This window comes from Zingiber officinale, chromosome 2B (assembly GCF_018446385.1).
Source record: "Zingiber officinale cultivar Zhangliang chromosome 2B, Zo_v1.1, whole genome shotgun sequence".
Classification (NCBI taxonomy): Eukaryota; Viridiplantae; Streptophyta; class Magnoliopsida; order Zingiberales; family Zingiberaceae; genus Zingiber; species Zingiber officinale.
In genome coordinates, this window is record NC_055989.1 from 150,858,189 (window position 1) to 150,925,476 (window position 67,288).

General features: G+C 37.0%; 3 protein-coding genes and 1 long non-coding RNA gene across 5 annotated transcripts; 2 read left to right on the top strand and 2 right to left on the bottom strand.

Annotated features, from left to right (window-relative positions):
* Positions 1-14,309: 14,309 nt before the first annotated feature.
* LOC122047849 (putative clathrin assembly protein At2g25430) lies at positions 14,310-17,690 on the top strand. Its single transcript, XM_042609356.1, has 2 exons — positions 14,310-14,622; positions 15,561-17,690. The coding sequence occupies exon 2, from the start codon at positions 15,590-15,592 to the stop codon at positions 17,465-17,467; it is 1,878 nt and encodes a 625-aa protein (XP_042465290.1). The 5' UTR covers positions 14,310-14,622; positions 15,561-15,589; the 3' UTR covers positions 17,468-17,690.
* An 18,431-nt stretch (positions 17,691-36,121) lies between these two features.
* LOC122047850 (probable protein phosphatase 2C 23) lies at positions 36,122-38,932 on the bottom strand. Its single transcript, XM_042609357.1, has 4 exons — positions 37,341-38,932; positions 37,118-37,231; positions 36,483-36,747; positions 36,122-36,359 (listed from the first exon to the last, which is right to left on the bottom strand). The coding sequence occupies exons 1-4, from the start codon at positions 38,823-38,825 to the stop codon at positions 36,241-36,243; spliced, it is 1,983 nt and encodes a 660-aa protein (XP_042465291.1). The 5' UTR covers positions 38,826-38,932; the 3' UTR covers positions 36,122-36,240.
* A 3,221-nt stretch (positions 38,933-42,153) lies between these two features.
* Positions 42,154-42,930, bottom strand: LOC122047852. The gene is made up of 2 exons (XR_006130672.1): positions 42,639-42,930; positions 42,154-42,525 (listed from the first exon to the last, which is right to left on the bottom strand). It is a non-coding gene; the product is annotated as an uncharacterized LOC122047852 (long non-coding RNA).
* A 104-nt stretch (positions 42,931-43,034) lies between these two features.
* Positions 43,035-47,952, top strand: LOC122047851 (factor of DNA methylation 1-like). Of its 2 annotated transcripts, XM_042609358.1 has the most exons (7): positions 43,036-43,964; positions 44,348-45,019; positions 45,586-45,758; positions 46,539-46,607; positions 46,696-46,917; positions 47,050-47,262; positions 47,491-47,952. In XM_042609358.1, the coding sequence occupies exons 1-7, from the start codon at positions 43,133-43,135 to the stop codon at positions 47,716-47,718; spliced, it is 2,409 nt and encodes an 802-aa protein (XP_042465292.1). In that variant the 5' UTR covers positions 43,036-43,132; the 3' UTR covers positions 47,719-47,952. The 2 variants fall into 2 exon arrangements, with proteins under 2 accessions (XP_042465294.1, XP_042465292.1); XM_042609360.1 differs by lacking the exon at positions 46,696-46,917 and having other exon boundaries at positions 43,035-43,964.
* Positions 47,953-67,288: the final 19,336 nt, after the last annotated feature.

Sequence of the window (67,288 nt, forward strand, 5' to 3'; positions counted from 1 at the left end):
ATCTCTAATTCTATCCTACCCTCTTGAATTACCCTATTTTTCCCTAAATCTTATCCCTCAAACGTCCTTACATGGGCTTGCACCTTTTGCGTGCTTCCCTCGGAAAATCAAGTAGGAGATAATCTTTATAAGATCCATAGGACATTCAAACAATCAATCTAAAATGAGAATTAGATCCATAACACAACAATTCATTCAAGATTGAATTGATACAAATAAGACAATATCATAGAAGCAAGAAAATGACAAATCCACAAGAGTTTACATCAATTCATCATACAAATACTCCCTCATCCTAAAACAAAGAGATCTACTCCATGAATCGAAGAGAGAAATCCGAAAATACAAAGATTACAAGCATTTCTTGATCCCCAATCCAAGAAGAGGAGAGAAAGAAAACTTATCTAAGATGAAGCTTGGTCTTCGGATCCAATCCACGCTCCTGGAGTTGAATATGTTGAAGATCCACCTTTAGATTGCCCAGAAATCCTCCCAAGATTGGAAGGAAAGACCCAAATCTCATTCTCTCCAAAGAGGGAGAAGATCCCCTTTCAAATCTTGAAGAAGGGTTTAAATAGAGGTGAAGTTTGGGCGCCACACGGCCCCGTGGCACGGTCGTGGCAAACATCCGCCAATGCCCCCTTTAGATGGCCGTGTAGATCTACACGGCCTGAATTGCCTTAGCCTCTGGAAATCTGGCACGGTCGTGTGATGCACACGGCCTACTTCCTTCCCTGCCACTGAGAACCTCACACGGCCGTGTGAGACACACGACCGAGGCTTCTCCTGTCTCTGGAAAACTCACATGGCCGTGTGATGCACACGGCCTAGGCTTCTTCTCATGTCTGGGTTTTTTAGATCCTTGCACGACCGTGTGAGGTTCACACGGCCATGGCCACTTCGTTTCCTGATGCAGCCTTCTGGCCCGTGATCTCCACACGGCCTGGGTAACCCCCCAGAGCAGGGCAGTGCGTGGTTCAGGTAGGACACCTTCTTCCCTTGCTTTGCTCATAGATTTGGCTTTGAACATGAAATCTTCACCAATTTCGACTCCTGTGTACAGAAAATGCATAAAAGCAGATCTCCGAACAAAGAGAGTAAATATGCTAAAAAGGAAAGCTGAAAGTACGAAAATGCATAGATCAAGCATGCTCAAAGTATATGAATGTACGTCAAAACATGCCAATAAGTGTATACAATCTACGCACATCACCGACCTTTTCTTCGAGCAGGCTTCCGTTCTGGCTTCTCGTCCCTCGAACGCCGTGCACGTTCTTCTCATCCACCGGAGTACTCTTCCGCAACTCTCTCGTCCTTCGGACGCACCGAGCCCGTCGGCTCCCTTCACGTGCCATCCTTCTCGCTAGCTACATCTTCCGCTCGACTTCCTACGCTTCTAAGTTCCTACACACTTAGACACAAGGATCAAATAACAAAGCAGGACCTAACTAACTTGGTTGATCACATCAAAATACCCACGGGGTCCAACAAATTCGAGGGAGACTTCGCACATTGGAAACGTCGTATGGAGGTATTTCTGAAAACAGATTTTGAAATTCGTTTAATAATAAAATATGATTTTGTAGCTCCTACGAATCAAAATGGAGAGGAAAAAGAAGAAAGTCTTTGGACGAAGAAAGAACAAAATGATTCTGTAGCAAATAATCGAGCAGAATATCACTTGCTGAGTGTGCTACCGCCTCAAGAAGTCAACCGCATCGGAAGCTACTCATCGGCTAAAGAACTCTGGGAAAAATTCCTGGAACTCCACGAAGGCACATCCGAAGCCAAACTTGTAAGGAGAGATACACTTCGGAACAAATTTATAAACATCCGTCTGGAAAAAGGTGAGAAGGTAGCCGATCTACACGCAAAGGTAAAAGAACTAATCACCGGACTTGAAAACCTCGAAGAAGCGGTAACCAATCGGGACACGATACGCTACGCACTCAATGCCTTTCCCAAGACTCTAGATTGGATCTCAATAATCGATGTCTACTATATTTCAAAGGACCTAGTGGTAAGTACCCTAGAGGAACTTTTTTCTACACTTGAATTACATGAAATCAAATGTGCAGGGACAACAAAAGAATCAAGTCAAATTATAGCGCTAACTGCAACCAAGAAGGATGGACCCAAGTCAGACTCAGAAGAAGATCAAGAAGCTTATATGGTAAGAAATTTCAAAAAATTCTTTAGATCTAACAAATTTAAAGAAATGCAGAATAAGAAAAATCCAAGAAATAGAAGAAGAGTTCGTTGTTACTAGTGTCAAAAGGAATGACACTTAAAAGAGGATTGCCCAGAACTCAAGAAGGATAAAGTCAAGATATCCAAGAAGCACAAGAATCTGAAAGCTACTTGGGACGACAGTTTATCATCTGAGTCTGAAATACAAGAATATGCCGGACTAGCATTGATGGCGTGCTATAAAGGACAAAGTACATCAGAAGTCAGCATCGATGAAGGGGGAGCGACTTTAGATGAATGCAGCGAAGCAGAGGGAGAGTCAGGCTTCAAGTCTAATATGGTAAATGAGGTATGCCTCTTACCTTCTGATCAGTTTTATTATGGTATTAAATCTATGGCAAAATCTATGTACAAATTAAAAAGTAAAAATAATAAATTAAAGAATGAAAACTTAGAAATAAAAAGAATTTTAGCAAAATCATGTCTGATAGTAGATTTTGATAAAGTAAGACTTGAAAATAATAAATTAAAAAAAGAAATAGAAAACTTGAAAAATTCTACTTATTCAAATATTTCTGCTTATAGAAACTATAGAGGATTAAACTGGTACTATAGGTTTCACAAAAGTCATATCAGAAAAATATCAAAAGCTTATGTACCTAGAAAATACCTGAGTAACCTTGTAGGAAGGAATCTCTATTGGATTCCAAAAACATGTTTAAATTAAAAGAATAATTAAGACTTAGGGCTTTCAGGTAGAAAATTGAATATTTGAATTCATTAAAAGGCTTTGTCTAGAAGTCGTTGATGATCCAATAACTAAGAAGGCCTAGTGCCTCGCCACAGCCTGGAAGCTGATTTCTAAATTAAAATATTTAATTGACAAACTGATAAGCATAAAATAATTAATTACTTTCAATATTTGTCAATGTTTTAACACTTATTAATTTTTTTTAAAAAATTTCACTTAGAAAAAATTCAATATTTAATTTATTTCTGTTGAAAATATTTTGTTTAAGTTATTTATTCCGTTGCACAAAATTTTATTTTTAACTTAGAAAATTAAATTGTTCTTACTTAGAAATTTTCTTAATTAGAAATTATTTTTGTCTGAAAATTTCTAACTTACTTATTTTTAACACTTAAAATTTTCTAATTTATGATAAATTTTTTTTAAGTGTTAGAGTTAACCTTAGACATGTTAAGAAACCCAATTTTTTTATGTGATCAAAGGGGGAGAAGGATATATATTAAGTCTAGGGGGAGGTATGGTATAATCAAATTGAAAAATTGTTATTGCACTTATTTACAAAATTAATTGTTTTTACATTGCATTAGTTTACCCTAGCTTAACTTGGGTTGCTCACATCAAAAAGGGAGAGATTGTTGGAACCCCAAGGTATTTTGATGTGATCAAATAAGTTAAGTTAGGTCATGTTTGGTTTAACCCTTGTGTCTAAGTGTGCAGGAGCTTAGGAGCACATGAAGTTGAGCGAAAAACTCGGCGAGCGAGAAGGACGACACGGGGAGAGAGCTGATGAGTTCGGTGCGTCCGAGGGACGAAGTGTTGCAGAAGAATACACCGGTGGACGAGAAGAATGTACGCGACGTTCAAGGGATGAGAAATCGGGGAGGAGGGCTGCTCGAGGAGAAGGCCAGAACTTGGGTTCGGGTGAGCCCTATTCCGGATGGCCGAGATCACCCAAGTTAGGGAAGCCGGAACGGAAGACTCGGACCAAGGTGAGCTGAATCGGAGCAGAGGGCCCAGACCGAGGAGAGCTGAATCAGAGCAGAGGGTCTGGACCGAAAAAAGTCAATTCTATTGACTTTCTTGGTTCGGGCACTCGGAACCATTCGAGGGGCACCCAGAACCCTTCCGGGCGCCCAGACCAGGATTCTATCCAAATCGCGGTCAAACGCGATCTATGCGAAAAGGGATAAATTTTTATCCCCTCCCAGGCGCCTCACACCCTTCTAGGCGCTCCGACCAAAGCTATAAATATAGCCTTGGTCCAAGAAGCTGAACAACAACTTGTAATTCATTTCTCTTTGTTAATCTTTTCTTTATGTGTTGTTAATGCTGTAAGAGGCTACTCCGCCCGAAGGAGATCTTCAGATAGTGCGCTCCATTCTCCTTGGATTAGCAATCTTCTGATTGCAAACCAAGTAACTTCTTTGTGTCTATTTCCTGTTTAATTAGTCTCGTTATTTTTTAATTACAAGTATTCTTAACTTAGTTGAAAGTCGGAGAAAGGGTTGATTTATTTTTCAGGGCAATTCACCCCTCCCCTCTTGCTGACCTCCAAAGGGACCAACACATTGGAGTTCCGGCGTTGTAGAGCTTTGTAGCCTCTAGTGATGCTGAACCACTGGTCGAAGTCGATCTTCAAGTACACCTCCATTCGCTTCTTCCAGTAAGGGAAGTCATCACCGTTGAATAGGGGAGGGCGAACGGTGTTGTACCCTTAAAGTTGTGTCATTTCACAGCTGTAGAAAGAAAAACTAAAATGAGGTATCAAGACTTGGTCTTGAATTATCAGTGTTTGAGATAAAAGATATAGAAAAGTTTGAGAGGTATTGCACCAATCTCAAATTAAAACCGAACGAAAATAATTATCTGAATAGGCCAATTCAAATAGAATAAAAAAATAATTCCCCCAGCCTGATTGGTGGTTGCACCAAATCAAAGCAAAACCCGCTCTAATACCACTTATTGGATCATGTCGCACGAGAGAGGGGGTTGAATCACGTGATTTTAAAAAATTCTCATTTTGTTGTTTTAAAATTAGAGTGTAAGCACAGCGGAAAAGAAAAAAAAACACGAAAAGTAGACACGAGAGGAACACAAGCGGTTTACTTGGTTCGGAGCCTTCGGCTACTCCTACTCCAAGATCCAGGTCTCGTGGACTTATCGATGGTAATTCACTATAAACCTCTTCCGATACCTCCGAGAGAGGGAATCGAAGTGCAAATAAAGTTAGAACAAGTGCAACACTCTGCACTTGCCCTTTTGTAATATTTAATTACATAAAAAAAAATTATACCGACGCTTTGGAGATTGAAGTGGGAGTGCTCGTATCAATGTCGGTCTATCGGCTGCGATCGAAAGTCCTCGGAGTAGTTATCGGGCACAGCAGCTTTGCAGCGAAGTCGTAGCAGAAGCCTGGAGCAGTCAGAAGTTCAATTAGATGCACAGTAGCTCGTATAGAAGTTGTTGAAGAAGCTTTAGGTGAGCAACCTTAAATAGAGTATGGAAGGCTCCTTCCATAGCCATGGAAGGCGCCTTCTATAGCCATGGAAGGCATCTTCTATAGCCATAGAAGGTGCCTTCTATAGCCAAAAAATGTGCCTCCAATAAGGCAAGTTTGATCCCGAATAGTCTGGGACTTATCCGCTACAACGCCAAAATTTTATCCTATAGAAGGCGCCTTCGTACTATTCATAGAAGGCAATTTTCTTCTTTTGCCCTATAAGAAAATGTTAGTCCAAAATACCCTGTAAAATAAGTATTAGGATAATTTAATAATAATACAGAGTAGTAATCAGTTCCTGTCCTTCCAAGACCATAAACTAATCAAGGTCTCAGCTTAGGGATCACAAATGGACCTATACGGGATTGACACCTACTGTCCCTTCAACCAGGGCGCGTTCTCACTTGGTCACTCTCCTCCAGTGACTTACCTTAACTTACCAGTTTGTAGACATCCGATCAGCCCGTCGACTTGTCTGGACCTCGTGCCAACTATCCAATCGGCTCGTTAACCTAGTTGAACTTCATACCATCTATCCGGTCGGCTTGTTGACAAAGTTGGATTTTGTACTAGCTATTCAGTCGGCCCGTCGACCTAGCTGGATTTCGTACCAACTATCCGGTCGGCCCGTTGACCTAACTGGATTTCGTACCAGCTATCCGGTTGGTCCGTTGACCTAGTTGGATTTCTTACACACTCAATCAAGTGGTTAGATCACGATAGAACCTAACTTAACTTACTTGTCATTCATCAAAACTTATGTTAAATCGTTAGTGTGAACCGCACCAACAGACTAAACTATTTAGCTACTAGTCTAGCTTTATTTCTAATAATTTCCTCATTTTCACTTAGTTTATTTCTAAATAATCATTTTATTTCTATAACCTTTTTATGAACAGGTAATGGTACTAAATCCCAAACTTTATTTCTCTCAAATTAGGTCAGTTCTTCCTATATGGCAATAATCTGGTCTATGTCAAGTGGAGATTCTTTTACTATTTTGGGTTCAATCTTAGAAATTAAGAATATTTAACTTAGGTTTCTAAATGATGATCTAGTTTGAACCTTAGTTTTGGGTCACCTATTATTTATTCAATTGGATGGTCTGAGCTGACTCTTATTATTCTAGATTCAGTTTGTATTTGTTCATTTTCTTGTGGTTGATTTGTTCATCTTTATGTTCGTCTATTTGATTTAGGTTTTTACTTGCTCCCCCTAGACCAGTGCAAGCTCTAACAAAGTCAATTGGTTGAGGTTGAGTTTGATTTGAGTTAGTTTTCTTAGAGTTAGATTTATCAAATTTTACATTTGTTATTTCTTCAATTTTTAGAGTATTTTTATTATAAACTCTATACCCTCTACTATTTAGTGAGTATCTTACAAAAATTCTATTTTTAACTTTTGAGGTAAATTTTTCTAAACGTTCTCTTGTATTTAATATGTAGACTGAACATCCAAATACTTTAAAATATTTGATATTAGGTGATTTATTATAGTAAATTTCAAATGGGGGTTTATTATGTTTCTTATTAATTATTGTTCTATTTAGTACATAGCAGGTTTGTACTAACAACTTTTGTCCAGAATATTTTGGTAGTTGGTATTCATTAAGTATTTTCCTAGTGGCTTCTTCGATGGTTCTATTTCTTATTTCAACTATTCTATTTTGTTGAGGTGTAATAGGACATGAGAATTCTTGATGGTACCCATTTTCTAAGCAAAATTTAGTAAACCTATAGTTTTTAAATTCCCTATCGTTATCACTCTTAATTCTTTTGTTTTTCAAGTCTTTTTGTTTTTAGTTTATTTACAAAAATCACTAAATATTTCAAATGTTTCATCTTTATTTTTTTTTAATTTTACCCATGTGAATATTGAGTGTTATCAATTATTACTAGACAGTGTAAATTTTCATTAATATATTTAATCCCATGTGAGTCAAATAAATCTAAGTATAATAATTCAAGTGTTGAATTGGTTTGAATTTGATTAGTTGGGTTGCGGATTAATTTGGTATGTTTTCCTTGTTGACAAGCCTTACAAATTGTTGAGTCTAAGTTGGGTAGTTTTGATAGTCTTCTAACTAAGCCATTTAGTTTGGTAAAGTTTCTAAAGTGAGTGTGGGACAGTCTTTTATGTCATAACCAGATTTTCTCCTTTTATGTCAAGTGACACTTAAGTGAGGAGCTGATTAGGTTAATTCTGTAAATATTATTATTCTTAAATTATTTTAATTTTATTGTAAGGTCTTTCATATGTTTAATTAAACATTCAATAGATATAAACTTAATCTTATACTCTGAATCATACAATTGACTAACACTGAGTAAGTTGAATTTAAAATTTTCAATAAGTAATACTTTATAAATAATGAAATTAGATTCTAGTTCAATGTTACCTATTCCAATTATCTTAAGTTTGTCATTGTTTCCAAAGACAACTGTTCCTTGTCTTCTGAATGTCAATTTTGTGAACATTGTTTGATCCCTGATTATGTGTTGGGAGCAATCACTATCCAATATCCATTTAGATTCCTACAAAGAGTAGAAGTAAGAAGTTTAACTTAAGTGTTAACTTAACTTTGTTTAAGTTGTTTAATTTTGATTTTAATTGTTTGTTTAAGTTTAACTGTGTTTAAGTTTAGCTTAAGTGTTAATTTAAAATTTTTGATTTTAATTTTTTAAGTTAATTTTAAATTTATGTTTAATTTTAATTTAATTTAATTTAATTAATCCTTATTCATGTCACTCAATCTATATTTTTAATCAAGGGAATCTTATAAATTTATGAGATAAGTTAAGTTAAATTTTAGGGTTTAATTTAATTTATGTTAGATTCAAGTTTAGCTTTGGGTCCAACAAGCAAGCATTTTTTGGATAAACGACTAGGCTGTGATGAGTCACTTGGACATCATTAGAGTGACCACGTGCTTCGAATTTTTTCAAATAGTCCTTTCCACGAAACTTAGTATAAAATTTTAGTCTAACCAGTTAGGATTAGTAAGTGGTAGCTTCAATTAGTTCCACTAAACTAAATGCACCAGGTCAAAGTCATATCTTCCTAAACATGCATAGACAGAGCTTTTCTAACCTACTATCATCCTAAACTTCTCTAGTACTGTTTGTTAAGTTAAATTTTATCCCTAATTATTTTAGTTCTAATTACCCTTAATGAGTAAGGTTTATGTTTTTGAGGTGCCAATTAATTTGAAGTTTCCCCCTAAATCATACATTTTCCTTTTAAGTTTTTGTTTAGGTTTATAGTTATAGCAAATTTGATTATAGTTTTGTTTGCGGGTTTTGTAATTTTGGTTAAATTTATGTTTTGATTTTGTAAATTTTCTTGATTGATTTAAATTATTTTGGGGTTTATTTTTAATAATATGAATTTTATCTTTAGGTACATAATATTGATTTTGTTCTCTTCTTTGTCTTGTCTTCGTTCTAGTATTCGTATTTGAAGTGCCCCTTCTTGTTGCAATCGTAGTACATGACGTTTACCTTTGGGTTCTTGGATGTGAACTTAGACATCTTCTTCATATCGTGCTTGGAGAAGTTTCTCTTGCGTCTAGTGAACATTTTTCTTACCATATTCACTAGTTGCTCTTCTTCATTAGACTCCGAGTCGGGCTCCGTCTCTGGCTCAAGTTTGTGCTTTGGCTTCCTTTGAAGTACCTACAAGAAAGTGATCTCTTTCTAGACCTTTGTGCATTAATTTGTTCGTGAAATTCCAATTCGCAAAATAGCTCATGTAGTTTTAACTTTGAAAAGTTTCTCGAGACTTTATAGGCATCTACGATCAATGGCGACAGTGCATTTCGAGGAAATCAATTTAGAGCATACCTAATGATGTCGCGGTTCTTGAGTTTATGTCCAATCATGTGTAGGTCGTTGAGGATATCCTTGATCCTCGCGTATAATTGGCTTGCGATTTCACTGTCCTACATTTTTATATTAAATAAAGAATTTAGAAGCAGGTCTTGTTTAGTTACCTTAGCGTCATTGGTTTCTTCGTGTAATTTGATGAGCTTGTCCCATAGCTCCTTTGCGTTCTCGTGCAGGCCAACTTGATTGAGTTCTTCTTTCATAAGCCTACACTAGATCATGTTCAATGCCCTTAAGTCGATCTAAGTCTTCTTCTGGATTCCATCTTTCTGGGTCGAGGGGTACTTTAGTTGCTTTGTCTATCAGTGCCTTGTATTCTCATCGGATGGTGAACCACTGCTCGATGTCAGTGTTTAGGTAGACCTCCATTCTCTTCTTCCAATACAGAAAGTCATTTCCGTTGAAGAGAAGAGTACGGGCGGTATCGAACCCTTCAATTTGTGCCATTTTAAATATCTCGAAAAAAAATCAGAAAGAATGTCCCAAAACTAGGTCTTGGATTAGTAGAGTTTAAAGAAAAAGAAAATATCGACGACTCAAGTGGTGTTGCACCAACTTTGAGTTAAAACCAAATAAGAAAGAATTATTTGAAGAGGTAAATTTTACCAATTCAAATAATATATATAAAACTAAAATAAAACAATTCCCCTGACTTGATTGGTGGTTGCACCAATTTAGAGCAGAACTTGGCTCTTGTATCACTTGTTGGATTGAGACGCACGCCCAGGGAGGGTGAATCACGTGATTTTAGAAAACTTTTCTTTTTCTTTTGAAATCAAAAGTATGCAACGGAATTAAATATAGAAACAGAAGGCAAAAACACAAGTACGCAAACTCGATCGATTTTAATTAGTTCAGAACCTTTGGCGAATCTTATTCCAAGACTTAGGTCCTACGGACTTATGGACAGATAATCCACTAAAAACCTCTTCCGAAACTGCCAAAAGAGGGGATCGAGTACAAAAAAGAATAGGAAAAGTGTTCCATTGCTTGGAAGGTGCATCGAGCACTGTTCATCTGAGATATTTTATGCTCCTTTTGCCCTGCAAAATATGTTAGTTCAACACAAAATATCTGACCTGTAAAATAAAATTAACACAATAAAAAAATAGTAGTAATAATTATTTCCTGTCATTCCAAGACCAGGAACTAGTCAAGGTTTCAATTTAGGGATCTAAAATGGACATAAACTGGACTAACGCCTAGTATCCCCTCAAACGAGATGCGTCCTTACTGAGTCACTCTCTTCCAGTAACTTACTTCTACTTATCAAATGTTAAGTTACTTCCTTGACATTCAATCTGACCCACCAGGTCTTCCTGTCGGAATCACACATTCGGATTTTACCAATTGGGAATCGAATATCTCGACCTCCTACTGAAATCACACATCTGGACTTCAACCCATCGGGAATCGAACATCCCAACCTCCTACCAGAATCTCATATCTGGACTTCGTCAATCAAGAATCACACATCCCGACTGGACTTCTTGCCTGGTGTCTGTGGTCCTCTTGACCCATCAAGTTAGTCAACCCTGCGCACTCGGTAACAAGGTTAGATAAACCACACATCTAATTTTAATCCACTTATCATTCATCAAAACTCAGGTTTGATCATTGGTGTCAATTACACCAATAACATTGAGTAACAAATATAATAGATCTCTGAACAAGCTCCGTTTCACACTGAAAATTGAATCGTTTTTATATCCGAGTTAAAAGTTATGACTTTTGAAAGTTTGCTCTGTTAGGACTTCCTAGTTTCCTAGCATCCGATAACTTGTGTCCTACTGAGAGTTCATTGTTGCCTGATATTAGGTCAACCTTGACCTACCGAGACTTCATGTATTATGCCATCTCCTCATTAGACTTTTGATCGCAAAGTGTCCGGTCAATCATGACTCACTTGGATTTTTTTTGTTGACAACTATCTATTAGACTTTCGATTACCAAGTGTCCGATTAACCGTAATCCACTTGGACTTTACTCTTGCCAACTATCTATTAGACTTCTGATCATCAAGTGTCTTGTTAACCGGGACCCATTTGGACCTTTTGTATTCTATGCACCAAGTGTCAGGTTAACCGTAACCTACTTGAACTTTTCATATCTTATAAAATATACAATCAACTTTAATCTACTTGACTTTTCGCTCAACTAATTTAACATATTGATCATCTGTCAAGTATTTGGTTAACATTGACCTATTTGACATCACACTCGACCAAATAATATATTGATCAAATATCGAAACCCCAACTCAAGTCAACTCAAATTTAGTCAAACTTAATCATGGGTCAATTGCACCAATATTTTTTTACGTTGTGCAACTACCAAATAGGTTATATATAGCAACTACCGAGTCGCTTCTATATATTATGATTAAATCCTAAATCTTAAAATTTTAAATCTTAAATCATAAACTTTGAACATTAAAATAGTTGAGTTTTCACATTGTAACCACTACAGAGTAGCTTCTATACGTTATGATTAAACACAAATACTATTATATCAAAATATTCTTTATAAATTTAGTTAAAATTATTTAAATTTCATCAAAATAATTTTAAATGAATCAAAATTATTTTAAAATAGTAGCTAGTCGTAACTATTATAATAACTCTGAAAGTGTTCTCTTAAGATGGACAGTTGACTAGCGTATAGTAGTATTGTTACCATGATGTTTGAGAGTCAAATCCCGGTTAGTAGTCGGGGCGTCTGTTCTCTCCTATATGTTATTCAACTGTCTAAGGTTAGTAGTCTCTCATGATTTACTTCTTTCGTATTGATATAGAAACAAACTGATAGAAATATTATGAGCAAGTGAATCATTTTTTACCACCATTATAATAATGCTCAAAGTAAGAAATAATATTGTAACATTTATTCGGTAGCTATTAAGGTAATGTGGGAGAAGGATAAGAAGTATTTTAGCGATGGAATGTAATGAGACTTTTTGGTTTTTTTTTTGGAATTCTTTTTAAGGAACGCCCTTTATATGATTTATATAATTTAAGGCGCCCATTTAATTTTTATTTGTATATAAGAAATTTAAATGCGGTTCACATGTGCACATGATTGTGTAAGAGTACACGTGATGATAAAATATGAATATGTTCGTTCTCAATATCTTCGTCATTTCATCTCAGGGTTAATACAGAGAAAGTAAATTATGGATAACTATTAATCTTTAGAATAATAATTGACATATAAGGATTGTTTAAGAGTAGACACACAACTTGTAGAGCTTGACGATTAAATTGGTGTTGGCTGAAAGTGCTCTGAAGATTACACAAGGATGACATGGGTCGACTAAGGGACTATAAGTTGGAGCATAGACTTATAGTTGTAAGATTGGGCAAAATCATGCTGTACAGTTGTAAGAGTAGAGTGACATATAATTTGGATGATTAAGGTAGTTCCTGACTTAGGTGATCAATCTAAAGGTAGATTGATCATGCCAATGCACTAGACAAGGTGATGTCAATTGACTAACGTATTAATTCGATTAAGTAGTCAGCTTATTAGATTGTTTATGAGTAAACTATCTATATCCAAAACTGAGATGATTGGGCAATCAAATGGTCAAATTGAGTCAATTCTATAGTAAACTGAATCTCAATTAGAAATATATGGTAAAAATATTATGCATAGAAAATTTGCAATGCTAGATGAGTTACAAGATAAAACAACTACTCACTGCAAACAACCAATGGGGAAGGAAATCAGGTTCCATCTAATTTTGGATGGATGAAAAAAAAAATCAAAATTATTAGAAATTTATTCTTTCCTTAATTTGCATTAAGTAAATTTTTTAAAAAATCAACTCCTATATATAGTCATGATCCTTTTACAATCATCCCTTCCCTCGACATTATTTTTTTTTTTTTGAAGATAAACGACGTTAGTGAATTATTCTATTTATTAATATTAAAAATAAATGAAACGAAAAGTCAAATATTTTTAGTAATTAACAAAGGTTGGTTAATCAATAAATAATAGGTCACCAGCCCAAAGAACTAAGTCCAAGAATTAGTTAACCGACTAATTAATCATCACCCATTAATTCCACAATTTCAAGTAAGTCAAATAAATCAATTCAATGAAGTGCTTTGGATTCATCAAAAATAATATACCAAGAGTATTTAATTTGAGACATCTAATGATTTAATTTTGATGAATTAATAAATAATTTTTTAATGGATAATTAATGTAAAAATATTAAATTTATTGATTGTTTGTTATAAGTACTTCTTAATTTACTCTATGATAAATTTTGATGCAACTTAAAAATTAATATGATATTAATTCATCTACTTGAATCAAAACTAATTTTAAAATATAATATAATAAAAGAAAATTAGAATGTGGGACATAAATTTATTTTAACGCAATATTAACTTTGTTCATATCAATCACACCATGTCCATGTTAGCTTTGCAGCTGCTATCTAACTCCTATAAAAATTTAATTATGATCATATTAAAATAATTTATATTAAATTAATAAAAAAATTATATAAAAAGTATTTTAAAATAATAATAATAACAATACTGTAAATGTTCATTTGATTTTTACCTAAAAGTTTATAATTATATTTAATAATAATTTTAAAATTTCGCTTTTCAGTTGTTTTCGGCAACGACAACAGCCACTAACTCGCGCGGTAGCACCAAAAACGTCATTTTCTTTATATCGGCGTCTCCGTTACGTTCATGTCCCACCCATCGTTTTATTCAATTGTCGCGGTGGCCTTGCGACAATGCGACACGTTGTGTCGCTTCGGCAGCCCCGCTACAAGTTGGAAGCTGTACCCAACGATCGTCCCCACACCGCCCCGCACCAATCTTCCTATGCGAGTTCGCTGCGGAGCTGCATCAGAGTATATCGAACGGTTGGAAGTCGTTATCGCATGGACGAGTCTATGCCACTACATCCGATTTCTTTTCAAATTCCTATACGCCTCATCCTTATCGCCTTATTTGTTTGTTTATTAGGGAGCTCTCCAACCGCGTGCTGGTTTGGCTCCTGCCGCCGCCCTCGACGGCCATTTCTACTCGAATCTCTCGGTAGATCCCGGCGCCATATCCGGCGATATAAGGCGACAAGGAAGAGCAGCGGTTCCCTCTCGGCCTCTTTGTCGGTTCTTTTCGCCGTCCACGGCGTCGGAAATTGAGGGATTCGCCCGGAGGACTCGAAGATCGAAGGAAGATCCGGGCGCTGGGTATCTCACCTTTTCAATCTCGAGATTAGCTTTCTGGAGTGTGATCTTTGGCGCAAGAGGACACGGTGATCAGGTGATTATTTATGCTTTCCTTAACTAGTCGTGTTTCTGAGCTTGCTGTATAGATCTACCAGTTCGTTTGCTACTTGTGTGTGTATTTTTCCTAATCGGATAGATGTTCCCATACTTATGAACCGATTCTGGCTGCTGCTAGAGATTTGCGGGCAAAGCTGCTTCTGAGTTACTGTCTCTCTCTCTCTCTCTCTCTCGTCATCTTCTTCTTCTATAAAATCTTCTGCGAATTAATCAATCGGTTGAGGCTATTATAGATCCCAAGGGTTTATGCTTCTGGTCCAATTTCTTTGGAAAAAAATCTGTATCAATGGTCATTTTTAGTCTAATCTTTCTTTTCATCAAACTGGTATTTTATGAACAGTCAAAAAGGTGTGCCAAATGTCCATTATGCGTCTCGAGGGACTCGATTTTCTCGTTGAGCAGGAATTTCTTCGAGGCCCATCTGCATCTCTACTTTGAAATTGTTTTCCTTTGAATAATAACCCCACAAGTCACTCCTTTGACCAAAAAAAGGTGGGCTAATTATGTGAAAAGCGACAAAAAAAGAGAGAGAAGATTAGCGTGACAGAATGATAATCTAGGAATATACAGTGGGGTCTTCCCGTGTCGTATTGAACTGCTGTTACAGGTTTTGTATATTACTGTCACATCCTTAGACAATCAATTTGGGTACATTGTCTACGAAGAATCTTCTTCTCGTCTAAATGTAGAACTTTTGGTTGTTTTTGGGACATTCTTGTTCTTGGTCTATTGAAAGGAGAATGGATTCTAGTTTTCACTTTTATTTGCGTGAACATGACTGATATTATGCATCTTACAAATCGCCTCAGATTTTTCTTGATATTATGAATGATGAATACCATTATTAGTGTTCTTCTTCTTATGCTTAACATTTAGAACTTCTTCTTCTTATGCTTAACATTTAGAATCCTCCAGGCAATATATTGCTTAAAGGAATAGAAGAAATGGCACCAAGCATTAGAAAGGCTCTGGGAACAGTGAAGGACCAGACTAGCATTGGCCTGGCTAAGGTTTCAAGCAACATGGCTCCTGAACTCGATGTGGCTATAGTCAAGGCAACCAGTCATGATGATGAACCTGCTAATGAGAAGTACCTACGTGAGATTTTGAACATGACATCCTACTCCAGGGGTTATGTCAGTGCTTGCATTGCTACCATTTCGAGGAGGCTCGGTAAGACTCGTGATTGGGTTGTGGCCCTCAAGGCCCTGATGCTTGTTCATCGCCTTATGGTTGATGGTGATCTTGCATTCCAACATGAGATTCTCTATGCCACCAGGAGAGGAACTCGCCTGTTGAACATGTCTGATTTCCGTGATGAGGCACATTCCAATTCCTGGGATCACTCGGCCTTTGTTCGCACCTATGCTCTCTATTTGGATCAGCGGTTAGAGTGCATAATGTATGAAAGGAAACAAGGTGGTGGCAGCAGCCGCTCAAATGAATCTGGAACCGACCGCTGGAGATCCCCACAACGACATGGTGACCATGATCCTTATGCATATGGGAGTTATGGAAGGTCCTCATACTCGTCCCCTCGGGGTAATAGAAGAGATGGGTATGAAGAACGTCAGGATGGGGAAGAGAAGAAGCCACCAACACCACTGAGAGACATGAACCCAGAGAGGGTGTTGGGCAAGATGTATCATTTACAGCAGCTACTCGGGCGTTTGCTTGCTTCCCGCCCCACAGGCAATGCAAAACATAGCAGGATGATCCTCGTTGCTCTTTACCCTCTCGTACGAGAGAGCTTTCAGCTCTACGCCGATACATGTGAGATACTCGCCGTTCTCCTAGATCGCTTCTTTGACATGGAATATCCTGACTGTGTCAAATCATTTGAGGCATATGCTAGTGCCGCAAAGCAGATAGATGAGCTGTGTGATTTCTATGCTTGGTGCAAGGATACAGGAGTGGCAAGGTATTCAGAGTACCCAGAAGTGCAACGCATTACTGACAAACTTCTGGAGACGTTGGAGGAGTTTGTGAGGGATAGAGGGAGGAGGCCAAAGAGCCCTCCAAAAGAAACAATCCCTGCACCTGCAGGGGATGAAGAACCAGAGCAGGACATGAACAGCATCAAAGCTCTTCCTGCACCATCTGACTACAAGGAAGAGGAGCCGGAGCCAGCAGTGGAGCCAATCAATCAGCAGCCTCCGGAATTACCACCTGACCTGGTGGATCTAAGAGAGGATGGTTTGACAGCTGACGACCACTCTAATAATCTTGCATTAGCCCTTTTCCAGGGGCCAGCAGCCGCAAATGGTTCATGGGAAGCATTCCCTTCATCAAATAGTGACCCTGGCGTGACCTCCGCCTGGCAGAATCCTGCAGCAGAACCCGGAAAAGAAGACTGGGAGCTTGTCCTTGTGGAGACTGCCAGCAATCTATCAAAGCAAAAGGCTGCAATGGGCGGAGGGCTGGATCCATTACTACTGAATGGCATGTATGATCAAGGTCTAGTGAAGCAGCAAGTTAATGCCCAGGCGAACGGAGGGAGCGCGAGCAGTGTAGCCTTGCCAGTCCCCGGACGAGGCTCCGCACCTGTGCTCGCCCTTCCTGCGCCTGATGGTTCAGTGCAGACAATTGGGCAGGACCCTTTCGCGGCATCCCTCAGTATCCCGCCACCTTCCTATGTTCAAATGGCAGAGATAGAGAAGAAACAGCAGCTGCTAGTCCAGGAGCAGCTCGTATGGCAGCAGTACTCGAAGGATGGTATGCAGGGTCAGGCCAGCTTGGTCAGGATCAACAACGCCTTCATGCCCAACCCCGGGATGCCCTATGGCATGCCGGCAGGCCGGTACTACTCTCCTACCTATTGAATATCTTGTTCCTATTCAATTATGTATTTTGTTTTGCCTCAGTTTTGTTTAGTGTTGATCACCCGCTGTTATATGTGTATTGATTATAGTGTGTTCCATGGATTATGTTGTGTTGAGAGACTCTTATGGTGGTGGCATATATCTTATGTGAACCTCTTAATCGAGTGCTCTCCGAACTATTCTTTCCATATTATTTGATTGCATTGGTTGGAGTTTTTCTTTCTGAGTTGACTTATTAGGATCTAGAAGTTGAAATACTGATTGACGTTAGGATAAGAATGGGTTGACTTTTTCTTACTCATGCTGATTGAAAGTCAACATTGAATTTGATCTGCTGGTCAAATTGGTCTAATAGCCATTGATTTTTATTTTATTTTTTCCTTGATTCTTGTATTATTTGTGATAGAAATTGCCATGATTAGACGATGCAATACATACACGAAGAAAATTAAAATTTATATTAATGCAAAATTTATCCATTACATATGATTTTAACCTCTTTTATAGGTTATCTACTTTTTATATAAAATGGTAATTTTTTAAATAAAACTTTAAATAATTTTAATTATAATTAAATTTTAGACTGTTATTCTACTGAATTAGAAAGAATTTGTCGTGTTTCTTTGTTTGAAAATTCACATAATTTATTTAATTAATTATTGATATAATATATATTTATTTAAGTAAATTACGAGTTAAATTAATTTTTTTGAATCAAATGTTTAAAATTCAAAATGGTTAACTCATTTTAAAAATAATAGCAAAAAATCTGGGGTAAAATGAAATTTACCTTTTAATAAAATTTAAACTCGTTTGCGATATTTTCTCACTCTACTCTCTCTGTCCCCCTCATTCTTCCATCTACGACCGCCTCTCCCCTCTCCATATCGCCGCCGCCAATGGCCGCATCGAGGTTCGCCTATCGCCCCTTTCTCCAACTCCCTTTTCTTAGTGATTTATTGATCGGATCTCGATCGATGAGTATTTGCAGGTTTCGTCCCCTGTTTTTGGATCGATCTGGCGATCCTGATGGCGATCGTGAATCGGTGTAAGCAGGTGAGGTAGTTCAAAACCGCAATGTTGGGTGTCTCTAGCCATTTCCCCCTTTTACTTCTTCTTGGTTTCGATCGAGCAAAGACTCCGTTGATGCTGCCTGCAATCAGCGGGAACTTCGCCATCGTGCATATGATTCTTTCGGTGGACATTTCTGAGGTACGATGTCCAAATTGAGTGTTCTTCTTTGTATATGCTAGATCTTAATAATATCTGATTCCGTGAACCGAAGGATTTGCTTGCATTATTCTTCTTATTATATATCGTCACTCCTATTTCTGATTCTCGGTGAATTCTTGTAGAAAATTTCAAGTTTTCTTCGGTCGAAATGGATCATGCTCTCGAGATATCGTTTTCTGCTGGAACTTAACTGATGCTTTTGCTTTCTGTTTTAAATTTCTGATCGAATTGTAAATGGAGCCACTCCTTTGCAGGCGGTTTGTGTCCAGATTTTGTTAATGGTGCTCTTGTCTCTTTCATTCCTGGTTGATTCCAAATACTCTTAGGTGCGTTTGGTTCAAGTCATCATGTATAACCTTGGTTATGTGATTACCAGGTAATCATATAACCAAGGTTATAGGGAATAAAACATAACCATTGTTTGGTTCAACTTAGGTAATGTAACAAAAACTTGTTTGATTGAAGGTTTTAATGAATACCCTACTTTAATATTTTACCGTATTACCCTCAGTTACAAAACTAACTATACATATTATTATTATTATTATTATTATTTATTTTTTAATATTTTTTTACTTTTCTTTTTCTGGTATATTTTTTTACTTTTTTATGTGTTTTTTTTATTTTTTAATGTTTTTATATTTTTATATTATTTATATTTATATTTTTTATTTTTTTACATTTTTTTAATTTTAATTTTTATTTATTTATTTTATTTTTAAAAATTTTAAATTTTTATAATTTTTTTTTAAAAAATTTTTAAATTTTTTAAAAAATGTTTAATTTTTAATTTTTTTTAAATTTTTTAAATTTTTTTAACATTTTTTAAATTTTTATTTTTTATTTTTTTTAAAATTATTTATTTTTTTAAAAAAATAAATTTTTAGATTTTTTAAAACATTTTTTTATTTTTTTTATATTTTTTTACATTTTTTCTCTTTTTTTTCATATTTTTTCTTATCGGAGGGTATTTTTGGTAAAAAAAATTCGTTAACCCCGGAATCAAGAAAAACCTTAGTTTTCTGAGGTTTTCCGATTCCGGGCTGCATGACCCTTTTGCTGACGTGTCGGGCATGAAACATTACTTGGGAATCATCGAATACCTAAACCAAACAAGGTTTTTGTTGATAACCTTGGATGGATAACCAAGGTTATCAAGAATAACTCCGAACCAAACGCACCCTTAAGATTAGTCTGAAAATCTTAAGATGAAACTATGAAATTTTACATGGACGGCTCCGAAATTGGATGCAATACTAAGAGATTCAAAAATTGTAGCTTGGACAGTGTTCTTGATATGATTGCAGAGAGATTTATCAGGGTTAGTAAGCTTCTCACACTGTTTATGCTCATCTAGTTAGAGCCTCATTTGCTTGATCTCTCTGCACTACACTTTTTACAATGTTATCAAGTTTTCTGAAGGCAATACATTTTCTAATGGTGCTAACTGCAGAAGAATATACCTTATATCGTTGCACTCAAGCGAGGTCAAACTTGGGTCATGCCGAACCTAACCTAACCTACAGGTTGTCGAGCCTTTATTGCCCAGTCCAACCTCGGCACAACCCACACCGCCCCAAGCTGGAGGCTCATACTATTTGGCACCCCTTCAGGCTGATGACCACAATCGACTACAAGTCTGGTGAGTTCTAACTGCACAACAAATAATGCCTCCAATAGTGACGGGCATTCCGTCACTAGAGCCATATTGTGACGGAATAACAATGAAATATGTACCGTCACATAGATATCAGTCGTTGACACTATAGCAACAAATATTTAATATCTGTCGCAAAATTAGCGATGGATATTTATGTATCTATCATAATAATTCATATGAACTAAAATGAACAATAGATACATAATAGTAAATCTAAACATAGGTCTGAATCTAATACAAGATAAAATTTGTCATCCTAATCAAAATAAGGAATAAGACAAAATAATCCAATACCATGTATCCTAAGGGAAGTCATGAACAAAATCATCTCCGAGTCCATAAGATTGTATTGATATTAGTTGTGAATATAAAATATGATGTTAAATTACAAAAGCTATAACTACTTATCTTAAATTGATAAATAGTTTAGCTAGTAGATATTTTTTAAAAATATATACCTACATCTGGGATAAAAAAATATAAAATCTGAAAATCATTATGGAAATGTATAATATAACCAGAGATGCATTTAATTATTTAGAAAAATAACATTATTTTTTGACTGAAATTAAAAGTTAAGATAAATGGTGCATACCTCAAAATGGTCTACTCCGTGAGAGAATCATCGAGATCTTGGGACTCCAAATGATGTGGTTGGTACATCTGTGAATCCAGAGACAACGTCGCTGCAAATGCTTGCATATGACGAAATATTGTCTCAGTCTGAGCATGTCGCTACCATATCTCATGTATCTCTGTGTCCCTCCCGGCCATCGTCTCCTCCAATGACAATACTCAAGTTCGCAAGTCCTCATTTTCCTCTCGCAATTCTTGTACCTCACTAGATGAGAAGGAACTAGGACGCCCCTTGATCCCTAGAGCCCTCATCCGCTCATACATAACTTTAGCCTGAGAGTCAAATCGGTAGAGGGATGTCTTCCTTCCACTGACAATATCATAATAAATGTCATTAACTGCATTGGTGGAAAGAGACTATGCTCTAGGCTGAGACGCCTTAGCAACTTTAGTGGACAATGTTTTTTTTTGTCAAAATAATGATTTTATTAACCTCCACATAAAGTCTACAAATATATTCACAAAATTTAATATTCTTACGTTAATTGTTGAGGAACGTCGATCGACAAATGACACATATTTCTTCTTATGAGTTTTATTAAATATCTCCCAACGAGTGGAAGGTCTCTGTAATTCAACAACCCATGTACTGAAAATGTAAATATATTAAAACTAATAACAAAACATATGTAAGAAATATTTATATAATTTAATTTTAAACATACAAAGTTAGAGGCATGCTTCACAATTGAACGAGATCCAACAATATAATTTGTAAATCTGGTGCTCAACCCAACATGCTTTGAATTGCGATTGTAGCATGCAATCGCTAAATTGTTCTACCAATGCTGGATAGCCCAAATGGCTCTCCAAGGCTGCCAAACTACATCAGGGACTTCGGATGGCCTGGTGCTCCTCTGCCTGCACTTGTACAACATCTCCCTGTACAATTTAGAGCTGTGGACATTCCAAATTCTTTTGAACATTTCCTCCTAGCCCTCCTCCCAAACATATTTCTTCTGCAATAATATATTTTGACAATTAATATCATGTTAACTACAATATGTTTTCTATTCAAAATACTTACAAAAAATTCACTATAATAAAAATTCTTCATGTCCTGGTCTATGAGCCGCCATGTAGTATGAGTAAGGGGCAATCGTTCTTTAAACTTTTTTGATATATACGATGCTACCTGGTGACCATCTGGGACAAAATTGCATGAAAATATATCATATATTAGATATGTGTGATAATTAAAAAAAGATAAAGTATTGAAATAAATATTAAATAGATAATCACTTATCAATCACCAACAACTCGCAAACAATCTAGTTACCATGTGGTCTATGTACTAACTTGCAAAATCACAATATCAGATATACACATTTAATATAATATTATCTTCTAACTAGGGAGATGAAAATATTAAAGGAAAATTCATACAATATGCCATGACAATGTTAATAATTTTTAATCGCCTAATGTCATTCTGAATCAACTAAATTATGGAGCGTTTGGTTTGTAATTTTTTTTCATTTTCCATTTCTATTTTTGTGTTTTCTAATATAGGTTGTAGAAAATATAAAATATTTCTATCTTATAGAAAAGAAAATTGGAAAATGTGTTTAGTATGTTAATATGGAAAATGGTAAACAAATAATTATTCTTATTTAGAGAAAAAAAACAAAGATGATTTTTTTAATATAGGAAATATCAGCTTTTTAATCGAAATGATTTTTTAGTATTTAAAAATATCTATCAAAATACCAAGTTCAACATAGGCTTCAACATTAAATTCCAAAACATCAAACAAGTTTTAAATATTCAAGTCACGAAATCAAACAAATTTTATTAACATTAAATAGTCTTTGTTAGGACCCTTGACAGCCGGCTAGAGGGGGATGAATAACCATTGCACAAAATAAACAAAATAACTTTTCTCGGACAAATAACTTGATTAAAAGAACACTTGCATATAAAAATAATTAAGAAACTAAAAGACAGAGACTCAGTGTCTACTTGGTTACAACCGGAGAGGTTGTTAATCCAAGACGAAAAAGCGCACTAACAATTCTCCTTCAGGTGGAGAAGCCTCTTTACAACAGTGAACTCTAAGAAACAATAAGTCAAACAAAAAATGAAGTGTGTACAAGTGTTGTATTAATCTTTCTTGTTATTTTTTAAGCTTTGAGAGCAAGACTGCTTATATAGCCTTACTCGGGACGCCTGAAAGGGTTCCAGGTGTTAGAGTGTATACTAAAAGCCTAGCTTTTGTAAGCATTTATTTTTGAAATAAAAGAATCACATTGGCCAAATGTCTATATTTATTTATTAAGTGTAGTTGTTTAATTAATTTATATTGTAGATAACATGGTGCGTGATGTCACACACAGAAGATCGTGTTATTAGTTCTTTATAAATTATAAACAGTTACTCACGACTAAGACGGAAAGGAACAAACCATTGGAATAGTCGTAGTTAATTAGGTATTAGTTTATCTTGATTAATAAATTACACTAATACACTTTAAGTGTATTGAGTAGGACCATTTAAGGTAAGTTCTTTTTATACTGACTTAATAAAAGAACAAGACCTTAGTTATTATGGAAGTGTGTGCTCTTAATCCTAATATAATAACAAGCACATATATTTAATATTTGTTTCTTTGACTTATCAAAGAGTGAGATTTAGCTCGATAAATCAATAGACCCGATAAGTTGGGAAATGATATTACTTATAGTGTGTGTTGTTGATTATAGAAGGAAACTGTTTCCTAGTCATCTAGGTTGAGAATGTCTCCAAGAGGAGCTCATAAGGATTGTCATGTTAAACCCTGCAGGTGGACTTAGTTTGACATGACAATGAAGTTGAGTGGTACTACTCTTGGACTAAGACATTAATTAAAATGAGTTGTCAGTAACTCAATTAATTAGTGGACATTCGATATCTTAAACACAGGGAGACTAATACACTCATGATAAGAAGGAGCCCATAATATAATTTGGGATTGGTGCGGTAGTGCAATAATAACTCTATAGTGGAATGAGTTATTATTGATGAACTTGAGTTGTGTGTTTGGGGCGAACACGGGATACTCAAACTCGTCGGAAGGCCAAAACCAATTTCTCCTCTAGGTCCCTGTCGTAGCCTCATTAAAGCCTCAAGTCCATCCAAATAAAAATCCATCTTAGTGTCCAAGAAGGGGGCCGGCCCAAGGCTTGGTGACCAAGCCAAGGGCCGACCACCATCTTCTCAAGAGGGTCGGCCCTATGCTTGGTGCCCAAGCAAAGGAGGGGTCGGCCACTATATTTCAAATTAGGAGGGATGTTTTGAATTTTTTAAAATATTCTCTTTGTAGATAACTACAAGTTTAAAAGAAGGATTTTAAATTTATAAAACTTTCCTTATTTGAATTAAGCCACATGGTTTAAAAGAAAGTTTAAAAGTTTTAAAACTTTCCTTTTTTAACCATCCTCATGGTTGTTGAAAAAAAGGAAGGGAGTTTTAAATTTGAAACTTTCTATTTTTGTAACCATGTTAAAAAAGGAAATTTTAGAAGAGGAGTTTTAAATTTTAAAACTTGGTTTTAATTTTTAAAACTTTCCTTTTTTAACATCCTCATTAAGAAATTAAAAAGAGCTTGTAAAATTTTATAAGAGCTTTCCTTCTTTGCTTATAAATTTTTTACAAAGTTTTTATTCCTCTTTAAGTGGCCGGCCACCCTTGCTTGGTGCCCAAGCAAGGGGCCGACCAATCAATTAATCAATCAAAGATTGATGATTGAATCAATCAAGAGGAAAGAAAAGGAAAAATAAAGGGGGAAAAGGAAAAATAAGAGGAAGATTTTAATTTTTGTAAAAAGTCTTTCCTTATTTGCCTTGGGCAAGTAATATAAAAAAAGGGGAAGGGAGGCTTCATGGATTATCAATTCTTATTCTCTTGTTGGATCTCTCTATTGTGGTCGGCCCTCTCTCCCTTCCCTTTTCCCTTACTCTCTTTGGTTCCTTTGTGGTGGTGGTGGCTGGATTTTAGAGAAGGATGAAGAAGGCTTTGTGTAGTGTTCATCTTGGAGGATCGTCGCCCACACGACGTCCAAGGCGAGGCGATGAATACGGCAGAAGATCTCGAGGTTATTAGCATACAAAGAAAAAATATAACTAGTAATTATTTTCCGCATCATTCTAGTTATTTTTCTTTGTATGAATTTCAAACACAAGAGGCACTAGATTCTAGTTTTTCGAATTTGTTATTCGAGTTTGTGTTTTTTTTTTTTTGAATTTGTGTTTCGATTGTTCCTTTTGGTTAAACCTGAGTTATATAAGGAAATTAAATATTAGCTTTCCTTAAAAGGCTTTGTTTAGGCGGTGGTGGATGTTCCCATACCCAAGAAGGTCATGTGGCTCGCCATGCAGTCCAGAAAGCTAATTTTGGAAATTAATATTTAATTGAATTTATAACATCGGTTGATTTGGATCAATAGTGTTAAGCTTCGCTTGCGATCCAAATCTAAACCATTAAGAACAGATAAGTTAAATTTGGAATCAATAATGTTAAGCTCTGTTTGCGATTCCTAATTTAACTTCTAAAGAACACAATAGGTTGTTTAGGAAAGGTTCGACACGTGTACAAAATTTTTGTACAGTGGAACCGGTACGATATTCCTAGGACCAACCTACACCAGGCGTCTGGAGGGGGATAAAATTTTATCCCCTTTGCAACGGATCATGGTCAAACGCGATCTAGATAAACTTCAGTTCCGGGTGCTCGGAAGGGTTCCAAGCACCCGGACCTGGAATGTCAACCATGTTGACTTTTTCAGTCCGGGCCTTCTGCTCCGATTTTCCTCGCCTCGGTCCAGGTCTTCCGCTCCTGTTCCTCTTGCTTGGGTGATCTCGACCATCCGGAATAGGACTCACCCGAATCCAACTTCTGGCCTTCTCGAGCAAGCTCCCGCTCCTAGCTTCTCGTCCCTTAGAAACGTCGCATGTCTCCTTCTCATCCGCTCGCGTACTCTTCCACAGCTCCTGGTCCCTCAGACGCACCGAGCCCGTCGGCTCTCTCTCATGTCGTCCTTCTCACTAGTTGCGTCTTTTGCTCGACGCCATGTGCTCCTAAGTTCCTGTACACTTAGACATTGACAAGATTTATCTAAAATTAATTTCAATTCATTATTTTATTTTTCTAACATGCAATAAGTTTTTGATAGCAATTTAACAAATTTGAACATCTGATCAGGTGGAAAAGATCGTACCTGACTTACCTGGTCGATCCCGTTATCCGTAGCTCCCCTTGAACTGCTGCTTTCTTTCAAAGACTCTCCCTTATCATCGATGCTCATCTGGGATGAGCTTTCTGTTTCCTCAGGAAAGAATTCGACTATAAGGGATGTCTCGGTAATTTTCTCGGTCTCGAATTCCTCTGACGACAACTCGGTGTCCATCGAGGAGTTAGTTTCGGCTTCAATTAGTTCTTTGTAGAGCTTCAAGAACTTTTCCCAAAGTTCTTTCGCACTTTGATAGTTGCCGATTTTGTCGGGATACGCCACCGGTAGTACGCTTATTAAATGATATTCAGCCTTATCGTTTGATGTAAAATCGTCGTGTTGCTTTTTGGTCCAAAGGTGTTTTTCAATTTCTTCTTGGTTTGTGTTCTTTGGTGCTTCATAACCATATTTCATTATTAATAAAAATATTAAAATCTGTTTTAAGAAATACCTCCATGCAACATTTCTAAAAAGCAAACTCCCCCTCAAATACTGGTGGGTAGATGCTAGTTCCGGCCATCGTCTTTTGTTTCGATCGACGGTTAGTTCTCCTGAAGTATCCTTGCTCTGATACCACTTGTTAGGACCCTTGACGACCTGCTAGAGGAGGGGTGAATAGCCCCTGCACAAAATAAACAAAATAACTTTTCTCGGACAAATAACTTGAATAAATGAACACTTGCATATAAAAATAATTAAAAAAACTAAAAGACAGAGACTCAACGGATCTATTTAGTTACAACCGGGGAGGTTGTTAGTCCAAGACAAAAAAATGCACTAACAATTCTCCTTCAAGCGGAGAAACCTCGTTACAGCAGTGAACGCTTAGAAACAGAAAGCTAAACAGAAAATGAAGTATGTACAAGTGTTGTATTGATCTTTCTTGTTATTTTTTAAGCATTGAGAGCAAGGTTGCTTATATAGCCTTGCTCAGGGTGCCTGGAAGGGTTCCAGACGCTTAGAGGGAGATATAATTTTATCCCCTTCACAATGGATCGCGGTCAAAAGCGATCCGGATAAACTTCGGTTCCGGGCACCCGGACCTGGAAAGTCAACCACATTGACTTTTTTAATCTGGGCCTTCGGCTCTGGTTTCGCTCGCCTTGGTCCGAGTCTTCCGCTCTGGTTCCTCTTGCTTGGATGATCTCGATCATCCGAAATAGGGCTCACCCGAACCCAACTTCCGACCTTCTTAAGGAAGCTTCCGCTCCTGGCTTCTCATTCTTTGGAAACGTCGCGTGCCTCCTTCTCGTCCGCCTACGTACTCCTTCACAGCTCCCCATCCCTCGGACACACCGAGCCCATCAACTCTCTCCTGTGTCGTCCTTCTCGCTAGCTGCGTCTTTTGCTCGACACCCTGTGCTCCTAAGTTCCTCTACACTTAGACACATGGTTAAACACAACATAACCTAACCTAACTTGTATCAACCATCTTTAGCTTCTTATGATTCAAACCGTATTACTAAAGGTAGATGTTTATAACTTATTTTGCTTTGCTTTATCGTAAATGATCTCGACAAACATGACAGCATTAGCCTTTAACCATTCATATTTTTCCACTTCGATATCGGGATTATCCCCTCCCATAATAACTTCTTTAAAAAAAATTACCTTCATATTTAAGGGCACAAATAGAAATGAAGAATAGCAAGAACAACAAAATTAAGGAAAAATGAAAAAGAAGGACAGATCTCTTTCTAAACAACGCATACCAATAGTATGATTCAAATTTTAATACAAGATTAACTCCACAAGTTATGACGATATTTTATAGGAACTATTAAACTTGTTAAAATTCCTTACGAGCTATAAAGAATTCAATGGAGAAAGCAAAAAAAGTTGTCATTCAACTCTGATTCACTCATCTTCATGTGGAAACTCAAAACATGATCAGTTTGCATCAGGGAAGTAATTATTTGAGCTAAAGGAATAAGATGCATGATGTTTACAATTAATAGCATATGTGATTAAGTCAAAGGTTGAAAATCTGCCATGGAACAAATTTAAAATATGGCTTTGATGCTTACACGATCTAGAATTAATTAAGTAGAGGTGGGTGTAGATAAATGCCCATGGCTGGAATTGCGATGCCGCAAGATCACGACTAAAGGGAAGAGACGAACCTGACAGATGGAAGGGACCACACGCACAATTTGTCGAGGAGGTGACAGACGAAAGGGACCGCACGAAAATATCGAGGAGGCGACCCCGACAGACAAGGAGGTGGGACCGACAAAGGGTTGGCAGCACGTGAGCAACAGGAGGCGAAGGAGCAGTGGTGGTGCGACGGAAGGGAAGTTAGGGTTCAGGAAGAAATGGGAAGAGGAGCAGCGGAAGTGGCATTTTAGGGCATGGGAGCCACGGGAGGAGGGGAGAGGAGGAAAAAAAAAAATTCTTCGATAAGTTGAGGACCGTGTTTTCCTTTTATCGACCGTGTTTCCCTTTTTTCGACCTCATTTTCTTTTGTCTCAGAAAATGACTTTTAGATATTTTCTAATTTTATGAAAAATGATATCTCCCTTTTTAGAAAACAGATGTAGAAATTGTCAACCAAATGCATTTTCTATTTTCACAAAAAATGAAAATAGAAAATACTCAAACCAAACCCCCTCTTAACATTTTGTAAGTTCTCATCGCTCGACTTCATGGGTATATCAACCTCCTCACTGCTAAAGATCCCTTCATCATCTATTTCCTCGTAATTGACATTAACATCTACAAGTAATTGTGATATAGATTGTATTTCTGAATCAACTGAGTATATCTCAACTTCTTCATTTTGATATGCATCATGATTTTGGACAATTATGGTGTTCGATATTTCTATGGTTGAATGAGGCTTTATCTGACACGCTGTTAACCATTCATTAGATCTTCTTCTCTTTATCGGGTACTCAAGATAGAATACCTAACTAGCTTATACCGCAAAGATGAAAGACTCAAATTTTTTGAATCTTTTGTTTGCGTTAATCTCAACTAAATTATAGAAATGATATATTCTGGTACTTGTTCTTGGAGTTGGATCATACCATGTGCATCCAAATAATATACATCTTTTTAAAGATAAAGCTGGATACTCAATCTCGATAATTTTTTCAAGTCTACCATAATAATCAAATTTAGTATCATTGTAGTTTATGGATCCTTTTACGCAAGCACCAGAGTTATACATAAGCCTTTGTGAATCGCGTTGGGCCGTGTGAAATCTGAATCCGTTAATATAATAATCTAAGTAGATTGTTATGTTACGAAGAGATCCTGATGTAAGATTTTTTAGTCTTTCATCTTGCACATTTGATATTTTATGACCGTTCACTTATAACAGTAGTGATTATATAAATTAGATACATATATAATACAGTTGCATTGTAATAAATAATTTAATCGCTAACTTACATAAATTTGAAACCAATATGCAAATTTATCCTCTAACTTGATCTTTCTCACTTGCACTTATTAATGAATTTTGTAGATGCAATTATTGTTTGTACAAACTGTTAAAGAAGGTAATTTGAGGATATATTAGATAGCATGTCAAATATTCTTCAATATTGTATTTTATATATACTTGAATTATTACCTTATGTATGATTTGACCTCTTCACAGTTCAAGAGTATATATGTCCTAGCAACGTAATATTATTGCTGATTTAACCGTCTAGAAACAGTTGCATCCATTGTCTTATCATGAAACTTGAAAATAGAAAGCATCTCTAGGTTTATTGGTTAAGTACTATCAAAATTTCGAGAACACTTATGATGTCTAATTTTCATATTATCAACAAAATAATAAGAGCATAAGGAAGTTTTTCTTTAACCAAATATGCATTAAATATAGATCTCTCAAGTCTTGCTTTGTTATGAACATTATTTTTTAATTTTCTCAGAAATATTTCAAATAGGTACATCCATCTATATTGCACAGGACCACCTAATTGTGCCTCATAAGATAAATGAACAGGTACATGTTCCATAGAATAAAAAAAACTATGTGGAAATATTTGTTCAAGTTTACAAAGTATCATTGGAATGTCTGTCTGAAGCCGAAGCATATCTGGTGTCACAACAACCCTTGAAGTCAAATATTTTAAAAAGAGACTTAATTCTCTAAGTGCTTGCCAAACATTATTAGGCAGTATGTCATGGAATGCTATTGAAATTAGTCTTTGTCTGAACACGTGACAATCATAACTCTTTATTTCAAACATTTTTAATAAGTTTGTATCAACACAATAAGACATATTTGAAGCATATCTATCAGGAAATTTGATTGCTTTCAACCAAGTACATACTGCTTGTTTACCTTCTTTATCTAATATATAACATACTTTCGGATATGTACCAGTTATTTCATTCTGATGTAACTCAGGTATGTTTACTAATTGTCTTAATTCCTCGTATGATTTTGTTGTATCTTTAGTTTTCCTATGAACATTCATCACAATATTGAAGATGTTATCAGAAATTTTTTTCTCAATATGCATCACATCTAAATTATATCGAATGTGTGAACACTTTCAATATGGTAACTCCCAAAATATGCTTATTTTCCTCCAACCAATGCTTATTTATATCACCAAAATCATCCAGATATATTGGTAGAAATCCATAATGTTAATTTCATCAAGAACTTCACTTGACTTTAATGTTGGAGGAAATTTTCTAACCATTTCATTACTTTTGAAAATTTTCTTATTTCATCTGAATAAGTGATCAACTGGTAAATTTTTTTGATAATTATCAAACTAGGATATCTGTCTACTTATTTATATCATCAGAACCATCCTGATATACTGATAGAAATCAATAACTGCCAATTTCATTAAGAACTTCTTCACCTGATTATGATACCGGAGGAAGTTTCCTAACCATTTCATTCCTTTTACAAATTTTCTTATTTTGTCTGAATGAGTGATCAACTAGTAAAAATTTTTGATGATTATCAAACCAGGATATCTTCCACTGTAAGGCAATGAAAATGCATCAGATTCACTCATGCAATGTGGACATGCTAACTTGCCAACCGTGATTCATCCTGATAACATTGAGTATGCTGGAAAATCACTAATCGTCCATAACAAAGTAGCATGCATTATAAAATGTGATTTACTTAAAATGTTATAAGTCTCTGATCCTACCTTCCATAAATGGTTCAACTCAATAATCAAATATTATAAAAAAATATTTATTTGCCCTTTTGGATTATGAGGATCTGGAATAAACATAGTAAGAAATATGAATTCGTCTTTCATATACATCCATGGAGATAAGTTATATGATGTTAATATAGCTGGTCAAAATGAATATTGATATCCATAACTTTCAAATGGTTGTAATCTATCTACAGAAAGTCCAAGTCTCACATTACGCGATTCCATTGAAAAGGAAGAAAATATTGTATTAAGATGTTTCGACACAGGTGATTCACAAGGATGACACATCATATCTCATTAGTGTACATGGTTTTGATATCACCTCATGTGGCTTGCTGTTCTGGCAGATGCATACAAGCATTGGAGCCTAGCAGTTAACGGGAAGTAATACATGACTTTCATGGGAATATTTTTCTTCTTCTTCTCAGGAATGTAACTACTCTACTTATAATGAGGGTAATTACACATTCTGCATTCCATCAGTTAGCTATTTTCATTCCAAAAGATCATGCAATTATTCATACAATAATTAATCTTCTCTACTGACAAATCTCTAATCAATTTCTTTGTATTATAGAAGCTATCAGTCATGCAGTTATCAGAAGGGAACAACTCTGACATCAATTGACACATTTCATCATAACATTGTTAAAAGAAATGATGCTCTGCCTTCATGTTTAGTAATCTTGTAGTACCTGATAGTTGAGAATGACTAGAAGAAATGTCTTCCCACAATTCTCTTCACTAGCCTTCAGCATATCATACATTTTTTTAACTTTGGGTGTAGGTGTTTCCTCTATATTTGATTGATCATATGCATTCATTGCATTGTAAACCATTGATTGCATTGTGTTCACATGCCTTGATGATTCCTTTGGAGCAATTAGGCAGGATAACGATGCAACGGAAAGTCCAATTTAGTTAAATACATACGACTCTCCGTGATAATACCAGTTGTAATAATTTGGAACAAACACATACCTATATATATGAGTTTTCACTATATTCTTATCATGGAAAGCTGTATTTTTACATATGCACTGATTACATGGACACCTTAACTCAGCATCATTCAAACATTTTGAATGAAACTTAGCGAAGTTCATAAACTCTTCAACCTCAGCAAGAAATTCTTGACTGATAAATCCATTGTCTAACCTATTGTATATCCAAACATTGTTCATATACATTGTATTCTAATGGAAATAAAATTTTTGACATGGTTAACCATGTCAAACTAAGCATGAAGTGCCCCGGATGTCGGCGTAGGTCACGCTAGTGATGTTCTTATATGGTCTTTGTGACTAATTAATTTATGTTATGGTCTTCATGACTTGATCATCATAAAGTCTATGTGACTTATTTGGTCTTTGTGACTAATTAATTTTACTCTGGTCTTAGTGATGATCGTGAAATAGCTATATGACTCAATCGGTCTTTATGACCAATTAATGTTTGACTTTGGCATTGTGACATGATCACCTTGTGGTCTATGTGACTGACATGATCTATGTGACCAGATAACATTTTTGAATTGACTTGGACGAGTGAGAGATGTTAGACGTTGCATCAGTTGCAACGTTAGGAAGAAGAAGGGGTGCCCATTCACCTTCATCTTCCTCCATTGAATGTCATCAAAGCATCGGTTTGTAACCGATGTTTGCTTTCTATTTAAAATGGCGTCCAAGAGCAATCGGGGTAAGAGTCGGTGCGACGGTGATCAGTGTAACGGTGGACAAAAGATAACGTCCTGTGGTCGGGATTTGGTTCATGAAAAATCTGAGGAGGTTCCAAACAGTGATCTTCTTGGCGACAGTAGCAGCGTCTTTGTCAGCATCTTCTTCGATTTTTTCTCGGGAGATCACTGTGAGTGTTTACAGTTTTATTTGTTGTTTGTTTCATGCTATTAGAGGCAACATGATCCACCCCCCACATGTAGGTATTATACTTTGATTTTATATGACAAAAGATGATTCACTCGCCTCCAATATCCTCGTCAATTCGTACCTAGGCTAACACAGAGGAGATAAATCACGGATAGTTACTAGCTATTAATGCAGGTGGCTAAGATATGAGGGAAAGATTGCTCGGATATGTGCTTTTGATTTTATGATCTTATAGTTAAAGGTATATATTTGATTAATTATTAAGAGGGATGATAATCAAAGCTTAATAGAATTTTATATAAAGAAATTGTATTGGATATGAGATAATTCTTTATTTGAGATAGAAATATTAAGATCAAACCTCCTCTAATTGCATCATTATATGAATTTAAATTCTTAATCTTTGAAGAAAATATTTCAGATTGGACTCACTCACCACAAAATTAAATAATTGTTGAAAAAGTAAATTATATTATTTATAGAAGTGCAAGTAATATTTAAAAAATACTTAACTAATCAACACCTTTTAACGAAAAATAATTTGCTTACAAAAGTTGACTAACATTAAGATCTTATGACACCTTTCTTATTTTTCTTATTTTAAAAATTGATTTCACACCAATCACTGATTTTGTATGTTTTTTTTTTCTCTCACTTAGCAATGAAAAAGTCTAGTTGAGAAATTTTACATTGTACTTTTATTCCTTTTTAGTGGATTAAGCTTAATTAGGGTCGTCTATACATTGTTTTCTTTTTTTTTCTTTTGAGTTGTTAGATAGATTATTGAGCACATGACAATTTGGACAAATGACCTAGATTTGACCCCAAAACATAGGAGACTCTATTTTATGATTATTTTGGTTAGGTTTTTTCGTGCTTTAACTACTAGGGTTGTAAGATTTCTCATAGGTGAAGAACTTTAGAGTCTTGGAGATACCTTGAGAGTCCTTTTTTTTGTTGGCTAAGAAGCACTAGAATTTGAGTAAGCCAAGTCAATTAAAACAGTATCAAGTACAATGCAAATAGACATCTTTTTTAGAAGTCAATTTATTCCTACCCTCTAGAACATTGATTGCCTACAAAATCTACAATACAAATAATAAAATAACCAGATTCTTTAATATCCTAAAGATAATTCTCAGAGACAATCAAATTGTTTAATATCTTCATGGCTTGCACTATTTATATTCCACTATATGGTTTACACAATCAAGATGAGGACAAGATTTGTAAGAGTCAACTTGGGTGGGGAACAACTTGCAAAGATTTGACTTTTATTATTAAGCACCAAGTTTGTCAAAAATCTTGTGACTTGTGGGCCAAAAGAATATATCATTTACTACTCTCTTTTTTAGGGTTTAATGATCTAATGATTTGTTCTGTATATGTCTACTGTTTGAATAGAACACACACTTTCCTTGCTATAATTAAATCTATTTTGGCATTTTCCATCCACTTACTTGTGTTTCATGGTAGAGTTGGCTCCAAGGAGTTGATTGGGATTAGGGTCAACAAAATTGATTAGTAGTAATTAATTAAATTTTGTTGTCGGTTTGCAAGAGCATGCCCATTTTTTATTTTATTATTATTATTTTTAGTTGATATTTGGTATTTAATTTACGTTAATTAATTAATCCTAGTAGTGATTGATTTAGCTTTTAGAAGTTTTTTATCGATCAGCAAAGTAAATCAAGAAGCTCTCACAACATGCAACTCAGTATTTTTAAGTTAACTATCCATTAATAAAAATTCATCTGTCAATTCATCAAAATTGAGACTTGATCTTAGATGTTTGAAAATTTGAGAAAGTATCATGCTGAAACATGTCTATTTTTTAAATTCATATAGCAATTTGTTATCTATAGTTACATTGATAAACCTCATTTAGGGCATCAAATTAGACCTAATATAACTCCCAATTAATTGTCAAGTAATATGTCTCAATCTAAACCTTCAACCCTTGGTGTCATTGAATCAAAGATGTGTGAGGAATTGTCTTTTGGCATATGAGTCATGTTGGCCCGAATGTTATAAGTTGTGAGGGTCGAAGGTGACAGTCTAAAAAAAAAACTAATCCAATGCACGAAGTTCCATCTAATATAAGGTCCTAGAAAAAGGTCAGATTATATTAAATCTATTGGAAGCAGTCTCATCCTACAGTATAAGATTATTTTCACGACTCGAATCCGTGATCTTAAGGTCACACGATAGTAACTTTATTGTTGCTAAGAGTATCCACATCAGCTTCACTAAATACAAAATTTATGTTAAATTTTATATTTATGTAAAAAAAATCTTTGCATCAGCTACCCTATCCATTCTTAAAATTTAGATTTCATGAATAGTACTTCCCTAAATTTAGAAAATGGAATATATTCCCTAAAAAATAAAGTATCATTTAATTTAGGAGAGAAATAAATAAAGAAAATGGATTGAATAATGAAAAGTAGATATTACATAGGAAGAGAAAAAAAAAAAAAAAAAGAGGGAGAGAAGAAAATAATAAAAATAAAAATAATAAAAATTTTAGGATAACTGATGTAGTGTGTAATAAAAAATAATTATCTAAATTTAATAAAGTAGGTGATCTATCCCAAATTTTAAAGATATTATAGAGAAACTAATATAGATCTTAGAAGATGACTATCTAAAAAAAAAAAAAAAAAAGATAATCCAGTGCACGGAATTAATGTAGATCCTGAGGAAAAGTCGAATCACATTAAATCTATTATACATAATTTTATCCTGTATTATAAGAGGTTGTTTTTATTACTTGAATTTATGATCTCAAGATCATACGATGATAATTTCATTATTGCACTAAAACTCCCCTTCATGCAATCAATTTTAATGTAGAATGTATCTCCATGCCAACTATAATTAATTAATTAATCTCCTTTTGCTCCTGAACATAATTAATCATCTCATTCTCATCTCTTGAATTGCTATGAGAAATTAAAGAACATCTTAATGAAAAATATAATCTCTGAATTTATTATTTACACACAGGAGGACTGCCACATCCCTCCTTCTAAAGAGATGATGATGACGGAAACATCATCATGGTATTTTCTTCTGTCTCCTTGTGGTACATCGAGCAATTGATTAAATTGAAGTCCTAAAATTATCACAAATTAAAATTAATTAATTAGTTAATTAATTATACATCACAAAGAGCTGAGAAATTAAATTCAAGGTTTAATTAAAATCAATTCTCATTAAGCATGTTCAGTTGGGTTACCGGCTCGGTCGGCGGCTCGGTACAAGACTTCTTGGACCAGATGCTGAGCCGGATCGCTGTCGGGATTCGTTGCGAGGAACATTTCAACCTGGGTCACCGCTTCCTGGCTGGTGAAGTACTGGTAGAGGCCGTCGGAGGAGAGGATGAGGTACTTGTCCTTGGGCCCCACTCTGTGGTAGCAGAGGAAGGGATTGCAAGTGATGTAGGGCGAGTTGCCCTTGTAGTCGATCCTGAACGCCCCCAGCAGCGCATTGTTCCATTTCGGCTGCAATAATTAAAAAAGACAATTATTTATAGCACATTGTATCATTATAACATTTAATTATGTAAATATGTCCTTAGGGCCTAGCACAAAAGAGTGCATGATTTTATGGCTAAAAGGTGTCATGTACTTTCTATTTATGTATCTGTATTTACCTCCCTTCATATCTGTGGGATCGACTCTAGGGGTCGCTGATGTAACGATTAGAAATATGGAATTAAAAGCTTGAAATGTTAGATATATGTAATATTTATGATTGTAAAAATTAGAATTTCATGATGATAAATAAGCTATTTTTACAAAATTATCAAAAAAAAAAAAAAAAAAAAAAAAAAAAACGATGAGCTAAAATTAAATAATATGATTGGATTACCTGCTTCAGGTATCCTGCTCCGAATGCTCTCGTAACCTTCAACGATCCCTTCACTCTGCCATTGACAATGGCGGCCGGGTCGTCGGGGTGCTCGCCTCTGATCCTCCTCAGTTCCTGGATCACATCGACAACACAGACAGATAGATTCATATATTTACGATCGGATTTTGTTCACTGATTTGGTAGAAAAAAATTCGAAAGAATGGGTGGATGATGCTCTTACGTCGTCGTTGGAGGTGCTGTGATCCGGGGTGAGCTGCAGCGCCGCCAGCTCCTCGTCGTCGAAGGACTCCAGGTACTTGAGCGTCTCCTCCCTCAGCTCCTGCGTCGCCTTCCCGACCAAGTTCCAGAGGTCGGACTCCGCCCGCCGGGCTAGCACCGCGCGGCTGTCGCCGACGTTCATCAGGTACACGTCCTCGCCCTTCATCACCATCACCAGCACGCAGGAGCCCATCAGCGCCAGCTCCGGGTTGGTGGCCGCCTTCTTGTTGGCCATCTGCAGGAACGCCGCCTCCGTGTTCCTCAGCCCCTGCGACAGCGCCCTCAGCACCGCCCTGTGATCCACCGCTCCGCCGGAGGCGGGGGCGGCGGAGGAGGTTGATTTGGGGTGCGGAATTTCTGGGTGGGGGATTTCGTCGAGCACTTGTTGGTCGGCTTGGGGCTTGTCGTCCCAGAGCAGACCCTTGAGCTCCTTCTGGATGGATTTGTAGAGATTGGCGAGGAGGAATTCGGTGGCGTCGGGGCCGTTGAAGCCGTCGTAGATGCCGACGAACACCCACCCGTGCACCTCCGACACGATCACGTGCGTCCGGTCCTCGCCGGCCTTCCCCTGCGCCCAGTGCACGTGGGCGTTGGTGCCGTCGTGAAAGTCGGATTCGTCGCCGATGGAGTCGGAGTTGGTCGCCTCGGTGCCGCTGCTTTGGATAGTGGTCGAGTTGCTGCTGGGTTCGGTGGTGGAGTCGGGGAAGATCCCGCCTTTGATGTCGGTCAAAGTCGCGGTGGCGGACGGTGGTGGTTCCTTCGAGGGATTAGCTTCGGGCGGCGGTGGCATGCAGGTGAGCTTGGAGGCGGCGCGGCCGACGCATTTGGTGATGCGGCGGAGAAGATTGCGGCGCTGGTGGTCTGCGAGGCGGTCGGCGACGCGCTGGGACAGGGTGCGGTAATTGTGGCCGGAGGAGGAGGAGGTGGAGGGGCGGCGGTCGAGGAGGCCGGAAGAGAATCCGGAAGCATGGACGTGCTCGATGGGGCCGGAGTGGAACTGGAAGCCGCCGTCGATGGGGCCGGAGTGGAAGTGTTGGCGGTCGGAGCTGATGGGGCCGGAGAACGAACCAGAGAGACGCGGCTGCAGGGGAATCGAGGCGAACGAGGAAGAGCTCTCGAAGGAGGCGGAGAAGGAGCAGGCGAGCTCGATGCGCTGGAAGAGAGGCGCCGTGGAGAGCGGCGTGGCCACGTTGGCGCTTACCGCTGCGCCAGATATCGACCGGAAGGCGGCGCCGCCGCCGCAGCCATCGTCGCCGTGAAGGATGCGGGCGGAGGCGGAGGCGTTGGAGCTGGTTCGGGCGAGACGGGGCACGTCGGGGACGACGAAAACGAAGGAGTGGCCGAGCCCCTCGTCGACGGGCTCCGACGCGACGGCGGCCGCGGCGCTGCCAGCAGGGCAACCTCCGGCCAGGAAGCAGGGACTCAATTTCGCCGCGCGATTACCCATCGATGTGAAAACGAGAGATCACGGAGACGGTAGGAGCATCAAAATCTAGAGAGGCAGAAGATGAGAGTGGAGAGGGAGGATGGAGAGTTGACTTTGAAGGCGTTGAACTCAACAAATACATTTATTTTTTCTAAAAGAAATAATTCTTTTTTTAAAAAAATAAAAAATAAAAAACCAAAAGAGAAAAACTCTCCATTTTGGCGTTGACATTTTGCTTGGCCAAGGCGGGTTTCGGCTTATTTATTAAAACAAATCGCTCTCGGGATCGGAAGAGGCAATGGGATTAGTTAACCAGTTAATTACTTACCTTATTTAAAGTAGTGGAATTATTGAGGTCAAAGTCAAACCACCTGCGCGGGCGGCACAGAATCCAGGGGCCCGTGGACTTCCAACGAGGTGGGACACGCGGCGGCTCTCTGAATGGCTCGTCTCGCTGTTCAGCGTCCGGGATGAGCTACAGAATCCGCACACTAGTGGGCGAGTGAACAAATCTTCCGGAAGCGTTTCATTAGTTTTTCGGCCACTTGCGATATTAATTTGACTCTTTGTTATTTATTACCGTGAGATAAAATAAATGGCTTCTTAACTCGTAGTGTCTTGGATCACTTTTGACTTTTTGATCCATTTAATTCTGTTAGTTCATTTTGACCTATCCACCCAGTTTTGGTCCTTTCTAGCATAATTTGTTTGGTCCGATTGCCTTGTTCATTCGGCTCTATTCAAATGGACTATCTTTGTTTATCTTTCTTCATCTCGCACGTACTCCTTTGTCCATTTTTCATGTCCAATCCATCGATTTTCATAATCACTTTCAAAATTGAGTAATGAATTTATCTTTGTTATTGTGATATTTTCTACATATTATATAAATTCGATTTCTCCATTTGGAGTAAACTTACTAAATCATATTAAATTATTTTATTTATATTATATACATTTAAATTCTGTAACAATATTATATTTACCAGTTTTGGGATTTCATTTTTCACCTCTTAAACTATAAAATTATAATTGGCCATAATGGAATATAGATCATTCACTTATTGCCTCATTAAAACATAATGTTAAATTTAAATTCTCTGTGTAATTAATGATACTCTACTTCGACACAAGAAAATTACCATGAATCATTATAATTTGACCCAATTAACAATTTAAGATTATTCTATCTTGCCAGTCGTCGAGCCACTGCATCTGCTGAATAAAATAATAATAATAATAAATAAGCAAACAAATAAAAAAAATCCACATAATCTTCTAGAAAGAAAGAATTTCATAAATGAAATTTTTTAAGTATAAAAATAATAAAAACAAAGCCCCTTTCCATCAAAAGTTCTTAAAATGAACAACACTTGATAATTAAGCATAAGATTAACAAAGTGCATTGCACAAACTCAACTAGTTATTAAATTATATTTATGTTCCTAATCCGGAGCACTAATTAATTGATTAAGGCAGAGAAAGAAGCCTACTTTGAAAGGGACAGGAACCTACTGAGGCAGGCAATATAGCTCATGAAAAACGTTGATTAAAATTAAATTGAGATAAAGTTAATGACTTTGACATAATTTAATTGCAAGTGTAGCTGATACTGATGCCACATTGTATGCAACTCTAACAAGTGGAATCAAGTGCAAGTGATTTTACTTGTTAGATTCAAGTGCAAGTGATTTTAAGTTAGATTGAAGTATTTATATTTAAATAAATTTTATCAAATTTTTCTTACCGTTGTTAATTAAATCTTCTTTAGTCTTCCTCCTTATTTTAGGCAATATAATTCATGAAAAATGTTGATTAAAAAAGTTTTTATAGCTTATTTTGATGGGGTAGCACCGAGATATATAATTTGATAGCAATTATGATATAGTTAGATAACACAGTTACAATATAATTTAGCAGCGCATATAATATAATTCAATAACAACTACAATACAATTTAGTAACACATGGGAACTAATTTGATAGCACTTATGAGACGACTTAAAAACACATACAATACAATTTAGTATAACTTTGAGGCTTTGAACACAAATACTATTCAAGATTAGTTCAAGAATCCACTTGAAAATTTATGGTGCAAACAAATTAAGATATACTCGAAGAGGCCTTCGTGCTAGTCTTATTTTGAAAATAATGTGTTATTTTAATACTCTATCTAGAAGAAGATTTAGATTTTGCTACTACTTGCTTATTTAAATGTGTGACATTTTGAATTAGGTTTGACTTTGGGTTAGATTTCACTATCTTTTTTATTTTAACAGGTGTAACTTTCACTTATTGGACTTTACTTATGGTGCGGTCGTTAGTATAATTCAGTAAACACACATTGAACAATATTAATAGAGTGCCTTTGTTTCATCATTAGATAATTAATCTAATCAAATGACTTGATTCATATGAGAAATAAGTGACTGAATTAAGCCACTTGTTCTTGGTAGCTTTATTTATTCCTTAACTATGTAGGTCGTGGTTATTAAACCGGGTCAAGGCACCGATGTTTTGGATGTTTTGGATTAGTTTCGTATTGAATATCATCATTCAAGAAATGACAAAATACAATAACATGGTTATCTAATTAAGAGCTTTTGAAGAAAGACTTCGTCTCCACCCATTTGGTCCTCTCCCACAAGTGTCTTCATCCTATTGTGAACTCATACCGTCCACAAACCCTGCTAGTTAACCTCTACATTCCTCTCTGATGAATCCACCTTCACCTTCCGACCGTCTCTCCCTAGTTTTCCAAATGACATTGCTACCACAGACAAGGAGTTCGAGGTTGAAAGCAAGGATGACTTGCCCCAACTAGTTGAAGAGCTTTAAGAATCATGTTCATAGGTTTTCATAGGTTGATGTCTAGGTTCAATGCAAGCCTTAGCGTTTTTGATCCGAGCTAGGAACCGATAATGACAGTTTTATAATTCTGAATTGTAGAAGCACAGAAATATTAAAGCTACAAAACATGAATCATACTCCACCAGATAGAAATCATTAATTTGGCTGAAAAAAATTCAGTTAAGTACTTGAATGCATTTCCTTGCAATTGTTAGGCAAAATCTATATGTAACTATCAATCTATTTTATCCTCTTCATCTAAATACCTTAAAATGCAATTTCTGCTTGAATAATCCGAGCAAAAAACTTAAGATTTGAGAATAAACACTAAGCAATTGCTACAGGTAAACACATCTTTTATTTTAATCTAAATTCACAAATTTAATCTCATTAGAACTAGTATGCAGCAACAATAAATGCACTAATACTCAAAATCCACCGCGTAGATCCTAATCCTGCCTAATTGAATGCTTTTCAGAATGAACATTCAGTGTAATTGACATTGGAAACAAAGTTGATAAATATTTGATTCGTGCTACAGGTAAAAGGAAACAAATATGAAAAATTCTAATCCGGTTTCACTGAATTTTTACCAGAATTACAAGTTCAACCAACGAAATTTCTAATCTTATACCACAGAAAACAGACGAGAATAGGGGAACAACACACACCTGACACCTGCGGTTTGCAGATCAACTCCTTGAGTTGGGCGAAGGAGCTTAGCCAAGCCTCTCCATGTGATGCTCTGCTGGGAGTTCACCGGCTTCAGATCCTACACCTGCACTGCCGCCTCCACCGACTCTCCGGTGTCTCCGAATCGCCCCTCATTAGATCCACCGAAGCCGTCCTCCTTCCTCGATCGGAAACCCTAAAACCCCAACCAGTTCGAACAACAGCGCAGCGAGATCGGTACACGAAAGTACGAAACGAAGCCGGAATCACAGATGAGAAGAGCGAGAGTGAAGGTTGAAGGATTGGTACCATGGATCAAAACTGTCGGGGGTACGCTTCCATTCGACGATTCGCCTTCGTCGACGCCGCGACGCAAAGCGAGCGCTGTAGAGGTGACGACTGCGCCTCGTCCTCGTCATTTATTGCAAGCGCGCGGGTAAATCATCCGGGTGATTAATAAGAGTAAGAAGAAGCTCGAGTCGAGCTCCGGCCGGCGGCTTTGATTTGAGATCCCGTCCAGACGCTCCAGTGGGCTCCGCTTATTCCTCCAAAACGAGAGGGTTTCTGGACCCGCGATTCGCACCGAGGTGGAACTCCAGATTCGTGCAAATGGCTCTGATCGGATTATGTCGGTCGTTGATGAAAGAGAGGGGCATAATCGTAATTAAAGCAAAGAAGTAAGTATAATAAACTCTCGTCTTTTCCTTCTTCACATCAGAACCCTACCTTAAACCCCTTCTTCCTCCCCTTCGATCGATCGCTTCTCCTCCGTTATTTGAATCCTCGATCCGCTGGGATTGGCCATGGACGACGGCACCTTCGGCTGCCCCTTCTGCACCGGCGAGAAGAAGCAGGACTACCAGTTCGAGGATCTCCTCCACCACGCCACCGGCATTGGAGCCTCGAACTCCCGCAAGGTGTTCCACAATACTCGCCACCGCGCCTTCGGCCGTTTCCTCCAGCTCGACCTCGCCCCCTCCATCGTCCTCCCCTCGGCAGATCTTGAAGCCGCGGTTACCGCGGCGGCCGCCGCCGAATCGGAGCCTCCTCCCGAAGAGGAGCTGTTCGTCTGGCCTTGGATGGCTGTCCTTGTCAATGCCGATTCGTCCAATGAAGTCAACTCACTCACTGACCTTGGAGATGCCAACTCACTCGCTGACCAGCTCGCAGACTTCCATCCCGCTGACACTGTCTTCTTGCATTTGGAGGATGATAAAGGAGGAAGATCTTCCAGCACGACTGTGATTGTTAAGTTCCAACAAAGCTGGGACGGGTTTAAGAATGCCATAGATTTTGAGAGTCACTTTAAGTCCAACCGACGTGGTTGGAGAGAATGGATTGAGCTGCAGGGTGATGTCTCCAGCACATTGTATGGATGGATTGCCCGCTCTGATGACTACAATGAAGACAGCTACATTGGGCGGTACCTGAGGAAGCATGGCGAACTAAAGACCGTAATGCAGGCCATTAAAGAGGAGATCAAGGAGATTTTCAATCTTGTCTCCAATCTTACAAATGAAACTGTTGTTAAACATCAGCACTTGCATGACTTGGCGGTGAGATACGAGAAAACTTTTCTCGTCTTCCTCCAACTGATGTATGGGAAAGTCAAGCCTCATCAAGCTTATAATGATGGTATGCTCATCTTACCTTGCTAAAACTATTACTTTTATCAAGTCATTTTAGTTCGAAAGCATATATGGGATTCATGACCATAACTTTGTCATAGATACAAATGTGGTGCTTGGAAATATACAAGATATATTTGCTCTTGAAACAAACATCATGGTAGGGCTGGATTAACTTTATTGTCTTGTTGCTTTCTTTAATTCAGATGTGCATTTAATATATCATAAACTTAAAATCTTGGAAATACTAATCACCATTTACAAATATTACAAATCTCTATGCTAGAATCTATTTGTGCAGGTTGCTTCCCTTCATGAGCTGTTAGTATCAGTCAATTTAGATTTATTTTCAATGTAATATGTCATTTGTTACTACATAAAATTTGGCAGTTACCACCGCCGCTGTCCCCTCCGCCCCTCGCTCTTCACCTCCCTTGTCCTCCCCTACCGCCGCCGCCTCCACCTCCACCACCTACTCGGAGCCTCCCCCCGAAGACGGAGAGGAGTTGTTCGTCTCGCCTTGGATGGCTGTCCTTGTCAATGCCAATCCGTCAGATGCAGATGGGGACACCAACTCACTCGCTGACCAGCTTGCGGACTTCCATCCCGCCGACACCATCTTCTTGCATTTGGAGGATGAGAAAGGAGGAAGATCTACCAGCACGACCGTGATTGTTAAGTTCCAACACAGCTGGGGCGGGTTTGAGAATGCCATGTGTTTTGAGAAACACTTCAAGGCAAGCCGACATGGTAGGAAAGAATGGATTGAACTTCAGGGTGATGTCTCCAGCACATTGCACGGATGGATAGCCCACTCTGATGACTACAATGAAGACAGCGGCATTGGTTGGTATCTGAGGAAACATAGTGAACTAAAGACCATAAAGCAGGTTAGTGAAGAGGAGAACAAGGAGAAAGGTAAGCTTGTCTCTGATCTATCATACCAAATCAATGTTAAAAATCAGCAGTTGCATGACTGGGAGGTGAGGAACAACAAAATTAATCTCATCATCCACCAACTGATGTATGAGAAAGACAAGCTTCATCGAGCTTATAATGATGGTATGCCCATCTTACCTTGCTAAAACCATTACTTTTATCAAGTCATTTTAGTTCGAAATATTGTTGCAGCGATCATAACTTTGCCATAGATACAAATGTGATACTTGGTGTTGCTTTGAAATATACAAGTTATATTTGCTCTTGAAAAATCATGGTAGGTTAGATTAACTTTATTGTCTTGTTGCTTTCTTTAAGGCAGATGTGCATTTAATATATCATAAACTTGAAACCTTGGAAATACTAATGGCCATTTACAAATATTACAAATCTTAATACCAGAATTTATTTGTGCAGGTTGCTTCCCTTCATGAGATGTTAGTATCAGTCAATTTAGATATATTTTCAATGTAATTTGTCATTTGTTAGTACATAATATTTGGCAGCTGAGGAATTAAACTGTGGTAATATAAACTGACTTGGTGTTGGTTGTGAATACTTTATTGTTATCTTTGAGCAATATTTGTGCCATTCTTCATTCAATACTTGAGCATTCTCAATTTCTCTCTGATGGTTATATTTTGCTTTCTTCTGATTGGAAGTCACTCTCAATTCTTCTTTTTTTAAAGAAATGGGAAACTTACAGCGCACTGCAAGAGATACTACTCGCAAGATTTTTGAGGAGAATGAAAAGCTGAAGGCAGAGTTGGAGTTGACGAGAAAGGAAGTTGAATCACAGTCCAAAAAACTGGAAGCTCAAAATGAGGATAGAAGAAAGAAACTTGACGATGAAAAGCAAAAGGTACAATATTTGCTGTTTAGTGCATTATACCTTTTCATGTTTCTTACTAATAATTTGTTAATTGAGTTCTAGATCATTGAGTAATTAGGATAATCACTCTTAAACTGTTCAAAAATTCTTTTCCATTGTAAGATATATCTATTGTCCAAAGTTATGTTTGCACCTGCATGGTTCTTAAATTGTAGCTTAGTGTCTTCCACATTAGTGTCCACTGTCCATACATTTCATTAAGCGTCATTCTGGAAGTTATAATCTTAGAAAAGTGTTTTTGGTTTAATGGGTAGGCTGTGCAACCTCAAATATTGGTCTTTGTAATGCCCGTTTTTTAGCAGTTAATATTCATGATGTATTATATTTGCTGATAATCATATTTTCATGAGAAGAACGTTGGGATCTTTTTGTTTGGGCGATAATTTAAATGTTATTTGGTTCTAGGAATAATAATATTTTCCATTGAATGCTATACAAATCTATATCACTAACGATATTCAAATTAATTTCTTAATTATATTGACTGATCTTTTCTTTAGTCTTCCTCTGTCCTCACATATTCCACTCAAATAGATTGAATTCTTCCAACTGTTTATTTGGCAAAAATCTTTTGTGCCACTTGCTCCCATATGGATGTGTATTGTACTTCTACTTTTGTGTTACTGCAGATTTTCAACCTGAAGATGTATTGTATTTTTGCTTACAAATTTGATTGCTTCAGTTGGATGAAATCCCACAATATTATCTTATTGATTATGCTTTAATTGTTGATTACTATTATAATGGCAGGTTGAAGTAGCAGCAATGCTTCAAAAAGAAACAGAGGAAGAAGTCTTGAGACTCATAGAGAAGCAGAAGGTGATATTGTGTGTTTATATAACTTTCGTGTTTGTTCTTCTACCATAATCTTACATTTGGTCAATTTCCATCATTGGGAATCATTCAGAAGGAAAAAGAAGCTGCTCTTGCAAGAGTTCTTCAATTAGAGAAGGAAATTGACCATAAACAACAACTGGAGTTAGAAATAGAAAACTTGCAATGGAACTTAAAAATGGAACAAAAGTTGGAAAGAGAAAGAGAAGAATTGGAGTCCTTGAATAATACTCTCATAAAGAAAGAACGAGAAAGCAATGATGAGTTGCAGGCTGCTCGGAAAGAGTTGCTTACGGTCTGCCTTCCTAAATTAAGATGCACTCACACTTCATGTTTTTAATCTTCTTGTTGCATGTTTTAGCATCATTATATATAGCTACAAAGTATTCATCTTTGAATTGCTCTAACTGTTTGAGTGGCTGGTTAGGGTTTGGAGGATTTACTTACTGGCCATACATTGATTGGGATCAAAAGAATGGGTGAACTTGATGTGAAGGCCTTTCAGAATGTTGCCAGGAAAAAATTCAAGTCCGAAGAGGCTGACATCAAAGCTGCTGAATTATGTTCTAGCTGGCAAGAAGAAATGAAGAATCCATCATGGCATCCGTTTAAGATAGTTGTCACGAATGGGAAGGAGGAAGTATGTATACTTTGCTACCGACTCTTCTTTGTCTGCCTATCATTTTGAAATTGTAGATATCTTTAACTCTGAAACTGGCGCATCAGTTTGTCATGTTTTTGGTTTTAAAAATCCCCAAAATATTAACATTCTGTGTTATGACTTGTTTTACTTGTCTGCCTTCATGTTATCCTCTTGCCTCTGAATTGGGACAATTGATTACTAATACATAGACTTTGCGTCCTACAGGAATTCCTCGTCGAGGACGACCCAAAGCTAAAAAAACTATGGATCGAGTATGGAGACGATGTATGCAATGCAGTGAAAACAGCTCTACAAGAACTGAACGAATATTGCCCCACCGGAAAATACGTGGTACCAGAGCTCTGGAACTTCAAGGTTGGACGAAAGGCAACGATGAAGGAGATAGTGCGGTGCATTATGAAACACTGGAAGTCTTCAATGCGTACAAGATGAGGAGACCAAGCGTTGACTAAGGCTATCATATTTATAATATAAACCAGATCAATTAGCCGGCAAGTTTGCATCTATTAGCCAAGTCAAACTCTTCAGAAATCATCTCTGGTCTTCTGTTTTTGTGATGCTTCTAACAAGAGGTGTTTGTATTTTCTGGAGGCCAAGGTAATTTCTTTTTGACACTGCAAGTTGTAAATCTTCAAATAGGCTATTTGATGTACAGATCCTTTGTAATGTGTTCTTTTCCTTTTAGAGCACAGATCTCCTAGATCACAAAAAAGTGGTCCAGGAGATCCTGCCTCTTCCTTTCAGGGCACCTCCAACATGAGCACAGATCTCTTGAACAACTTTTTTATGGTCCAAGGGATGTGCCACTCGCATTTGCAGTCGGATCGTGGTCGCGATCCGGCCGCAAATCGTTGCGATTCCTTTTTGGGTTCACCGTCCTTATCAGATTATAGTTTTTGTTCGGAGTGGACGGCCAAAGGTCGTTCGAAGGCCTCCCGTGGTGGATAAGTGGTCAGGTTACTGGGTGCCGAGCGAGGGTGTCCTCCGGGTGGCTTCCGGCTGTTCGTTCCGAACAAAAATTATAACCTGGTGGGGACGATGAGCTTAGGAAAGGATCGCAATGATTTACGGCCGGATCGCGATCGTGATTCGATTGTAAATATGAATAACACATCCCTTGACTAAAAAAATGATCCAAGAGATCCTGGCTCCTCCAACACTGGTGTTTTTTTATGAATTTTTTTTTTCTTTTTGAAAGTCATGTAAAAACCTGGCCAACACTGTGGTCTGGTTTTTTTTTTTTTCAAAAGACATGTGACTGGGTTGGATATTTCGAATTCAGGTTTTTGAGGGAGGTGGGCTTAGTTAAAAGAAATATATATATTTTAATGTGAGTTAACTATTTTTTAGCTTGTTTTTCCTGTATTGTTTTTTGCCCATTTTTTTTAACTGTTGTTTTTTTATCATTCGTTTTCTAACTTTTTTTTTCTACTGTTTTTTTCACCCGTTTTTTTTTCAACCGTTTTTTCTCACCATTTTTTTCCCAACTATTTTTTTTTTTCCAACAGTTGGTAACGGCTCATTTTGGTTTATATATATATATATATCATCTTCTCTTTTAAATTTTCACATTTAAGTCATTTTCATAGTTGGTTCTTTTACGCAAAGTTCATATTGGTATTTAATATTCTCAATTTTTCACTTTGATACACTATCTTTAAAAATTTTTAAATGTTTCATATATTTTATAATTTCTTTTAAATTTTTAAAGTTCTCAAAATTTATTGGCTCTTTCAAGTAGTGCCACTTAACCTCCATTTTATATGTATTCTTTCGAATATTGATAGTCTATGGCAAATCAATTCGTAATGTTACCTCCTTATGAAATTTCTTCATCACAATTCTTATTCATGCTCTCAGACGAATCAAGAAGAACTTGCATAGACGTATTCGGGGCTAACAAAGAATTAGGAACACCCTTTGAGGTTCTAGAGTTGAGCAATGAAGAGAGTTTGGGTGTACGTAACATCAAACGAATCAAGTGGTTAATGGACGAAGAGATACATCTTACAAAGGCATGGATCAATATTAGCACCGATCTAATCATCAATAATGATCAAAACGATAAACTTTCTGGAAACGAATCGCGGATTACTACAAGTATTGGTCTTATGGATTTGTGGAGCGACTTTGGGTGAAGGTAAAATCACATTATAGGCTTCGTCCGATGGTGAATAATTTACAGTAATATATAACAACTTTTATACATATCGTGAAAGCGGGTGGAGCAACAAGGGATGTGCTCATGAAAGCACATAAAATGTGGCAGGAAAAAAATTGCAATAAGTCCTTTAACTATGAACATGTTTAGCGAGTTCTCATAGATTGTGAAAAAAAAATGCTCCATAGAGAGTTGGTTATCATGCTAACAAATAATCCAAGACCTGAGAATCAAGAGGGCACACATCCTCATCCAATCCGGATGCTCCTATCGACGTAGATGATTGTGAAATCTATATTCGTCTAATGGGATAAAAGACAGCTAAAAGGAAGGAGAAATCTAAAACTGGAGACATTAATGACATAGAATTCAATAATTAGTGACAAAAAATGGAAGAATTACAGAGAGAGCGAAATGAGATGCAAAAGCATGAGATGATAATGAAAGAGCATGAAATCTTTATGAAGGATGCTAGTGGGATGACAGAAGATCGGGTTAAGTTATATTCTAAATTTTGTAAAAATATTAAAAAGAAATATGATATGTAGTGGATGTTTTTAAGATTATTTTTATAAAATTTGTTATTTTTTATTTATTCATGTAATTCATTTTTATCTGTATTAATGTTATTTGTATTGAAATAAGTTTCCTAAAACTAGAAGAAATAATTGTCCGGTATAACTAAAGAGTCGGTTTAAAAATAGTGGTTAACAAACTAGAGGTGGATAAAATTGATCGTTATAAAAGTAGTTATTATAAAACTAGCCAGTTTAAAAATAGTCGTTATAAATAACCCTTACAAACTAGCCGTTATAAAATTAGCCAATTTAAAAATAGCCGTTACAAATAACCCTTACAAACTAGCCGTTATAAAATTAGTCGTTACAAATGCCTCTATATGTTCTTGTATGGAAGCTAGAATCCTTCATTCTACTAATATTGTCTTGTTAAACCACAATGATACTATTTATTTATTTCACATGTCTCATGATCCCAATCACTCTAAGCGTTTTATTCTTCGCGATAAGTGGAGAAATGTTTTGGCGGATTCTGATGATGACTTGGATCAAATGACACTGATGTTACTAAAGCATGAAGAAATGAAAGTTCTAACAGCTCAAAGTTCTTCTGGCTGGACTCATAAAAGGTATTTAAATCGAGATCGTGAAACCGAACATAATCGCCACTTGAATGATTACTTCTCGGATCAACCGGTCTATCCTGATGAAGTATTCCTATGGCGATTTCAGATGCAAAAAGAGTTATTTCTTAGCATAGTCAATGTCTTGTGACATCATTCAGAATATTTTAAATGGAGGGTTGAAGCAACGGGAAGACCTGGTTTGTCACCCCTTTAGAAATGCATAGTCGTTATCCGTCAATTAACGTATGGATCATGTGGTGACATTTGTGATGAATACCTATGCATGGGTGAAACAACTGCTCTAGATTGCTTGATCAATTTCTATCAGTGTGTGATTGAAGTATTTGGGCCACAATACTTAAGAAAGCCTAATGTTTTTGACATCCAACGTTTGCTTGAAATGCATGAACACAAACATGGTCTCCCTGATATGTTAAGTAGCTTTGATTGTATGCATTAGGAATGGAGAAATTGCTATATTATTTGGAAAGGCCAATTTACACAAGGTGATCATGAGGTCCCAACAATTATGCTTGAAACGGTTACATCTGTAGACTTGTGGATATGATACCTTTTTTTGGAAATCGCAGTGTCACATAATAATATCAATATACTTAACGAATCACCTTTATTCAATGAAGTTTTACAAGTAAATGCATCAGAGATTAATTTTACAATAAATGACACCCAATATATAAAACGACAATTTACGAAAAGGCGTAGGTAGAATTACGTATTTACCAAAAGGCATACCATAGTTTTGTTTATACCAAATGGTGCACAACAAAAAATGAAGTTCCCCTTATACCCCTCCCGCCAATCTCCTCTTGTCAATCACCATTTTCCAAGCATCTAAGCCACATTTTTAACTAAAAATCATTTTGTGGTTTGGATGCACGTCCTCTCACCCTCTCTGTCCCTCCATCTCTCTTACTTGTCTTATAAACACGAAGCGATCGTGAACCTCCTCCGCTTGTTATACATTCACGTGATGTTTGGCGGCATTGCAAAACAAGAGTTTCAAGAAAAGAATTCATAGGACAACAACGGTTAAGAACCGCAACGTTGAAGAATAAATTTGTAACAAGAGGGAAATTAGTAGAAAAATACAGTTAAAGATTTAGCGATGTATGTATAAATTTACTATTGTAAGGTTGTCATGTAAAAAAAATATTACAGTTTGGTAGCAAAGGGTTATGAAAAAAATCGTGTTTATAGTTTCATTCGATGTCTGAGAAATAAATATTCAACAACACCGACAAGGTGTTCCATTGTGATGCTAGATTTTAGCTAGACTTTGCTCATGCATGTTAGGTTGATATGGTAGATATCAGGACGTTGGGCCTAATATGCAATCATATCAGGTCCACTGTATTCGTTGATCAAAAATTTGGTTTGATACCATGTGTACTTTCTCCTCGTTTAACCCTTCGTAGTGATTGGGAGTTTGCATAAATTCAATTACCCTAGGTCCATAAATATGTTTAGACCAAAACCCACTTAAGGACCTAAACTTGTTTGATTACAATGAATGTGTTGTTACTTTCTGGTGTTGTAAGGAGGTAAATTATGCTATCCATTGCTTATTCAGGACTTTGAGTGGTGGTCCAACGTTATCAAAATTTATGCTTCAATAAGGGCCTGATATGGGATGATATCAGGTCCACATTGGGCCTAATATTATCCCATATCAGGCCTAACATGGGCCTGATATTATCCCATATCAGGCCCAATATGGGCATAATGTGAGATCATATCAGGTCTTGCATGAGTTTTGCTTAAAACTTATTTTTACACCATATATACAATTTCTTGTTCAACCCTTCTACTGTTTGAAATTATGGAAAATTACAAATCCTAGGTCCATATCAATTGAATTGTGTCACAACTACTGATAAATTATAAAAATCTAATATGTACATCGTATATATCGTTACTTGGTCCCCATAGCCTTGTGGAGCCGGGTAGGCGAAAGAAGGCAAAGATTGAGTCGAAACATAATGGAAAGGTAAAAATCAAATACAACCGGTGTAAACAACTGGACCATAATCGAAGGACTTGTAGAATGTCGTCAGCCCCTGGTTCTTTTCTCTTGTATATGTATATAGGAATATTATGTTTGATTTAAATATTTTGTAAGCAGGAGGAGTGGATCCTTATATTTTGTATGCATTGCATCCATAATATTGTAAAAAAATAGTTGTGCAAAAAATGTTACTTATATCATTATTTGTAGTATTCGTTTTTTAATACAATGATATCTATGATATGAGAAGTGTAAACCAATATCAGGAATGCAAAATTAATACTTCACACCATATATCAATTTTGTAAAATAAAAACTCACTAGCAGTTGTGAATATTCAGAAATATAATAGACTTGGTCGAACTGTGAATTTAAAATCAATAGGTTGGGGTTGAAAATTTTAAAGTCTTATAAATTTGTTTTCAACTCTAACTAATGTATGACCAAAACAAAATAAGTGTTGTTATGCTTGAAAAATATAATAGGATAGCAGTTGCTACTAATAGAATACAATTTAGGTGCACATGTTTTGTGTCAACTGGGACATTGCATGAGTTTCATTTGTAAAGGTTAAAACTAAGTTTTGACATCATATATAAATTCTACAAACACAAACCTTGATAGAGAAGGTGATTTAGAGAAATCCAAGTATCGTAGGGCCATCAGTGGATTTTGACCAAAATCAACTGATAGACATACACATCTCTGATCGCGCCCATTTCAAGTCTTATAAGTTTCTAGTATTCCAAGGACTCTAATGGTGCTATCCATTATTAATTTAAAAATCCTTAGAGGTGATCGAACGTTACGAAACATCTTAGACTTATTTTGGGCCTGATATACTAACATATCAAGTCCACATTGGACCTGATATGCTAGAATATCAGGCTCACGTTGTGCCTGATATGCTAATATATCAGGCCCAACGTTGGGCCTGATAGGTTGGGACCTTGGCTATTTTGTTTAACCGACCACTTCCAAATTCTTGCTCCATAAATCTAAAACTTGACATCATCTCTGCCTTCTATAAACTATAAACTCACTACAGATTGCGAAAAAGTATAGAAATTCCAGTAGAGCATGTCCAAAAGTGGGTTTAAAGATATGGCGTGTGATTGGAAATTGCTAATAATAGTGCAATATCACTTTAACCTCTAACTAAGTTGTCATTAAAAAATAAAATGGTAGTGCTTGGTGTTGTTGTAAATTTAATGATGTTCATTTAAAGAAATCCAATAGGTGCACATGTTCCGTGCCAACTCACACGGAGAATGAGCTTCATTTATAAAGGTCCAAACTAAGTTTTGACACCATATATAGATTCTACAAACTCAAATCTTGATAGGGAAGGTGATTTTAGAGAAATCCAAGTACCGTAGGGTCATCAATGGATTTGATCAAAATCCACTGATAGACCTACCTATCTCTGATCATGCTCATTTCAAGTCTTATGAGTTTCTAGTATTTCAAGGACTCCAACGATACTATCCATTACTAATTTAAAGATCCTTAGAGGTGATCGAACATTACGAAACATCTCAACCTTATTATGGGCCTGATATACTAGAATATTAGGCCCACGTTGGGCTTGATATGCTAACATATCATGCCTAATGTTGGGCCTAACAGGTTGGGACCTTGGCCGCTTTATTTAGTTGATCACCTCCAAATTCTTGCTCCACAAATCTAAAACTTGATACTATCTCTCCCTTCTATAAACTATAAACAGTGGGTTTCAAGGCTACAGTGTGTGATTGGAAATTGCTAATAGTAGTGCAATATCACTTTAACCTCTAACTAAGTTGTCACTAAAAATAAAATGGTGGTGCCTGATGTTATTGTAAATTTAATGATGCTCATTTAAAGAAATCCAATAGGTGCACATGTTCCATGCCAACTGGCATGAAGCTTCATTTTTATTAGTTAAAACTAAATTTTGACATCATATATAGATTCTACAAACTCAAACCTTGTTAGGGAAGGTGATTTTAGAGAAATCCAAGTACCGTAGGGCCATCAGTGGATTTTAACTAAAATCCACTGATGGACCTACATATCTCTGATCGTGTCCATTTTAAGTCTTATGAATTTCTAGTATTCCAAGGACTCTAACGGTACTATCCATTAATAATTTTAATATCCTTAGAGGTTATCGAACGTTACGAAACATCTCAGCCTTATTTTGGGCCTGATATGCTAACATATCAGGCCCAACGTCGGGCCTGATAAATTGGGACCTTGGCCGCTTTGTTCAGCCGATCACTTCCAAATTCTTGCTCCACAAATCTAAAACTTGACACCCTCTCTCCCTTCTATAAATTATAAACTCATTACGGTTTGCGAAAAAGTATAGAAATTCCAGTAGGCCAGGTCCAATGGTGGGTTTTAAGGCTACGACGTGTGATTGGAAATTGCTAATAGTAGTGCAATATCGCTTTAACCTCTAACTATGTTACCACTAAAAAATAAAATGATGGTACTTGGTGTTGTTGTAAATTTAATGATGTTCATTTAAAGAAATCCAATAGGTGCACATGATACATGCCAACTGGCATGGAGCTTGAGCTTCATTTGTAAAGGTTAAAACTAAATTTTGACACCATATATAGATTCTATAAACTCAAATCGTGATAGGAAATGTGATTTTAGAGAAATCCAAGTATCATAGGGTCATCAATGGGATTTTGACCAAAATCCACTGATGGACCTACACATCTCTGATCGCGCACATTTCAAGTCTTATAAGTTTCTAGTATTCCAAGGACTCCAACGATGTTATCCATTACTAATTTAAAGATCCTTAGAGGTGATTGAATGTTGCGAAATATCTCAACCTTATCGTGGGCCTGATATGCTAACATATCAGGCCCAACGTGGGCCTTGTAATATCCGACCTTGGCCGCTTTGTTCATTAATCACAACCAAGATTTTGATCATGAGATCTAAAATTTCACACCATATCTTACGTCTCTAAACAAAAAAAAATTACTAGGAGTTGAGATTTTTTTTTTTGAAATTCAAATATCCAAGCACCAACAGTTGGTTCGTGTTATTATTCTAAAATAAAACTCGATATATAAAAAGAGTAATATATAGATTAAAAGTTACAGATTAAATACCAACAATTGGTTCGTGTCATTTTTTAAGGAGTTAAACCGGTCATACTATCACATATGACATCGTCGTTTAGCACCCATCTCCGGGAGAGAGTTTAAATCGATTCAAGTAAATGGGCCAACACAAAGTAAATCATAAGTATTTGTTTATGTTGCATCATCTTTACTGCAAAATAGACTCTTACAAGTTTAATATTGTTTTCTTGTAGGTTAGATTGTGCTTTTTTTATGATGCACTATGCAGAGAGTTTGATGTTTCAACGATCAACAGACTTTATACAAGCTGAAATGAGAGCTTATAGATTTAGGCTTGACCAGAAAATAATAATGACTAACAAAAACTTTAAATTGTAAATTGTATATTTGTAATTTCAAATAAGTATAATGACTAACAACCTGTCACATTTTAATTTACAAAAATAACAACCACTAATTTAAATTATCCCATATCTATTGTTCGACCTAGCTTATTTGAAATTTTAAACTAATTTACAAATCATAATCCGTAGCAAGTTTTTAGTTTATAGAATGGAGATATAGTCTCAGGTTTTAGATATTAGGGTCAAAAAATTAGATTGTGATCGGTTGAACAAAGCGGGCGAGGTCCCAACCAATCAAGCCCACGTTGGTCCTGATATGCTGATATAAGAGAAAAGCAGACCCAACTTGATCGTGATATTAGATAATATTAGGCCCACGTTGGGCCTGATATTATCCCATGTCAGGCCCACAATTAGGTTGAAAATTTTCGTAATGGTCGATCACCTATAGAGAACTTTAAATAAGTAATGCATAGCACCATTGGAGTCCTTGCAAGACTAGAAACTCAGACCACTAGAAATGGGTTCAATCGAAGAAGTCTAAGTCCATCAGTGGATTTTGACCGAAACCCACTGATAGACCTTCGACACTTGGATTTCTTTAATTTCACGTTCCCTAGGAAGGTTTGAGAGGGGAGAAGCAAGATATGGTGCTAAATCTTGGTTCTAACCACCATAAATGAAGTTCTTGCTCCGTGCCAGTTGACACGGAACATTTCAATCTTATGGATTTCCATTCAATGAACAACACACACCCTGTCGAATTTTAATATCCAGGGATAACACCTACCGCTAATTTATTTTTAAGTCAAAATTTACTTAGATATGTAAGCTGAATTACAATACAATTAGATATTTCCAATTCTTGTTGTAGACTTCAAATCAAGTGTTCAACCTAGCCTATTTGAAATTCTAAACTAATTCACAAATCACAATCCGTAGCAAGTTTTTAGTTTATAGAACGGAGATATAGTCTCATGTTTTAGATAGCGATATAAAAAAATTGGATTGAGATCAGTTGAACAAAGGGGGCTAGATCCCAACCAATCAGGCCCACGTTGGGCCTAATATGATATCATATCAAGCCCAACGTGGGCCTAATATAAGAGAATATCAGCTTATGTTGGGTCTGATTTTATCCCATATCAGGCCCACAATTAGGCTGAAAATTTTCGTAACGGTCGATCACCTATAGAGAGCTTTAAATAAGTAATGCATAGCACCATTGGAGTCCTTGCAAGACTAGAAACTCAGACCACTAGAAATCGGTTCAATCGAGAAGTCTAAGTCCATCAATGGGTTTTGATCGAAATCCACTGATAGACCTACGACACTTGGATTTCTTTAATTTCACATTCCCTAGGAAGGTTTGAGAGGGGAGAAGAAAGATATGGTGCTAAATCTTGGTTCTAACACCGCAAATAAAGTTCTTACTCCGTACCAGTTGACACAGAACATTTCAATCTAATGGATTTCCATTCAATGAACAACAAATTTTAATATTTGAGGATAATAATAACCATTTGTTTTAACTCTAACTTAGTTACTTTGGAGTTCTCAAATTACATGTCTACTTTATATTTCCAAGCAGACCTTGTAGACTTAAAACCAGTGTCAGACCTAGCCTACTTGGATTTTTGAAAAATCCCAACGGTTACCAAGTTTTTAGTTTTCATAAGAGAGATATAGTGTGAAGTTATGTCTCTTTTCATTGATCTACACCATCATGGCAATTTGAATATTATGATGTTTATTTCACTAAGCAATAGTATTGTTAATCTTGTGACAATTTAGTTTAAACATCTTATATCATACATACCATTGTATTCAACAACAAATACTACATACATAGATATAAAACTAACAACACTACATAATTGTACTTTTAGATTCCCTACCCAACTTTTTTGCTTATAACATATGGATAATTAATCCGATGTTTTATAGACCTGTCCCTCAAAATTGATACAATTACATCAATTCTAATTTTTTTTTATGTCTCCTTGTTTGAAGTCCATCTTCAAATCGTATAGAAGACATAGAATGTATTGCATCACAAAGAAGCCACAGTCAACGCTGTAAATAACATCAGAAATTTAATATTCGATATTTTATATTAATATTTTCTATTCACACTGTTTGATCTTGACTTACCTGGCTTCTTGTTGTGGACATTCTATTGTAGTTTATGTCCAAACTGGTTCAGGCTTTGCAAATCCGATGGTTTCGAAGGTGATACCTTTGCGGATAATTTAATAGCAGAGGATGAAACACCCAACCCACTTCCTCCGCCATTATGAAAGGAGAGAATTGACATAAATCCTAAACTTCACTGCAGAGACTAAACTAATGTGGATTTTCGTCGGAAATCCTTGATGTCGCCTGACGGACACACAAAGACGCTTACGTACTCTTTCGTTGGGGGGACGATCTCGCAGCTAAAAATGTGTGAAAGTTTTTCACAATCGGAGAGTTAGAAAAGTGTGAGACTTGCACGCGTTGAGAGAGGGAAGGAGAAAGATGTTGACGCCATCACAATCCGAACCATCAATGAAAATTTTAAATCTAAACAATTTAAATGTGTTTCAAACGCTTTGAAAAATAGGATAGCAAAAGATGATATTAGCGGGAGGGGTATAAAAGGACTTTCATATTTATTAATGCGCCTTTTGGTAATTATAAAATCATAATATGTCTTTTGGTAAATACGTAATTCTGTTTATGCTTTTTGGTAAAAAACCAAAGTACTATTTAGTTGATAGGATTTACTTAGAATGGACTATTTTTGTTAAGAGCTTTCTGTGTTTCCAAGATTGCAAGAGAAAAATGTTTAAACAAAGACAAGAAGATCCAAGAAAGGACGTTGAGCGAGCATTTGAAGTACTCCAATCTCGTTGGGCGATGATCAAATGTCCAGGATAATTTTTGTATAAGAATAACTAAGGATATTATGTATACGTGTATTATTTTGCACAACATGATTATTGAGGATGAGGGGGATGCAGTAATCAATTGGTCGAATGATTTCAGGGCTCTACCCAAGAGTTTGAATAATACATTCGAAGAAACTGCAAGTTACGTGATAATCAAATACATTATCAGCTTTGAGCCGACTTAGTTGAGTATATTTAGGCACGCTACGAGTGCGATCAGTAAAAGATTTTTTCTTTTATAAATTATTTGTAATAATTTATTATTTAATGTTATATTTTTTATTTTTAAATTTATAAATTTTTAATATTTTTTTTAATAAATTAGGTGGCATAAGTAAGTTATTAATAAATAATTGATTTTTTTTATAAAGATATATGAATTATTGAGTGCGGGCTTGTAAAAAAATTATATGAAAATTTTTTTATAGCATAAAAAAGACTGGAATTTTTTATTTTTAATATGACAAGATGTGACATCTTGAAACTAAAAAAACATAGTCTTACTTTTAATAGCTTTAGTTTCTCCTTAGTTTCTTGATATCGGTAGCCATCGAACGGTGACAGTTCTGTGCTATTTCCATATGAATTGTTGAGATGATTTGGCAGGACTGAGTACACTCATCGATGCAGGCAGGTGCAAAGCTTTGGAATGGGAGGAAGTGAAAACTGTCGTCTTTCTCAGCAGCAGCAGCGCCCTTCCCCTGTTGACTGGTCAGTCTTAATCTACTTTTGCTTTCAACTCCAGCTGTAAATTTGAATTCAAAATTTTGGAAAGGTTCTCAATTTGAATTCAGTCTTAATTTATTTATTTTAAAAAAATATTTATTTATAAATTTGATTAGTATTTTATTAATGAATATAATTGATCTTAGATATTAACATTTCATTAAAATATTAACTGAATACATACATTCCGATTTATTTATTTATTTTATTTAATTAGTTGTTGAAATTTATTTAATTAATTGAGGTGTGTATTGAATGACATAAATAAATTTTTGCCCAATCAAATATCTTCTCTTTTACCCCCACTACATATTTATAAATAGGGGTGTAAATGAATCAAATCATTCATGAGTTATTCGAAACTCGATTTGATAAAAACTCGTTTGAGCTTGTTTAATGAGACTTATTAAGATAAATAAATCAAGCTCAAGTTTCACAATATTCGACTCGTTAGCTCGTGAATATGTTCGTTAAACTTATGAATTAACTTTTAAATAAAAATAATAATAATTTTGATATTGAATTTATAGATTTTACACTCTACTTATAAAATATATAGACAAATATATTAATTTTTTTATTAGAATAAAATTATAAATTTTAATAAGAATATTATAATTTTTCTAAATATATAATTTAATTTTTAATAAATATTTAAATTTATAATTTATATTTATTAAGCTCGTTTATATTCGATAAAAGTTCGAATAAACTCGTAAGTCATGAATATATTCGTTCAATAAAGCTCGAGCTTGGCTCAATTATAAACGAATCAAATTCAAATATTCAAAAATTTGATTCAAATTCGACTCGATTATATCCCTAATGATTAGCAGAACGGAGTCTGGCCAGTCGATTGATCAAAGCACAGGTCTACCAGTTGTGCTCATAGGACGAAACTGATTTAGGTCAATTCTCTAGAAAAACTATCATGAAGTTAACTTTTATACTTAAATCACTAAATATATTAAGCTTTTATATATTTTGATATATTTTTCATGAACTTTTAAAATTAATAAATTTATTATAAATATTTTAAAATTACAACCAAATTAATCAGGATGCTAAATTTCTATCAACTTTGGATTAAATATTTTTTTAAAATTTAGGTATTTGGTCAGTTTTTACTAACGGATTAATTTTAGATATGATTTTTTTTATCATTTACTTTATTAAATTTTTAAAAGAGAAGAGAAACATAATTAATCAGTGGATAATTTTAGAGTTAAAATTGATCATCTCAAATTAGACGGATAACAGCAAATGAAAAAAAAATGATATATATCTCATTTCATTTATAAAATTATAATATATAAAAAAATAATATAGATATCCTTTTTCATTCATAAAATTATACTATATAAAAAAATAATAAATATTTTTTTAACTCATAAAATTACTTCATATATTTAAAAAAACATATATATCTTTTTTAATTATAAAATTACACCGCATATACTATCTTTCTTAATCAAAGTAAATAAATAGAATAAGAGATTTATTTTTCCATTCTCTTTCCCAGCTCCTAAATTTATTTCAGTCATTCATCATCCCCACCGTCAAGAGCGTATACCAAAGCACTAGAGGAATAAAATAAGAGGATGATTCGCCCATCTATTAAATTTAAAAGCGGCTGCAGCAATTTGTCCAGCAGTCACTTCACAGTCGAAAACCCACTCTAAAAGCTATCCTTGCCCATCAAACAACTTGCTTAAATTAGTACATGCAAGATTTATAAAATTTAAAAGTTGAATAAAAAATTTTGAACCACGATAAAGTAAGATTTGAGATTTATAATTTAAAAATAATAATTTATTTTTTTATTTTAAATTTAATATAATAGACATAAAGTCATACAATTCATAATCATACAAAAACTTATTTTGAACTTTCACTATTAAGGGTAATACTAAGTGGTCATAATCTAACCAATTAGAATATACTTTTAAAATCATTATCAAAAATATTTAACTAAAACTATCTCTCTTCAAGTAAAAAAATTTATTACATGTATTACAATTTATTTTCTAATAGGTCATATTTTGACTAGCAAAATTTACTGATATACTGATGTGGTATATTGGAATCATGAAAAAAAACACATTTAAAATGTTAATCATTGGAGACGTGGAGTTTAAGTGCTTAAAATTTTATTATACTTAATTGGGAATGATTTACTTTCTCCGAACAGTGTCCCATCGTTGCACTTGAACAGCCGTTTAACTGATAAAAATTAAAAGGACGTCTTCCACTGTATCGAGGATCGGCAGCAGCTGTGACCTGTTGGTTTGCACTTGATGACCGAGCAAGCATTTGAGCTCAGTTCTTCAAAGCATCAATATCATACAATTTGGGTTCTCCTAATGACACTGCTACTGCAGATCATTCTGGAAAAGATAATATTCGTCATCCAACCATTCTGATGGAATCCGAACGCAACAAAATATATATACTAATTTTATACTAAATAATATAAAAATATATCTCAAGTCCTCAATAGAAATGATATCACAGATACATAAAAACCTTACGTATGACTCCTCTAGTGATATCCATACATACTAGATCATGAATTTAACACGATCTGTTAGATGCCAATCTCTTGGATCGACAAAGTCTTGATATCTTCCGATGGAAGAAAGCGAAGAAGTCAACAAGGGAGAAATGAAGAGAAGGAATTCCCTTAAATTCTTCCAAAGATGGCTTCTTATAATCTCCCAGGAATGCGAAGAGTTAAGATCTCCATTAAATCTTCATTAATCAAGAAGATGAAGTGTTTTGATCTTCATAAATTCTTCATTTATGATCTTCATTACGATGACTCTTCGAATTTTCCATTAATTATTATGATTATGGTTATTTGAATTCTCTCTTCTTTTGATCAAATAAATCCATATTTGATCTTGATCTCGACTAGTTTCCGATATTTCAGAATTAATTAATAATTCAATTAGTTTTTATTCTGGAATAATCAATTAATTGATTGTAGTATCCACTAAAATAATCAATTATAAATAATGTTCATATTTACGTGTTATACGTGCGACCCTCTAGGTTTTATACATGAAGGTAATATAAATTCATACACAAACTAAGGTAACTATCTAAGAACAGTTTTTAGCCACCCAACGTGATAAAATTAATATCGATCATAAACTATAAACCACTATGAACTTATTACTGTGTAATTCAATGTATTCATCTAAGCCTACATCTCAATTAATTCTGTACATTATGCATTACCACCAAATTAATTATTTTACTTGATTTCCAAGATATAATAGACTCCTCTTGAATGATAAATCATTCCTCCCATGGCCATGGATGTTAACTCCTAATCCAAGATAGCGATGAATCCTCTATTGACTTAACACTATTTTCTCTAAGCTTTACTATACACCCAACTACCGTATTAATCACAATTCAATTAAAGACTACTTTTAACGGCATCAAAGTGCATAACTTCATGCATAGAATAAATGAATGTCTCAAGTCAAAAGATCAATTATATTCGTTCATAAAATGAGTAACCAATGATGTTAATATGTGGTCTCCTTTTAAGCGGGTCGTGTCCAGTGTACCTCTGAACTCAAGGCACCCCGAAGTACAACTTGGATATCCATCCCTTAGTCTATTTTGACCTAGTCATACTCAGCGTTGATCTAGATATTCATGTCCCCTCTAGATATCTATCCGATCAAGGATTATTTTCAGATTAATATACCCATTAATCTATGAGACTTTATCATTAATCATATACATACAGAAAAGTAAATAATTAATTATAAATACTTGCTTTTATGAAATAATTGTCAATAAAATATGATCCGGTGATAAGGATCGGGGGCCCACAGAGGAAGGGGTCAATGGCACGGGAGAGTCAAAGGTCCGGCCGAACAGGGAGGAATCTCCTGGCCGACCGGCCGGGGTAGACCCCGGGCCAGCACGAAGACAGCTCGACCTCGGGTTGAGCTTCCGACGCTCACAAGTTCCTTCATGGAGGAACTGCTATGCCGAGCAGCTGAGCTGTTAGGTCGAACGGCAGAACAACTAGTCGGTGCCCCATCTGAGTATGTGGCCGATCGGCCGTCTCACCCGATCCGAGGTGCGTGTATACCCGGGCGCCCTGGAAGCTGAGTGATCAGCCCGACCGACCCGGTTAAAGACAAAGGGCTTAAAAGAGGACAAAAGGGGCGGCTAGTAATATCATTCTCGAGACGTCTGCCGTCGACAAGCAGCATGGTCGGCAGTTGGGCCGTACCAAGGATCGTACGGAGGAAGTTTCCGCTGCCGTGACAGAGATATGCTCGGACAATTGAGGTATGGCGTCAGACATGCTTTTCTGATACAACCATTCCAAGGTATGCTTTGAGGAGCGTGCATGCCTTGGGAAACGTGCACGCGCCTCTCCGGGGTCCTATATAAAGACACCCGGACTTCGGCCGAGGTATGATTTTTCTCCTTATCTACTGTAGCCACAGTGTCTATTCCGCCTCTGTCTCTTCTTGCCATCGTCTGACTTGAGCGTCGGAGGTCGTCACCGGGAACCCCTTCCCGGCCCGACTTTGTTGCAGGTTCATTGGAGGCTTACGTCGCTGCGAAGATCACCGGGGAGTAGCAGAGAGTGCCACGTCCCCAGTTTCCATCGACTCAGTGAGCGGACAGGATCAAATTGGCGTCGTCTGTGGGAAACGCACCTGAATCCGAGCCGAGAAGATGGAAGAAGCTGGACGCCAACTCATGGTAACGCTCTCTCCCGAGGAGCTAGAGGCACTCATCCAAGCGCGAGCCGCAAAGATGGTTGAGCAACAACATAAGGTCCAAGCCGAAAGGATAGCGCAGCAAGCCGCCTCGGTTTTTGGAGACCACGCGGCAATGGAGGACCGACCGGAACAATATTCCACTTGGGCTCAGAACAAGGGTCAGAGCGGCACACCAGGAGACGCGCCGGCCGCCCCTATTCCATTCGATCGGGCACTGTTCCAGACTCCGTCGGAATTGGCCCTAGCCAACCAGGGATCGTCCGATGAAGCACCCGTGCGGGACGCCAGAAAGGGGAAAGCGCACCGCGTGCGGATTCATCCCCCGAGCGGGTCAATCGCCAGTTTTCTAAGGCGATCTTGCAAGACCCTCTCCTAAAGCATTACGCTCCAATATCGATCGGGGAGTATAGTGGTGTAACCGATTCGGACGACCATCTCGGTAAGTTCGATAATGCTGCCACTCTTCATCAATACATCGACAGAGTCAAATGTAGAGTCTTCCTTACTACATTGTCCGGTTTGGCTCAATGCTGGTTCCGGAGGTTGCCGGACGGATCAATTAAGAGCTTCAGAGATTTCCGAACGGCATTCCTCCATCACTTTGCCAGCAGCCGACACTATCAGAAGAATAGTGTCAGCCTATTTTCCATGAAGCAAGGCCCAAGAGAAACTCTCCGAGCTTACATCCAGCGCTTCAACCAAGCAGCTATGGACATCCCCTCGGTCTCGTCTGAGACAATGATGCATGCTTTTACACAAGGCTTAGTTGACGGAGACTTTTTTCGCTCGCTCATCAGGAAGCCGCCTCCCGACTACGACCACATGCTAAAAAAGGCAAGTGAGTATATTAATGTGGAAGAAGCGCAGGCGGCCCGAAAAAGGAAGCGTCGGGCGAGGCCCCAGCCCAAATCGAACGGAGAGCACACATCAACCAGCAACCGCCAAAAGGACCGCGGGCAGAGGGGATGAGGCCACCTCAAGATTCCAGGGCGTCAGCCGTTCAGCACATTGCGGCCGAACGACCTCGACAAAAAGGCAAGGTATGGACACCCATGTTTTGCAAAATCCATCAATTAGCCACCCATAACACTTGGGACTACCGGAGTCTTCCCCCGGCCAGCCAACTTGAGTCGAGGATCTATCGGCGCCAGTCACCTTCACCAGACAGGCGAGCTCATCATCAGCACGTCGAGCGGAGAATAGTTAGGCGTTCACCTGAGTGACATCACCATCGGCAGCAACAGCACCAGCCAAGGGCTAACCCTCGAGTCTCCCACGAGCAAGCCAGACCATCCGCTCGAGAGGAAGAAAATAGAAGTAATTCCGCGTGGGGGGAAATCAACATCATCGCTGGTGGGCCAACCAGTGGTGACTCCAACCGAGCCCGCAAGTCGTATGCCCGACGACTAGAAATACATGCTGTAGGATGCAGCCAAGAGAAGGTGAGCGGGCCGGCGATCAGCTTTGGTCCTAGCGACCTCGAGGGAGTCGAAGTGCCGCACGACAACACCCTCATCATCCGAGCTGTAATAGCAAACTACACTATTCATCGCGTCTTTATTGACACAGGAAGTTCGGTCAACATCGTCTTCAAGAAAGCATTCGGCCAGCTCCAGATCTACAGGGCGGAGCTATTATCGATTATCACACCCTTATTCGGATTCACAGGTAACAAGGTTCAACCAGTCGGTCAGATTAAGTTAGCCATTTCGCTTGGGGAAGAGTCATTTAGAAGGACGCAAACTGCTAACTTCATAGTTGTGGACGCTCCCTCAGTGTACAACGTCATTCTGGGCCAACCGGCCCTGATCGAGTTTCGGGCGGTCGTCTCAACTTTCCACCAGAAGATCAAATTCCCCGTGGAAGACCGAGTGGGAGAAGTTAAAGGCGATCAGTTGGCAGCGCGACGTTACTATGTGGAGATAGTGCGAGCAGAGGCGATATCCGCTCGGAAGGCCCCACGTATCGAGGTAAATGCTATAAACGAGAAGTCGCCTACTTTTGTTTATGAAGAAAAGGACGAAGTACAGATTAACCCGGCTCGAGCGGAGGCCACGACGTTCATAGCCTCCGACCTGGAGGCAAGCCAGAAGGAGGAGCTGACCAGGTGTCTCCAACAGAACCACGATGTCTTCGCGTGGTCGACGCACGAGCTGCCAGGAATCTCGCCGAGCGTCACACAGCACGAGCTACATGTCCGCCCGGACGCTCGGCCCGTCAAGCAGAGGAAGCGGGACTATAGTGCCGAGCAGAACGTCATCATACGGGCAGAAGTCGAGAAGCTTCTAGAGGCCGGCCACATACGTGAGGTGTAGTTCCCAAGCTGGCTCGCAAATGTGGTGCTAGTCTCCAAGCCCGGCAACAAATGGAGAGTCTGCATCGACTTCCGTGACCTGAACAGGGCGTATCCGAAGGATTTTTACCCACTGCCCCGGATTGACCAAATGGTGGATTCGACCGCCAGGTGCGAACTGATATGCATGCTGGATGCATATCAGGGTTATCACCAGGTGTCACTCGCCCGGGAGGATCAAGAAAAGGTCAGTTTCATCACGGCGGATGACACTTATTGCTACAACGTCATGCCGTTCGGACTGAAGAACGCAGGGGCTACGTATCAGCGACTCATGAACAGGGTGTTCCGGAAGCAGATCGAGCAAAATCTAAAGGTATGTGTCGATGATATACATTAAATCATTCTGAGCAGTCGACCTCTGTGTAGATATAGAGGAAACTTTCCAGACACTACGGGCGTACGGGATCAAGTTGAACCCGCAGAAGTGCCTGTTCGGAGCAAAAAGCGGTCGTTTCCT

Bases quoted from the DNA above. Each gene is read 5' to 3' on its own strand.
- LOC122047849 (XM_042609356.1), top strand. From the start codon at position 15,590: ATGGCACCAAGCATTAGAAAGGCTCTGGGAACAGTGAAGGACCAGACT.
- LOC122047850 (XM_042609357.1), bottom strand. From the start codon at position 38,825: ATGGGTAATCGCGCGGCGAAATTGAGTCCCTGCTTCCTGGCCGGAGGT. The intron at 37,232-37,340 runs GTAAGAGCATCA...GATGTGATCCAG, and splicing joins ACAGCACCTCCAACGACGAC to GAACTGAGGAGGATCAGAGG. The intron at 36,748-37,117 runs GTAATCCAATCA...TAATTATTGCAG, and splicing joins GAGCAGGATACCTGAAGCAG to CCGAAATGGAACAATGCGCT.
- LOC122047851 (XM_042609358.1), top strand. From the start codon at position 43,133: ATGGACGACGGCACCTTCGGCTGCCCCTTCTGCACCGGCGAGAAGAAG. The intron at 45,759-46,538 runs GTACAATATTTG...TTATAATGGCAG, and splicing joins TTGACGATGAAAAGCAAAAG to GTTGAAGTAGCAGCAATGCT. The intron at 47,263-47,490 runs GTATGTATACTT...TGCGTCCTACAG, and splicing joins TCACGAATGGGAAGGAGGAA to GAATTCCTCGTCGAGGACGA.